The sequence below is a fragment of the Muscardinus avellanarius genome, assembly GCF_963383645.1.
Source record: "Muscardinus avellanarius genome assembly, chromosome: 12".
Lineage (NCBI taxonomy): Eukaryota > Metazoa > Chordata > Mammalia > Rodentia > Gliridae > Muscardinus > Muscardinus avellanarius.
Genome location: NC_137798.1, coordinates 15,197,476 through 15,269,564, shown reverse-complemented (window position 1 = coordinate 15,269,564; position 72,089 = coordinate 15,197,476). Strand labels below are relative to the sequence as shown.

General features: G+C 46.2%; 1 protein-coding gene across 1 annotated transcript; it reads right to left on the bottom strand.

Moving 5' to 3' along the window:
- Positions 1–35,725: 35,725 nt before the first annotated feature.
- Positions 35,726–54,696, bottom strand: RAB27A (RAB27A, member RAS oncogene family; the record flags this gene model as incomplete). Its single annotated transcript, XM_080707587.1, has 5 exons — positions 35,726–35,924; positions 43,029–43,152; positions 47,694–47,797; positions 50,746–50,831; positions 54,544–54,696. The coding sequence occupies 5 exons, from the start codon at positions 54,694–54,696 to the stop codon at positions 35,726–35,728; spliced, it is 666 nt and encodes a 221-aa protein (XP_080563713.1).
- Between the last annotated feature and the right edge of the window lie 17,393 nt (positions 54,697–72,089).

Below are 72,089 nucleotides of genomic sequence, written 5' to 3'. Positions count from 1 at the left end.
GTAGCTCAGAGGTAGAATATCCCTTGGTTCAAAGGAGGAGGAAAAGCGATTTAAATTATCATTTGTCTAGATTTATGGTGTCCTTCACCACTTCCTTTAATACATAGAAAAAATGGGTATTAGAGTAGGTAGCAGAGACCAGAAGTACAGAGTGAGGGCAAATAGCCCAAGTAAAGAAAGGTGTCCCTCTCCCTTGACCAAAGTCCCAGACTTTTAAGAGTTGTACCGAACTCCACCAAAAGCTTTAGGGAAACACCTGCTTCTTCCTCCTCTAGCATCAGATTGAGAAAATTCTCCAGTGTTCCTTCATGGGAGATGACCAGACAGACATTAAGGCATTTCCCCAGGACTAGTGTTTCAGGCTCAAAAAAGAGGTGGGAGACTTTCTTACACAGGGCTACAAAACCAGAGGGGAATGTAGAGATGGCGTGGGCATGGCGGTGTTTACCTGTAATCGCAGTACTTGGGAGGCCGAGGCAGGAAGATCGCAGAATCAAAGCCAGCCTCAACAATTTAGTGAGGCCCTCAGCAAATTAGTGAGACCCTGGTTCAAAATTTAAAAATATCATAGAGGGCTGGAGGTATAGCTTAGAGATAGAATTCCCCTGGATTCATTCCCCAATCTCTCTCTCTCTCTCTCTCTCTCTCTCTCTCTCTCTCTCTCTCACACACACACACACACACACACACACACACACACACACACACAATCAATTTACTTTCAGTATTTTAAGTGGAAGGAGAGAAAGTAAGATAGATAGAAAGGCAGAGGTCTTTTTTTTTTTTTTTTTTGGTGGTACTGGGGGTGGAACCCAGAGGCTTTCTACCTCCAGGCTGTACTCCCAGACCCATTTTATATTTTATTTGGAAACAGGGTCTCACTAAGTTGCTGAGAGCCTCGCTAAGTAGCTGAGGCTGGCTTCGAACCTGCGCGATCCTCCTGTCTCTGCCTCCCAAGCGCGGGGATTACAAGCGTGCGCCACCACGCCCGGCTAAGGCAGAGGTCTTTAATAAAGCAATAATCTGTAAATTCTAGAACCATAAGTTCACTAGTTTGATATTCTGTAAGGATTCTAAATGCTTGTCATAATTGCGTTCTGAAAGTCTAATTAACTGGTAGATCCTAGTTAACAGCTTATCAGCAGTTTTTTATCCATTCAAAATAATCCATGAGGAAATGGTAGCTCCAGGCGGGTGACAGTCCAGATAAATCACACCTCAAAGGCTAATCAGCTTGGCGGTGGGTTAGCTGCGTTCCCAACTGCACTACAGAAAAATGTCTACTCCCATGACCCCACTGATTACTTTGCAAATCAGAGTAGTTCTTTGTTCTTCTGCTGGGTAAAACCTCACCATTTATGTACATCTGAATCTGGAGTAGCTGCCATCACAACCTTGTCTACTCAGCAGAGTGCAAATCACAGGCCCGGGTGCTGGGAACAGTGGAAATGCAAAGCTATGGAAACGTACGGCCTTCCACACACAAGAGACCGCTCCTGCACACGCTGTTTTCTTTTCATTACATCTCCCAGCCACCTCTCCAATATGGCGACAACTGAGGAAGAGGCAGATTTGAAATATCTAGTTCCCTACAGCTCAAGTTCCTCTTTATAACAGCACTCAGAAAAGGTGGCCAAAGCCCCCTGCTCCCGGTAACAAATATTATTTATTGAGGCACGGTTTTATCATGCACACATTTTTAGAAAGTTAGCTCTTGATCTGGCTCATTAACCTAGACCTGAAAAAATAAGAAGTGGATGACTGGAGGGGATAGTAATGGGGAAAATTATTTTCATATTCGAAACTATTCAAAAATTCTGCAAGTAAGAATAAAAAGAACAGATTATGAATAGTGACTCAGCGAGCAAATCGCAGAATTGCACAAATAGTGTGATTACTCTAACAAGTTTATATGTGATCACTATTATATTCACATACATGGGGGATATAGGTGTGCGTGTGTGTGTGTGTGTGTGTGTGTGTGTGTGTGTCCTCTGAACCCCAAAGCCAGTCCTGCGAGGAGGCATGGCCACTTATGATAACGGGCTACCACTGATCTCAAAATATGCTGTGAGGTCCGTCACTCGCAAAAAGTCAAGGGTTCGATGTTTTCTCTCATAGGCAAAAACTAAAGAAAAAAAAAAAAGAAAAGGCAAAGGAAGGGATTCTAAATAATGGAGGAAAGAGACAAGTAGAATAGTGTAAAGGCTGTGAGTGGAAGATGGAGACGGGAAAGGGAAAAACCGATGAAAGAAAGAATTCACGCTGTGCTGCGCTCACGCATAAAGTGTCACCGCCAATCTCACTGTTAAGTACGGGGAGGGCGGCGGCAGGGTGGGACTGAGGAGGGACCCCACACCTGTGCGCGGGTTTGTTTCGATGACTTTGAGCCTCGCTATGAGGTATAATTACAAGGTGACGTCAAAAGTACTTTAAACAAAATGAGCTGAGATTTGTTCCGATTTCTTTCCTTTGATTCCAGAGACACAGAACAAGTTGAAAGGGTACTGAAGATAAGAAAGCACATGTGAAGGCTTCCTAGGACCTTGGGACCGCCACAGAGCTGCCAACCCTCTCCGTCACCAGAAAGGTCATAAGCCAGTTGGGCGAAGGCAAACGCTGGCCTCCAGCTCACCTGCGACCCACCGCTAAAGACACACATGTTGCCTGTCTAGTGGGTAGATGTGGAGGCAGGCCAACATTTGCCTGGGAAAAGTCCAAGGGTTATGGAAAGCCATGAGCAGACTTTTGAACTGCTGTAAGCAGCCTGTTCCTCCAAGGTAAACGATCCTGTTTTTCTTGCTGGCCAGATATCTCGCTTGTTAACCGCTGTCTCAAGGGCATTCTGCATGTCCTCAGCAGTTTATGGCTTACTAACCATTATCCAAGGACTTTCCGCACGCATTCAGCAGTGTCAGAGTGTAACATTCCTGCTTAGAACAATAGCGGCATGGACAAGAAGCCAATGGGGCCTCATCACCCCTTAGTGCGGTCCTCGGGTCTGCTCTCCGAGTCGGTGACATCCTTTTCCTCTCAGGAGGTCACTCCTGAGAGGTAGACATCAGAGATGACAATAAACATCCTACAAGGCCCAGCCCCCCATCGCCCCAAACGCCAACATACAGACGCTGGCGATTCCCGCTTTATCTACAGCCTCAAGGCTTGACCACATCTGTCTTCTGCAGTCCTGATTTATTGTCGTAAGATGTTGAGAGATTTTTGTTTGCCTGAGTGATCTCCTGGGGAGAAAACAACTTGTATTTGGAGAAAGTATTTCTAACTGGGGTGAAAACAAGACTTCAAAAAGTCTAAGTAACCAAAAAGCATGACTGGATTTCTTGTTAGGCAGCGTGGGCCCTGTGTCTACTGGAAAATCTTTTCTTTCATTGGACATCTGAATAAGCTATGGCAGAGAATAGGCCAAAACTGCTCAGAAAAAGGAGAAGGAAATCCCAGAGGGCAAATCATCTGAGAAAGTGCTTTGGAAGAGAGTAAAAAGAACTAAACGAAATTTTATAAAAGTTTTTTTGTTGTCAGTTATATGATACTTCTCCAGGTTTCCTAAAAAGTCTCCTACTTGATCCTTGTTTGTTTGTTTGTTTGTTCTGGTACCCAGGAGCGGTCCACCTCCAAGCTACTCTGTTTTTGGTTGATTGGTTGGTTGGATTGTAGGTTTTGGTGGTACTGGGGGTAGATAGAACCCAGAGGCTTTCTACCTCCGGGCTATACTCCCAGACCTATTTATACTTTATTTGGAAACAGGGTCTCACTAAGTTGCTGAGAGCCTCACTAAGTAGCTGAGGCTGGCTTCGAACCCGTGCGATCCTCCTGTCTCAGCCTCCCAAGCGCGGGGATTACAAGCGTGCGCCACCACGCCTGGCTCTGGTTGGATTGTAGGTTTTGAAACAGGGTCTTGCCAAGTTGCTGAGGCTGTCCTTGAACCCACAATACTCCTATCTCAGCCTCCCAAGTACTAAGATTACAGGTGTGCTCCACTATGCCCAGCTCAACTCTGGTCCAATCAGAAAGATTTTGTTGTTTTGTGTCTATTTCTCTAAAGAGATTCTGAGTTTGGCATCTAGGTTGGCCCAGAGAGAACCTAGAAATGCCAAATGGGACTAGAGAACTTCCGGCGATGGCGAGTATCTCCAGCATTCACAAAGGCCTCACTAACCCACGAACTCTCCCCTCACCTCAGAGGAGACTCCACTGGGCCAGGAATCATGGCTGAAAACACAAGGCAAACGCTTGTCCTGATACATTCCCACCAGCACCTCAAATACAAAACCAGCGGAAGGGGATCCCCCGAACCATAATGAATACCATATGCTTCCACTGATGAGTAAAACGAAAGGCATGGGGATTCCAGAGCGAGACCCTGGACGAAATGATGGCGCTACATCACAGCAGCTGTGCAACGGGAGGGTGCAAGGGGCTGCATCCTGCCAGGGATGCAAAGTCCAAAACGGCCCCAACACAGCTGGGCTTGGGAAGAGGCCGGGTCTCAATGCAAGGGTGCCTGCGCTCCGGCTGAGGCCCAGGAGGGGCCCGTCTGCGCCCTAGTCTCCACACTGCAGTTCACTCCCGCCCTGAAACAGCCAGGATGGCGTCTCAAAGAAAGCCGACGCATGAGAGTTTCCACGCTTCTGTCGAACAATCGGAGTTAACTTAGGTAAAATAAATGCATTGCAGTGCCTAGCGACTTATAAAGTACTTCCAGGCAGCGTTAGAGACAGACATTATTAGCATTATTAGGCCTCAGCAAAACCAGCAGGACAGGAGCGCAGGAGTTTGGAGTGGACCGCAGTGGTGGTAGCACCTGACATTGGATTTAGCAAGGCAGAGGAAACAGTTGCAGCCTGAGCTTTCTGAACACCAAACCCACCCAGCAGGTCCCACTGGGGAGGGAGAGACCCCTCCCCGGGACTCAGGGTGGACCTGCAGGGGACGGAGGAGGGCACCTGGAGACAGTAGAAAGAGGCTCTGCTGAATCTTCCTTGGACACCGCGGTTCACACTGACATCTCCTGGTAGACTTAGGCAGGGGCAGGAGCTCACTGTTACATAAGATTTCCAGCCTGCTGAAATCTCAGGGCTGGTTCTGAACTAAGAGAGGACGCTTGGGGTGAGGGGGGAGGAGGTACTAAGTAAATAAACCAGAACCCTAAGGAGCTCCTGGAAGTGTGAGCCTAATGCAGGTTTGCCGCCGCCCACTCACCTGGGCACCTCTTGGTCTGGTAGTTCCATCTTGTAGCAGATGAGAAGTTTTATCCTTGGCCCTCTGGGGTATTAGCAGTGCTCAGTTGTGCCAGTAGGACGCCTCTGTGCTTGGAGGAAGGGTCTCCCTCACCTCAGCCAAGAGGCTTCTATTCAGGAACAACCTGAAGCCTTAGGGAAATTCAGGAAATGCAGAACCAGCACCTGAAACGTGTAACGACCCTCTCTCAGGGCTAATCATTTCCTTTCAAGCATGAATGCGCCAGCCCTGCAGCTGTCTGCTCATATGGAATAGAATAAGCAAGGTCTGCTGGTCATTAAAACTCAAAAAGTTCCCAAGATAGAAATTTAGAGGGACCTATGAGCCGGACATGGTGGCATATGCCTGTAATCCCAGTACTTAAGAGGCCAAGATAGGAGAATCACAAGTTCAAGGCCAGCTTTAGCAATTTAACAAGACCGTCAGCAACTCAGAGAAACCCTGTTTGGAAAAAATAAAAACTAAAAAGGCTGGGATAAAATGTCTCTGGGTTCCATCTTGAGTGATGCCGACCGGATCTATATAAAGCAGGAAGCGCTATGGACCCATGATCAGGAGCCGCGGCACTCCTTCTGTGTGTGAGTCCCAGCACTCAGTGATTTCCATGAAATGAGACTTGAATGGTGAGTGTTCGCTTCTATATGGCATGCATGCTGTGGTTGTCTGGATGGGTGGCTGTTTATGAACATTCTGAGGCTGAGAGTGTTTCAAAGGGAAGAAGGACCACGATTGATTAGTGATGCCTGCAGTGCACCCAGGAGTGAAAGCGAGAGTGTTTCAAAGGGAAGAAGGACCACGATTGATTAGTGATGCCTGCAGTGCACCCAGGAGTGAAAGCGCCGACGCTCAGCTGACCATAAATGGAAGCTCCTCTCTGGGGCTGCAGGTCTTCAAGCCTCCGATTATGTGCAATTACATGCTCTGGCGCAAGAGTGGATCAGAACTTTCTTCTTGACCTCCATTGTTTTGGTAAGAGGTCAGGTGTTAATCTTACTGGTGTTCCCAGGAACATAGCAAATCACTTTCCTCTTAATGGCTGTAAGATTCATCTCCTGTTTTTTTCAGCCTTATGGGGGTTTAATTGGAAAAAATGCATGGTTTTCTATTTCTATTTGTGTGTGTGTGTGTGTGTGTGTGTGTATGTGTGTGTGTGTGTGTGTGTGTGTGTGTGTGTGTGTGTGTGTGTGTAGTACTGGGGATGGAACCCAGGGACATTCCTACCTCTGAGCAACACTCCCAGCCCTACTTTTTTTTTTTTTTTTGGTGCACTGTATTCATACATCATAATGATATAAAGAAAATACTTTTGTAGACTTACATGCACACATCGCCCAGTTAGCCCCTACCTGATCCCCACCCCGTTCCCTCCCCATCCCTCCTTCCCATGCTTGGCTTAGTGGTTGACATCTAGTATTATAGCAATTTATCCAATATTAACGATGATAATCTCACATAACAGTTTCATTTGTCTGATACCAAGCTTTTGATGACTTAAAGATAACATTTAAATATTTCTTTTTGCTTTCTTTCTTACCAGAGAATGTTTTTTTCTTTCTTTTTTTTTTTTAGGTGAAACTATCATACATTTACTTATTTATTTTTGAGAAAAAATCTATCCTGATATGGAATATGGACTCTAGATACCCAAAACAATCTCGAAAGAGAACAAAGCTAGAAGATGTATATTTTCTGATTTCAAACCATATAAAGCTACAATAATTGAAACAGTGTAGTACTGTTCTAAAGGCAGATATATAAACCATTGGAGTTAAATAAAAGCCTAGGGATAAATTCTTCCATATATTGTCAAGTTATTTTTGACAAGGTTTCCATGAACATTTGGTGGAGGAAATACAAATCTTTTAACTAAATATTGTTGACAAATAATAATTACATGAAAAAGAATAAAATTGGAGCCTTACCTAACACAAATACAAATATTAACTCAAAATAGATAAAAGACCTAAATATAAATCTTAAGACTATAAACTTTTAGAAGAAAATCTGGGACATAAAACCTCACAACATTGAAATTGGCAGTGATTTCTTGGATATGATTTCAATGGCACAGGCAACAAAAGGGTAAACAAACTCCCTAAAAAATAAAAAAATATATTGTATATCCAAAGACAATGTAAACAGAGTTAAAAGTTACTGATAGAATGGGATAAAATATTTCCAAATGCTATATCTGAAGGTATATTAATATTCCAACTAGAAATCCTAAAAATTAGCAACAATAAAAGCAAACAATACAATTTAGAGATAGGTAAAAGACTAACATAAATAATGAATCTCCACAGATAACCAATCTTAGTTGTCTGTTGGATGGAAACTCTTGTTTCTCTGGTTCTGGTGAGTGTTACCTATTTCTTCTTTGTAGTTAATCTCTTTGAGTATTTTCTCTAGCGCTGGTTTTGAAGACATAAATTCCTTCAGTTTCTGTTTGTCGTGGAAGCTTCTTATTTCTCCATCTAATTTGATAGAAAGTTTTGCTGGGTAGGAAATTTTTGGCTGGAAGTTGTTTTCTTTCAGAGTTTGGAATATGTTACTCCAAGCCCTTCTGGCTCTCATGACTTGGTCTGGGAAGTCTGGAGTGATTCTAATTGGTTTGCCTCTGAATGTCACTTGGCCCTTTGTTTTTGTTGCCTTTAAGATTCTCTGCTTGGCTTCCACATTGGTCATTTTGACAATTATGTGGCGTGGGGATCCTCTTCTCTGATCCTGTCTAAAGTGAGTTCTATAAGTTTCCTGGATCTGTGTATCAACCTCTTGCTCTATGTTTGGAAAATTTTCTGCTATTACTTCCTTGAAGAGATTGTTGATTCTTTTGGTTTCACCTTCTTTTCCCTCCTCTATTCCAATTATTCTTAGGTTAGCTCTCTTGAAATGGGCCCATATTTCTTCAATGTCAAATTTCTGCTGTCGGATTTTTTTTTCTAAATTAGAAACTATGCATTCATTTTTGGAGTGATCATCTTCTAAGAGCAATATTCTATTCTCCATGTGGTCTAATCGGTTGTTTGTACTTTGAATTGAGGCCTTTACCTCATTAATTGCATCCTTTATCTCTTTATGGCTCTCTCTGAATTCTTTTCGAAACACCTCTATTATTTCTACAGTTATTTTCCTGATTTGATCTTCTAGAAATCTCTGAATTTCTGTTTTATCAGGTTCTGATGTTGTGGTGTTGTGGGCATTCATTGCTCCATTGTTATTCCTCTTTCCCATGATTTAGGAAGTTTGTGCCTTCTCTGGGTTCTTCCCTTGGGTCACTACAACTTCACTTAAGGTGCTCTGGATCTTGAGTCTGTGGTATCTCGGTCCCCACTACTCCTTTACTGGGTTATATCACAGAGTCTCAGACCCTGGGAGTCAATCAAGGCTGATTTAGACCATGGGGGGTGCCAGGTTGGGCATTCTCCTATGGTGTGATATCTCTGCCACCACCACTCCCCCACTGGGTCAAGTCCCTGGGAGTACAGTAGTGGGATTTCTCCTCTGGGGCCCGCAATTTGACTCACTGTTGTTGAGTGCGCAGATGGAGCAGTAGTGGACTCCGTGAATTCACTGCTACTGCTGCCAGTGGCAATATGGCACCGCTGCCACGCCCTCAGCCGTGAGGCTGGCGTATTTCTTTTCTGTTTTTGAGCTCCGCTCTGAGTCCCTGCAGGGTGTGCTGAGCCCAGCCTCTGGGAGCTTTAGATGCTCCCTGCGCCGAGAAATCTGCCGAATTCCTCCTGGCTGATCCGCAGCGGCTCACCTCAGCTCACTATCCGCCGCTCCTCTCTGTAGCCTGGTGGGCTGTTGAGTGCGTTGGTCTGGTGCCATCTGGTGAACTCACCGCTGCCGCTGGCAGTAAGGTGCTGCTGCTGCGTCCTCGGCCGTGAGGCCGGCGTATCTCTTCTGTGGCTCTGAGCTCCGTTCTGAGTTCCCCTCCTCTCTGGAGCCTGGTGCTGCAAAGGAAAATGGCACCTGCTGCTTCACGCCTCAGCTCTGACTGCAGCACTGCGGTCTGATTTCTTTCTGGTGTCTCGTTTTTCCAGCCCTCTTTTTCACTGTCCCTTGTAATTACATTTTTTGTTTCTCTGCTGATGGTGTTTTCTGGCTATGAAAGGCGCTGATTTTGTGGTAATAGAGATTGGTTGTTAGCGTGGTTCGTAAGCCCCACTTTTCTCCGTCGCCATCTTCCCGGAAGTCCCTACTTTTTATTCTCTATTTTGAAACAGGGTCTCACTGAGTTGCAAAGGGCCTCACTAAGTAGTTAGGCTGTCCTCGAACCACAATCCTCCAGTCTCAGCCACCCAAATACTCTGAGGCAGAATGCACTTGGGTCCCATCCCCAGTACCACCAAAAAAATTGTAATAAGTGAGAGAAGCTACCAGCTCCTCTTATTTGCTTACCACTCCCCCCACAAAAACATTTATTGTCTTTAATAGCGCCCTTAAGCTTGGACTTCCCCACACTCCGTTTTAAATAATACCAGTCACATTTTATATAAACTACCTCCTTGAGCAGAATCTCTGAGCCCTGCCTGGGAAGTGCAGTAGGCTCTGGCCTTCTCGACTCCCCTCTCCTGGCTTGGAATCTCTGCGCTATGAGTCAGCTGGGATAAGAGTGCTTGTGGCCCAGTACCCTCACCCTGTCACACCTGGGGTGACTGGGGTCTCAGTAGAGGAGGGGTCTCCTCACCGCAATCCTGGGGGCTGGGGCTACTGGGGACTGAACCCAGGGAGGTTCTACCACCGACCTACCCCAGCCCTATTTTATTTCTTTTTTTTTTTTTTTTTTTTTTTGTGTGGTACTGGTGCCTTGAAGCCCTTCTACCTCCGGGCTACACTCCCAGACCTATTTTTTTTTTTTAATTTTTGAAACAGGATCTCTTACGCCAGCGCGGCTGGTTTCTAACCTGCGCGATCCTCCTGTCTCCACCTCCCAAGCGCGGGATTACAAGCGTGTGCCACCATGCACAGCTTTTTATTTCTTTTTTAATTTTGAAACAGTCTTGTAAAGTTGCTGAGGCTGGACTGGGTCCTCCTTTCTCAGCCTCCCAAGTACTGGGATTACAGGCACGCACCACCGCACCCGACTCCTCACTCACACACTGTGGCTGCGTTCTTCAGCACATTAGTTTCTTTGACTCAGTTTGAGGGAATGAAAAATGCTGCGAGCCTGTCCCACCTGGTGAAATACCATTTCCCTTAGTGAAGAGCTGAAGGGAGAAGGAAGCCAGTCTTCCTGGCCACACTCACCCGACACGCAGCGCCCGTCAAGCCAGTCCAAGGGAGCTGGCAAGGACTCAAACACCACAGGCTCTTGCTGTTACTTCTGCATTTTAACAGATTTTCTTTTTTTAATTTTTAAATAAACACTTCTTCATTTACTGAATGCCCTTAGATCAATATCCAGGCTTTAAACTATTAGGTTTTTTGAGCGGGATATGGTGGTGCACGCTTGTAATCCCGGCTTTCGGGAGGCTGAGACAGGAGGATTGTGGTTCACGGACAGCCTCAGCTACTTGGTGAGGCCCTTTGCAACTCAGTGAGACCTGGTTTCAAAATAAAATATAAAAAATAGGTCTGGGAGTATAGCCTGGAGGTAGAAAGCCTCTGGGTTCCACCCCCAGTACCACCAAAAAAAAAAAAAAAAAAAAAAATAGGGCTGGGAATGGAGCTCAGAGGTAGAATGTCCCTAGGTTCCATCCCCAGTACTGCAAAAATAAATAAATAAATAAATAAATAATAAATAAACAAATATTATTAGGCTTTTTTAAAAAAATTAGCAGTTATACTGTTTCACTGAGGAGCTAGTTCAGCACTCTTCGTAATGCTATCCCAGGTAGTTTCTTTTAAAGATTTTGCTGCTATAGGTAATTCCCAAATTTGGTTCCTTCTAAATGATTAATGGATTAGGCCTCGGGGCACATTCCAGGGAGTCACTCTCGGTTCTTCTACCTTGTTTGTTCATAAGTGTTAATTAAGAAAGTAAACTGCACTGTGTGTATAGACACCACAGTTTCACAACCCATTCACCTGTTGATGGACACCTAAGCACGGGCGCGCGCGCACGTGCACACACACACACACACAACACCACACATGCACACTGAATTTTTATTCAGCCATAGAGAACAACAAAATTATGTCCTTTGCAAGAAAATGGATGGAGTTGGAGGATACTGTGGCAAGCGAGGCTAGCCAGTCTCAGGGAGTGAAGGAACATCTGCTTCCTCTCCTGTGTGAAGCTACAGGGGAACTGGAAAACAGAAGACACTTTGGGTAAATGAGTGGAGAGCAGCAGGGTAGTGGAAGGAGATGCGGAGAGGGAGGTGGTGGGGAGGGAAACAGCTCAAACATGACGGCAGCCATCGGTATCGATCTCAATCTCATCAACAGTGAGGCCGGAGCAGTGAACGGGATCCGGAGGGAAACGAGCATGTATGTTTCTGTTACACGAGGCCTCAACAGTATGCATGGTTACAATTCACCAATTAAAGGAAATCTTTTTAAAGTAAATTGCAAAAGTAAAACTATTTCCTGTCCTTTTCCTACTGTTTTTGACTCAGAACTATCATGAGGCCAAAATGTTCTGTGACTAAATACAAATCAAACACCACAGGCCAAGGTTAAATATCAGGGGCCAATCTGATAAAAATGCATTCAGGACAATATCAATGTGACCAAGGATGGTGGTAATGCCACACAGTACTTGCCATTCATCAAAAATTTTTTTTTTTAAAAAGTCCCATATGGCCACACGAAACATACTGGCACTATTTCTAAAGAACTTCCAAAATAAGTTTAGACCACCTCCAAATTGAGATTAAAAGCAATAAGAGAACTGTTAAAGTCTAGAGACAACCCTGCACGTGTGGCAAGGTACCATACCCACAGTCCATCCGGATCGGTAAACGACAGACTAGGTTCATTTGCTCCATAGTAAAATAATCTGGCAGAAGCAGTTATCTTGAAATAACTGACAAAAGTCAAGTAGGCACTCTAAAAAACTGTTTAACTTCACTTGCACAGTGTCTTGTGCCATATATTGAGTGTTTGCATTCTCTCCGAAGAGATATGTTGAAACCTAACCCCTAATGTCATGGCATTTGGCTATGGGGACTCTAAGAAGTAATGAGATTGTAAAGGTTGGGCCGTAATAAATTAGTGTCCTTGAAAGAAGATCCAGAGAGCTCCCTTGACCCCATGGCCATGTGAGAAGACAGCAAGACAGGTATCTAGATGTCTCTGACCCAGACGAACCCTCAGCACACACCAGGACCTGGACCCTGATCTTGGGCTGTTCAGCCTCTGGAACGGTGAGAAATGAATGTCTGATGTTTATCAGCTATCAGTCTACGGTACGTTTGTGATAGCAGGCCAAAGGAACTAAGACACATGCTAAATATGCTCTTTCGTAAGCATATTTGGAGAGGACATTAGGTTTCTCACTGTCTTCGCAGATCATTGTAAATGAGCGGAAATGGAAATCCTGTGTCTGAAAGAATTATACAGCCGTGTCATTGCATGGAAAGCCCGCTGGTTCTGGGAAACGCAGTTAGTTCTCCTAGCTTCCACTACGCCGACTAACGTGAAGCTGCTTCCAGGCCAATCAAAGAGAAACGAGAACCAGCCAGCGCAGAACTCTACATCCCCTGCAGAAATGGCCCGAAATCCACCCTTTCCGCCATCAGTAACAACAGGCTGGTCCTGACGTAAACCACCATGGCCACGCACCATCTACAGCTCCCTATGAGACATGACGTGGTACCCTAGGCCTTCAGGAAGGTGTGTATGACCCGGGATGGCACACGTGGCAGAAACCCTGAGTGGCTGCTCCTGGGAGAAGCAGGCGCGGCAGAGGCAATCCTCAATCAGTCCTTCCCCTCATGCGGTCACTCTGTTAATAGATGCTGAACCAGGCCTTCAGATACAACAGTAAATCAGACCCAAGCCTTCCTCCAGGAACTCCCAGTCTGAGGATGAGACCAAGTAATTACAACTTCATGGTATAGGACCTACAAATGAGACATGTGTATATGGTGCAGTTATACAGCTAACTTCAATTTTGTGAGTGTGTGTGTGGTACTGGGGATGGAACCCAGGAGCATTCTACCTCCGAGCTACACCCCCAGCCCTATTTTTTAGTCCTTTTATTTTTGAAACAGGGTCTCACTGTGTTGCGAAGGGCCTCACTAAGTAGCTGAGGCTGTCTGGGAACCACAATCCTCTAGTCTCTGCCTCTCGAATGCTGGGATTACAAGTGTGCGCCACCACGCCTGGCTCTAACTTCAACTTTTTAACGATCTGTTTATCCCTGTCTTTCCCAGTCCTGCCTCAGTTACTGTTGATACCACCCAGCTGCCCCCTGGATGCTCCTCACCTTGAAGCTGGGTGTCCAGCCTAGGAGGCCTGAAGATGCTCGTACTCCATTGCCAAGTGGGCAAAGAGAGCGTTAGCTACTCTTTGACCCTAATGGCTAGAACATCAGAACTCAGATTCCAGGCAACACTGCCAAAATCAGCTCCCCAAAGCCAGGCGTGGTAGCGCACGCTTGTAATCCCAGCATTCAGGAGGCTGAGACAAGAGGATCGCAGTTCACAGACAGGCTCGGCTACTTAGTGAGGCCCTCTGCAACTCAGTGAGACCCTGTTTCAAAGTAAAGAATAAAAAATAGGGCTGGGGGTGTAGCTCGGAGGTAGAATGCCCCTGGGTTCCATCCCCAGTACTGCAAAAACTAAAAATTAATTAATTTAATTAAAAATAAAAAGAGCTAGAGGTGTAGCTCAGAGGTAGAATGCCCCTGGGTTCAGACAGGAGGGAAGGGAGGATGGATGGATGGATGGATGGATGGATGGATGGATGGATGGATGGGAGAAAGGAAAAGGAGAAGGTAGGAAGGAGAAGGGTCGAGCTATATACAAGTGCAAGGTTATAATCACTACCCAGTGAAATCTCCTAGAACTGGGGGAAGCAATTACTCAGTTCTATAACTTCCCTGAGCTGGGTGTGATGTCAAATGCCTGGAATCCCAGTACTTGGGAGGCTGAGACAGGAGGATGGCAGGTTCAAGGACAGCCTCAGCACATAGTAAGACTCTCATCAACATAGTGAGACCCTGTTTCAAAATAAAAATAAAGTAGGGCTGGGGGTGTAGCTCAGAAGTAGAATGCCCCTGAGTTCAATCACCAGTACCAAAATAAGTAAATTAAATTTTTTTTTAAATAAAATTTTCCCTGAGCCGGGCATGGTGGTGCATACTTGTGATCCCAGTACTTAGGAGGCTGAGACAGGAGGATCACAGGTTCAAAGCCAGCCTCAGCAACTTAACAAGGCTCTCAGAAACCTAGTGAGACCATTTCCAAATAAGAAATAAAACCAGGCTGGGGGTGAAGCTTGGAGGCAAAATATCTCTGGGTTCAATCCCCAGTACCAAATACTAAAATAAAGTGAAACTTTCCCTGACCTAAATCATACCTGCTCCATTCCATATATATAACCTGAAAAATGTCCTGGTGCCTCATTGATAGAAAACACCCAGATCATGCTATTCACACGTGTTTCACGATTATCATCTTTCAGAACGCTTTTCCAGCAAATCGACAGCAGAGGGGTTCAAGCAGGCGCCAGGCCCACTGCTGGTGTGGGAGCTCAGAGGGAAGGAGGAGGCTGAGGAGGGGGAAGGCCGGCCTCTCCTGCGCTGCCCTCAGAGACACTGCCCAGAATCTGTCCTAACCGCCCTCGCTTCTCGTTTTGGTGAGAATCTTTCTAGCGGCTGCCTTTGTTGCTGCCTCGGAGACACGCCGCCCCACTGGTGCGGACGACGCTGTCTCGGCAGCCCGGGAGGCTCGCCCGCCTGCCTGGGCTGTCTCACCTCCGTCCAGATTGCGTGGAAGGTGAGCCAGAGGGTGTGCGGGGCCTCCCCTCCGCTCTCCGTGGTGCCGACTCCCTGCCCCATCTGCTCAGCGCTTCTCGGCCTCAGTCCAGAGCCTCGGGCCCTTAATTACTGCCCAGCACACAGCCCTAGTATTTATTTCTCCCCGCTCCAGCAGGAGAGCCAAGTAGGACCTGGCTTTCCAACATGATCCGGCCGCTCTTCAGGCCTAAGGAATGGCTCACATTCCCCGGGTAGCAGCTTTCTGATCTGCAGGTGAACAGCCCAAAGTGACTTTGGTTGCAGCCGGTAATGAGGCCTGAAGTCGCTGGCTTCATTTGTCTGTTTACCTCTCAAAACCAAGGTGACAGCGCGTCCCTTGGCCGATGGCCAGCCCTTGCGCCTCGTGCTTTGTCTCCAGTAAGCCTGGGCCCAGGGGTAGAGAGAAGCGCGCAGGGGACCCCACGGCGCCTTCCCGGGGCTGCAAGCTCCCACAGCATCTGAGGAAGCCTGCCACTTTATTTTCCTCTGGGCAAAAACTCCAGTTGAGCAGATTCTTGGCCAAATTTAGATCTCAGAAATGAGTCCCTGGGCAGCATGTTGGAGACAGGTACGCCACTTGACTCTTGGTTACTATTTCCCAGAAGAACAGCCCGTCTTTTTAAGTCATTGCTTTCCATGGCAACCTCTTCCACACGAGAGGCGGCTGGAGAAAATCCATAACATCAGCCCTCAAATTGCTCTCTCAAGCACTCCGGACAATCTCGGGCCAGCACCTGGGCAGGGTCTTTGGAGAAATCAAGGCTCATTCAAGTCTTTCACAGTCAGTCTGGGGAACGGACCAAAATATTTTACAAGGTAGTATAAGAAGCCATGAATAAATTCTAGACTTCAGCACAAAGTCAGTGCTAAAATGTTGGTATACCAATAACTTTCCCTGAGGTCACGGTGGTCCACATTTCAGAAAGCTAGAGGGAAAAGGCTGGGAAATAATTTTCTTGTTCAAAGAATAATGTGTCCTTTGGTAGAACTGCAAGGCTGAGCGACATTTCATAATGGAGCCCCGTGGGGACGACTGGAAACAGAAGAAGTGATGTTTGTCCCTACTCATCACTCATTGGTGATTTAGTGAACACCTACTCTATGCCAGGCTACGAGGGGACTCGGTAGAGAAAGATAGACATGCCCTGCCTGGATCCCAGACTGCTGAATAAACAAGCTGAAAAGAAAACAGCAGCACTAGCAGCTTTGATAAAAGGGCCTCTTTATTCAGAGCTAGGAACTATGCTAAGTGCTCCCATTTAATCTTCTCCACATCCCTGCCGGTTAGGTGCAAATGAAGGAATGAGATGCCAGAGACTTTTGGGTCGGCACACATGGCTGGCGTGTGGCAAAGTCCAGCTGTGAACCAAGGACCCCATGGCCTCTACCTTGAGAAACCGTAAGGGCCACTCAGAGAGAAGACCAGGTCTTACGAGGGGGCTAACACATTCCAGCCTTTTGGAAATCTGGGGCTTCGGAAGTGGTTTTCACCTAGACCCAGTGGTATAGCATTAATGTACACAAACACACGGCCTTCCTCAGCCTTGGGATGAGCCAAGCAGCTTACTTTGATTTCTCACACTCATTTATAATTTTTGTAAAAACTACCATTGGAGCCAGCGTGGTGAGCACACTTGTAATCCCAGCACTTGGGAGGCGGAGACAGGAGGAATGCACAGGTTCGAAGCCAGCCTCGGCTACTTAGTGACTCTCAGCAATTTAGTGAGACCCTGTTTCCAAATAAAGTATAAAATAGGTCTGGGAGTGTATCCTGGAGGTAGAAAAGCCCCTGAGTTCCACCCCCAGTACCACAAAAAATAATAATAAGAGCAAATAGTCAATGAATGTGATAAGTTCTTTACGTGTATCAACAAAAAAAATATATACTATCATTCTCCAACTTAGATGTAAAAACTCAGGTTTACAGAAGTCACATAACTTGCCCAAAACAAAGTCAGAATTCAACACGAGTGCCGCGCGGCTGCTATCGAGCAGCCCTCTCCTCTAGACCCCAGCTCTCACACCTCCCTCCCGCCTGAGACGCCTTGGGTGTTTAGGATCCTCCTCCTGGAATCCTAATTCTGGCAGCCCTCTGCTGCCCCCACCGGGCAGCCTTTAGTAGTGGATAGCTCTTCATAATATATGTATTCAACTTGATATTTTGAGAATGTTACATTTATATCAAAAAGTTATCAAGGAGATATCTATATTATCAAATTTATTATGTATTTTATACTTATGGCACATTGTAATTTGGACTAGCCATATAAATCTATATAAACATATAGTTACTATAGTCCACAGCTGATCCTTAGACATTAAATCCATTCTTCACACCCAACAAAATTAGCCCGAGTGGAGATTAAATGGCATAACCAAGTTTTAATGCTGAGCTCATGTATCACATCTTATAAACTGGAATATAATGGCATATATCATTTTGGAGGTAATTTTAGAGTAAAGAAAGCACACGCTTTATACTCAGACTCTCAAGTCAAATCCCAGAGAAATGAGTAATAAAAAAAATCTTCACTTAATTGATTCTAATAGTGAGAAATTAGGCATCTAATTTCCCTTTGTAGGATAATTAATGACAAAATGTGATACATCATAAAGATGGAATAGAGTACATTATTTACATTAATAAAGTGGGTCTACATGTATGTACTGCAAGAACTCACAATAATGTTTAGTCAAAGAGTGATACAAGAAGATACTTTCAGCCTGGCATGGTGGCGCACACTTGTAACCCCAGCATTTGGGAGGCTGAATAAAAAATAAAAAGAATAAAGAAAAAATAAAGAAAAAAAATAGGGCAGGGGATGTAGCTCGGAGGTAGAATGCCCCTGGGTTCCATCCCCAGTACTGCAAAAAATAGAAGATACTTTCAGTATGAACCCCTCTTATGAGCTTAAATGCACACCAAATGATGTAATATATTGTTTCTGGGTCAGTACTAATGAAGAATAAACACCCACTTCAGGCAGCAGGGATGGAGATGGCCCAGTTGGACGGGGACATTCCAACTCATTTGCAATGTGCTGTTAAGGACGGGGGGGAGGGGCCGTTCTAAGACCGACACCCAGGCAGTTAATACACGACTGCGCGTCGGAAGCCCGAGCCTGTGCAGCACCATTTGTCTGGCCTCTCCCTCCTCAGTTTTGAGCTGACAAAACAAGTCCAAAAAACAAGTCCAATTTCTTAGTCTCTAGTTTCTAGACAAACTCCAACCTGAAAATTCTATATCCCAATGGCTTGGGGAAGGTTAGAGAAATGCCCAGGGCAGCTACCAAACACTGGACTACCACCCAGGCAAGCCTGGGAAGGGCGGCTCTCTGAACCAGAGACCGACTTAGGTTAAGCAGAGTGTGCCGGGGACCTGCCGTCTGCTCAATCTGTAGGATTTCTACCTCACCACGTCCAGAACAAGAACTTTTGTGGTACTGGGGTAGAACTCTGGGGCTTTCTACCTCCGCGCTATACTCCCAGACCTTTTTTATATTTTATTTGGAAACGGGGTCTCACTAAGTTGCTGAGAGCCTCCCTAAGTAGCTGAGGCTGGCTTCAAACTGCGTGATCCTCCTGTCTCAGCCTCCCCAGCGCGGGGATTACAAGCGTGAGCCACTACGCGTGGCTTCAGAACAAGAAATTTTGAAGTGATTCATGCGAGGCTATTTGTCCTACAGGCCTCTGGAATTTAATGCCAGACTTGTAGTGAATTACTTTACTCCTAGACTGACTTGCCCACACCCCCTGGCCTGTCTGCGTGCCTGCAGTAAGGCTTCTGCTGCTAAAGCCCTGGGACTCTTCCCACTGGCTCCATTGTAATTATGCAAAACCATGTGCTTTGTTCTGCCCCATCCCAGTTCAATTTGAAAGCCGATTGAATGGAAAATAATTAACGTGGTACAAGTGTGGATGGAATTATCATAAATTAGTGCTTGCCCCTGGAAACAAACCATCTGTTAATGAATTAATTGTACCCTTAATTTGGGGTGAGACCATTAGAGATAATCAGATGGAGAGCATGCATTCATGTGCCCCAATAAAGGGTACAAAAATGACAGTAAATTAATAACGGTCCCCTTGAAGGAGCTGTCTAGCGCAGGATACGCAGGTTTTAATTAGGAGTCCAGTAAAAGGAAACAGAATCTGCACCACACATCTAACAATTCTTTGTTCTTCCAAGGCAATGTGACTCTTAATCAAAGAGAAGGGGGATGCTTGATTCCCTGATGCATGCACACGAAGTAATGGAAATCCCAAACACTCACCAGAGAAAAGTGTCTGCTGAGAGCACAAAGGTCCTCCACCACCCGGCACCATGCCACTGGCCCTCGGCTCCCCACAGACAAGACACGAGACGTGCGGGCTCACTAAAGGAACTTTGTGGCTAATCCTTTCCGCAATGGGCTTTAACAGAGGAGGTAACTGAACTGGAGGCTTATTTAGAACCTTATAAACCACACTCCTCCAGCCCCAGTAGGGAGACAGTGAGCCACATTCCGGCTTTTCTGAACTGAGATGGGACCCGTCAAGGTGGAGTTCTCAGGAATTCAGAATGAGTTGTATGGCCTGGCTCTCGGGACCTGCGCTGCAGGATGTAAGAGGCCCTCCGGGCTCTTCATGAACCTCTAGGAACATGCTATTCTGAACAGGGAGCAGCTGGTCCCCCAGATGCCCATGGCGCAGTTAGGCAGGCAAGCACATCAGCCTGCATCACGAGCCAACAGGACCAGGCAGCGGAACCCAGGTTCCACATGAACAGAGGTATTGCACACGGGCCCTCAGCTGTGCACAGGGAAGGAGGGAGAAAAGGAAAACCAAAGTCTGCATCTTTTTAGATAAAAGTCTCAGACTGAGCCCAAAACCTAGCCTTTTTATTTATTTTTATTTATTTATTTATTTGCGGTACTGGGGATGGGGATGGAACCCAGGGGCATTCTACCTCTGAGATATCCCCCACCCCCACCCTATTTTTTAGTCTTTAATTTGAAACAGAGTCTCACTGAGTTGCAAGGGGCCTTGCTAGGTAGCTGAAGCTGGCCACAAACTGTGATCCTCCTGTCTCAGCCTCCCAATGCTGGGATTACAGCGTACACCACCATGCCCAGCCCTAGCCTCACATTTTTGATGGTTTTTGTTTCTAATTATAAAATCAATGTTCCCTAATTTAAAACATTTTAAGCCAAGCGAGGTGGTGCACTTGTAATCCCAGCATTTGGGAGGATCGCAGTTCACGGACAGCCTCAGCTTCTTAGTGAGGTCCTTTGCAACTCAGTGAGACTCTGTTTCAAACTAAAGAATTAAAGATCGGGCTGTGGGTGTAGCTTGGAGGTAGAATGCCCCTGGGTTCTACCCCCATTACTGCAAAAAATATTAATAACAAATAAATAAATAAAACACTTATAAACTCAGTGATAGAACATTGAAAACACTCACAATCCCGTTTACTGAGAAGGCCCTCGTCCATTTCATGCCACATTCAATGTTTGGGAGCAGGATTTCGTACCTGGATACTCTGGACGCTGTAGACCAATCCCTCTGCTGAGCGGCTGTCCTGCTCGGTGCTCGGCAGCGCCCCGGCCGCTTCTCCCAAGGCGTTGGTAGCACAGCTTCCCCGGCATGACGGCCGCTCACAAGCAAGACTGCTCCTGCGGGAATCCACATTAGAGGAAACAAACCTGAAAGCAGCAGTTCCCGCTGACTGTATCCACACCATAAGGAGCATTCCTGCAGCCTCCTCAATGGCTTCGCGGTCGTCCACGATAGGATGCGAGTTACCCAACCAGTCTTACACCAGTCCTTTTGTGAACTGTACCGCAACTCAGTGAACATCCTTGTATCTTCGTATTTCCTGTGTGACTGGTGTCTGCCTATATGTATGACATTCTCTCCCACCCTCCTCTGCGAGTTGGAATTATTTCTGTACTCACCTCAATATCCCCGCCACGTCTAATGTGCCAGGCACAATGCAGTAGCTCAGTATTTATTGAAGGGGTGAATGTAAGTGAGGAAAAATGGTAGTTAAAAGTTCAAATGTGAGCCGGGCGTGGGGGCGCACGCTTGTAATCCCAGCATTCAGGAGGCTGAGACAGGAGGATTGCGGTTCACAGCTAGCCTCAGATACTTAGTGAGGGCTTTGCAACTCAGTGAGACCCAGTTTCAAAATAAAGAATAAAAAATGGAGACACTGTTTCCAAAAATAAAAAAGTATAAAATAGGTCTGGGAGTGTAGCCGGGAGGTAGAAGGGCTTCCAGGAACCCCAGTACCACCAAAAAAAAAAAAAAAAAAAAAAATAGCCATTACTTTAAAATTACATTGCCTTAAGAATGTATAATTTCTAAATTCTGCCCTAAAAATTATACAAGCTGTTATTTAATATCCTTTAAACATGTAGACTGATAACTAAAAAACATAGAACCATTAAGTATTAAGCATATATTTCTCCTTAACTATGTCTCCTACTTAAGTAATGTATGTGGAGAAAATTATTTTCTTCCAAGTAATAAGTACTTCATACCTGTTTAAAAGTATCTTCAAAACAATTATGTAGACACTTAATTTAGAAATAACTTTATTTTATGTACAATAGGCAGAGGTTCTAGTCATAAACTAGGCGCTTTTCCTTTTTTTTAATTGCACAGCACATTTCCAAAGGCAGTGGGGTTCTCTGCTTGTAGGTCACTGCGGGGTAAGGGGGAGAAGCTCGCTTTGCCAGGTTCCCGAGTTAGAGCTGCGTACTCTCCGAAGCAGAGGTGATCGCCCCACTCCCGGCAACGACTAGTCAGCTCTCCCAGCCACCACAGCGACCCATCAGAGAATGCCTGGTCAAGACTGCCCAGGATAAGGAGGCTTCACTCTATGGGCCATTATGCTTTTTTTTAAGAAACTAATAAACCAAACAGAAAATAATGAAATAAAATAAAGGCATTAAGAGGGTCTAGTAAAACTGTCAGCTCCTTGTTATAATCACCTTCTACAGCATTAATAAAGGGAACGTCTTATTACAGAAAAATTTATTTTACGTATGACTATGAATTTCTGTAATTACTTATTACAAAAATGCTGCCTATGCCGTGACCCAGACAGCATGAGCATCTTCTCCACGCTCCTTCTGCAGAGTTTTCAAGATTTACATAAGCATGTCTGTGGTGAAGATGTAACCCTGGGAGGCCACCTGATGCCCACAGGCCGACGCTCTGCAGACAGCAACGTGGGGAGCGTTTAATCGCTTTTCAGTTGAGTGGCTCTACGTCGCAATCAGTAACTGAGAACGTGCAGGTGTTCACGGGAGGCGGGTGTGCACCAGGATGGCAGACAGGGAGCTCTTACGCCTCCTCCTCCATGTCCACGTCCTGCTGTAACTGCTGGACCATTTTCTCCTCCAGCTGCTTTCCTTTGCCTTTAAAAACGAACATTAAAAATAATCAATTTAATGTGACCTTGCTAAACTGACACCAATACTTTTTTTTTTCCCAGTGGTACCGGGGGGTGGAACCCAGAGGCTTTCTACCTCCGACCTATCCTCCCCCCAGACCTATTTTATATTTTATTTGGAAACAGGGTCTCACTAAGTTGCTGAGAGCCTCACTAAGTAGCTGAGGCTGCCTTCAAACCCGTGTGATCCTCCTGTCTCAGCCTCCCAAGTGCGGGGATGACAAGCGTGCGCCACCACGCCCGGCCCGACACCAGTACTTTATAAAAGCACTCATATGCTTGGCAATAGTAGCCAACGCCAGGCATGAGAGCAGTTAGACTTGCCCGAGCCTACGGCTGCATGAAGCAAGCATTGTATAGACTTCCTCACCATCACAGAGCCTCCACCAACAGTGAGAAGCTGAGCCAGGGCAGACCCACTCAGCCAGGAGCCAGCCAGCCAAAGGCTGAGGTGTGGTCCGCTCACTGGACCAGCGTCCCTGCATTCTACACTGAGCTGCCGTCTCAGAGAGTTACCTAGACACCAGGTAACAAGAGTGCCCCTGTGGCTTCGGAGGCGTCAGTTCCTACTACCTCCATTCACACCAACTGCTCCACAATTCTACTTTGTTTTAATAGGAAGTACTACAAATGTGTTAACTAGGACCTATACACAAATGTACTCCACCGACAGTTGCAGAATTAGGCTAAAGTGAAGCAAGATTTGGGCAAAATTTCTCTCCCTCCCTCCATTTAAGTGACTGGCATAAGTAACAGACTGCACTTAGTGCCGACAGAGTAAAAAAGCTGGTTTTCCAGCACCTCACCATCCATGCCCACAAACTACCCACGTCAGCAACTGCCGGCGACTACAGAAGTAGCAAGGAGGCGTTCCTGCAGCACAGCCCTCGCGTTTTAGTATCAGAATCACCTGCAGCCACCAACGCTGCCGTCCACGTTTAAGAACTGCTAATACAATTTATACTCACTCCCCTAGTAACCCCAACATGAACTGAAGCTTGAGAACTGTCTTCTACAAAATATGTGAAAGTAATCTGAAAGAACTGGTGAGACAGGCATCACCTACAAAGTCATTACTCGGATCATTTGGTCTAACTTGGAGAGATACTATATAGAAGACAGTATTTTATGAAGGGGAAAACAAAACTCCATATGCGACAGGTAGGCTAGAATTGGAGAAACTCTGAATAAGTTTTTTCTTTTTTGTGAGATGGGGCTGTCTTAGTATGCTGCCCAGGCTGGTCTCAAACCTGTGGGCCAAGTGATCCTCCTCAGCCTCCAGGTACTAAGATCACAGGCAAGTGCCAATGCACTCAACTTAATACATTTATTTAAGCCCAGTAAAACTATTTTTATGAACCACGTCATATCACAGCCGCATTATGAAGCCCTTGGCAGCACACGCCTACGATCCCAGCACTTGAGAGGCTGGGACAAGAGAGTCCCAGGTTTGAGGCCAGTCTCAGAGACTCTGTGGACGCTCAAGAACTCAGTGAGACCTTGTTTCAAAATAAAAAGGGCTAAAAGGCGTCACTCGAAGGTAGAATGCCCCTGGTCCAATCCCCAGCACAAGTGTAAGCGCGCGCACACACACACACACACACAATGTATTCTGAGAGAAAACATTTAAACCACATCAATCTGGACTCTTTCATCTCTGTGTGTAAAGCAGAGCGCTTCCGTGCACTGCAGTACTCACCCGCAAGAGGAGCTCGGATCAGATGAATATTCTGCTTGACTTCCTTGATGTCCTGGGCTTTCTGTAACTCTTTATTTTTCTTCAATCTAGTATAAAGCACATTAAAACCAAAACTGCAATTAAACATCTTGAGACATTATTCACAATAAAGCTACTGAAATGGTTACCTCAGCCAGAGATGGGACTGACAGGAGAGGAGCGCCCTTTGCTCTCCCTTGTCCTCCCCATCCCTCCGCCTGCCGCCCAGGCTCAGGCTCAGGCTCAGGCTCAGGCAGGAGCACGAGTGCCCCGCCCTCTCCAGTTCTTTGCCAATGGCAAGCTCTCCACTTTGCTCTCCACCTTACATCTACTCCTCAACTTCCAGTAAACTCTGCTGAGCCCTTACACACGTAAATTCTCTTCCCTATGGGCTCAAACCCCAAGGCATTTCCTGGTTCCTGAGGCTTCAGGGGCTCCCTGCACCACAGGCTGGTTCACTGCTCAGCGCGGCTGCTCCCGTACAGAATGTGCCCGGTGAACGAAGGAGCAAAGAATGAACGAATCTCGGAAGCCAGCCAACAGCGCACTCTACCATCTACAGTGACGTCTAAGTTAAAATGCCGCCATCTTTTCCTCAAATACACAGCACACGCTGTGCTAGTGAGCGCAGGAGCACAGCACACCAGGGACGCTCAACACAAGGCAAACAGGCGGGGCGGCAAACCCCAGCCCCTCCTGAGATGCTTCCACGTGTTTGACCACAGAGCACAAGCTGCTTGTCTGACAGACTCTCAATGGTAATGACATGGAAAACTAACTGCTTTACTCCAAAGAAACGGCTCGTTCCAGACTGGAGCAGGGAACGTCAAGATGAAGTTAAAACGTATTGTTACCCACAGAACAATAAGAACTGTCAAAACGAAATGGGAGCCTGCCTGAGGGAGCTCCACTAGCCAAACGTGGGCACTCAGAACATCAGAATACACCGAGGCCCGCGGACTACCACAGGATCCCCGCCGACACACAGACACAAAGGCATGACTCTGAAACTGGAGGAAAGGGAAAGCGCTTCCTAGCATGAGAAAACCCAGAAATGTAGAAAAGTAACAATTGGAAAAATCACCATTTTGGCAACAATCAGTGATAACTAAAGCTAAAAACGGTAGGTGCAAGTTGGAGAAATAGCCAGCTCCCTGTAGTCACTGGCCACACCGAGGACAGAAAGCAGCCAGGGGGAGCCCCGCGACCCAGCCTGGCTGGAGATCAAGGTAACAGAGAGGTGCTGCCGCCAAGCTTCCTGCCGCGAGGACCAGAACGCACCGCTGCTGAAGCACCTGGCCGAGCCTCGCACGCACAGGCTTCATCACACAGGCCACGTCAGGAAACACTCCAGAGCTCCGCAGCAGGGCAGGCCTGCGATCTCAGTACTGGGGAGGCTGAGACCGGAGGCTCACAAGCTCAAGGACAGCCTCAGCAAGCAGTGAGGCTGTCAGCAGCCTAGACAGACCCTATTTAAAAATAAAAATTTTTTGAAAATAGGGCTGGGAGTGTAGCTCAGAGGTAGGATGCCCTGGGTTCCATCCCTGGTACTTCCCCCCCAAAAAGAAACATTCCAGGTGGATGTGGTAGACACACCTGGAATCCCGATACTCCAAAGGCCGACACAAGAGGATCACAGGTTTGAGACCAGCCTCGACAACTTAGCGAGGCTCTCAGCAACCTAGGAGACCCCATTCAAAACAAGAAATAATAAAAGGGCCAGAGGTGCAGCTCAGAGCGAAAATGCCTCTCGGTTCAACCCCCAGTACTATTTGAAAAAACCATAAAATAACTCAACCTTGTGCTCTTCAAAAATGTTACGGTCACACAGGATAAAAAAGATGAGAAAGTATCCACGTGAGAGGGGCAAGAGAGCTCTCGCCGAACGCCGGCGTGACACAGGCTTTCCTGCTGGGGCAAGGACACGCGCCCACAGGCCTGCGGCCAGCAGCCTGACCACAGCGCTCACCCAGGAGAATGCTCTGACATACAAGAAACACACTGAGGTACTCGCAAAAGGAAAGGCCTTTCACGAAGTCTTCAACTTGCGGTACGCTTACCGCAGCCAAGAACCACAGCGTGCGCTAAGAATGCTAATACACCACAGTCCTCGGCCTGCCTTCCCAAGGACTGTGTAAATCTGAAGCTAGGTCAAAATAAAGTTTCAAAACCACACAGCCCACGCGCGACAGTCGCCGCTGCTGGCGCAGCCGGGCCCGTACCTGTTCATGATGAACTTGGCTTGGCGCTTCTGTTTGATCTCCTCCACTCTCTTCATGGCATCGACTACAGGAAGAAATCATCGAGGTGAGCAAAGCGCACCTAGCGGCACGGCGACAATCACAGTGACTGAACAAAGATGGCTTCACAACTCTGATTTAGAAATAAACTCAAATGCAAAAAATTACTGGGAAAACAATTCCTGCTGGAAAGGCTAAAGAAGGTATGCGTTTTGAGCTGACAGCGCTACCAACGTACTCTTGCACAAGTGTCACATCTCCACGTTAACTGTGCAAAAGCCTGTATGTATTACTACTCCCCTTTCCTTCTGCTTTAAGCCAATACACGGCTCTTCAAACTTCACAGAGTCTGGTGTTCTTAGTTTGTAACATCAGCAAACACTAGCAGCCCCTGCAGGTCTGAGTGCTTCCTCTCCCAGGGCCAGGGTGGTCTACACTTGCTGGATCCTGGCAGAATGAGCCGGCCCAGTACCGCCACACTCTCAACCACCATTTTAAAAATCACTTTAAAAATGTCTCCGGGAGCGAGTGTGGTGGCGCACGCTTGTAATCCCCGCGCTTGGGAGGTGGAGACAGGAGGATCGCGCTGGTTTGGAGCCAGCCAGGCTGGCTTAAGAGCCCCTGTTTCCAAATAAAAATGTATAAAATAGGTCTGGGAGTGTAGTCCGGAGGTAGAAGGGCTTCCAGGAACCCCAGTGCCACCAAAAAAAGAAAATAAAAGGAGAGAGAGGTGGGGCAGAAAAGTTAGTGCTGGGCAGTAAAGGCTTCTCTAAATCTGGACTGTGATTTCTAACCAAGCTCTAGGGAGATGGACAAAGCTCTCAAAGGCTGTCAAATCCACTACAAAGGCCTCGTGCGCTTTAACTTCTTCCCCTGGTCTTTGACTCGCTGGGGAAATGTGCTGGAAGAGGCGCCATGCCTAGGATCCATCAGAGGGTGATCAAGCTTGTGGAATTCTAAGCTTAAGGACTTCTAGGTAACAAACCACATCCCCCACACCCAGAATTAGAAATGGGAATGTCTGTGCAAACACACAGGAGGAGAGAAGGCAGGTCCAGGGCTCCAGTCGCCCTCGAGAGGGGACAACAGCTCACAGGTATGAATCTTACCACACGGTAAAATCTCTAAAATGTTCAGTAAAATCTCTACTCACTTCAGAAAGAGAGAGCTAGATGTCATTCTATTTAATTTCAGTAACCCATAATCGCGAAGCCGACTGTTTGCGTAGGTCTTAACTGCTGCCACACGCTCCTCAAGGCTACTTTCCTTTTTTTAGATATGTGCATGTTTTTAACACCTCTATGTAGGCAAGTCAAATTTAGTTATTTTAATGTACACCTAAACCAATTCTGAAAAGGATTTGAGATGGCTAATAACTAAGGAAACAACAATTAAAATGAAAATGAAATCAAGGCAAGCAATGGAATGACTACTTGATATTTAAACAATAAGCTGATATCAAGGTTGCAGTGACACCCCAACAGTCTCTCCTGAACATCCCTGGTGTCCCGGGGACTTACTCGTCTTGTTCCACAGCTCTCGCTGGTATTTGACAGGTTCATTTCTGCGTTTCTCAAATTCAAATGAGTTATCCTGTAAGAAGAAGGCAGGGTTGGGAAGAGGTGGAAAGGGAGCATCGCTTAAAACATTCTTTTCACAAAAATTCTGAAGGGACACCCCTCCCCGAACACCCGAGCCCAGAGAACACAGACTCTGTCCTTTTCTCTGTGCGTGACACACCCCACTGCAAGCACCTCCTAGAGGTGATCTCCAAGTGAGAGGAACGGCCAGAGCCGCCAGCCCTCAGAAGGACCGATGGCAAGGGGGTTACAAGCAAACTCAAGATTTGCCCAAGTTTCCATCCCAGGTGAGATTATAGCCAGAAAACTTTTATACTAGGTTAAACCATAGAAAATTACCATTTTCCACAGATCGGGAGTCAATAGCCAAAAATTTAATATGGTTCAAGCTAAGTGCCTATTGGTTATGGCAAAAAAGGTGCCAAGCAGACGCCCATAAATAACTGTGGTGCTGCTCTGCACCATATAACCTTGGCCCGCTTTCTCCAAGCCCCTCCAAGTGCCCAGACCACTTTAGTTGTTGGCACTTTGACCACGGATCATCTTATTACTTAAAACACGCAAAACAAGTTGGGAAAAGTCCCAGGCACTTCTTGGGCTTCAAATCCACCTCCCACGGGCACTCCAGGTCGCTGCTTCACCGACAGGCACGCGGCTCTGCTCTGCTGGGCCTGACGCTCGGCAGCGGCACAGCACCTGAGCAGCACAGGCTGGCTGCCGTCCCCCCCCCACCCCGGCGTTCCAGGCGCTCCGCATCTCGCCACGCTGCACAGCAGGTCTGTGACAGGGTCCTGCCGTGGCCCTGCTCTACCCAGTCACTGTCTTCATATCCATCCAAAAGCTCTGGCGTGTCCAGGCTGGTGGTGCACACCTGGAATCCCAACACTTGGGAGACTAAGACAGGAGGACCACAGCTTGGAGGCCAGCCTCAGCAACACAGCAAGGCTCTCAGCAACCTAGGAAGACCCCGTTTCAAAACAAAAATAAAACGGGCTGGGGGGACAGCTCAGAAGCAGAACGTCCCCGAGTCCGAGCCCGGTGCCACACACACAGAGCTCTGGCATTAGGCAAGTCCGGAAAGGGATTCCATGGCCAGTGTGTGGAGACACCGCCCTGAAGCAAACAGAGGAGAGAAAGAGGGCCTGGGTTTCGAGGAAGAGGACAGATTAAAGATCTCCCCCTCAAAGCAGCCCATCTACAACGTCCACTACCCCCTTCACAGGGCCCTAGCATGCACAGGCCTTTATAGGGATTCAATAAAAGCAACGGAGGCCGGGCGGGGGCGCGCGCGTCATCCCGTGCTTGGGAAGCGGAGACACGAGGATCGCGCAGGTTAGGAGACCCTGTTTCCAAATAAAAATATAAAAATATAGGTCTGGGAGTGTAGCCCAGAGGTAGAAGGGTTTCCAGGAACCCCAGTACACCAATAAGTAAATAAATTAATTAATTAATTTAATTAAAAAAATAAAAGCAACGTGACCAGGGGCTGACCCCGCGAGACCTCTCACCTCCGTCACTTCTGACTATTCCCCTAACGCTAACACTGCTTACTTGTTCTCAGACACAAAGTCCTGCCAAGGAAATCCAGAAAATGATGAACAAGTCCATTACAAACCTGATCTGGGCCTCACCGCCACTCGGGAATCCTTTACCTCTCAAAATCCTTGGGTAGCAATTTCCTGCCTCACTCCAATCTACTTAAATAATTCTCATTTGTTTGCGAGAGCTAAAAATAGCTTATTAAACATAAGGACAGTCATTTCCAGAAAAAATGACTGGGAACCTTTTTACCTTCTCAAAAGACTATAGACTGCGCTTCTCTAGGATCACGTGAGGAGAGTTCCCAGAGTCAGACAGCCACGCACTCACTATAGGTCACAGGCCTCCCCAACAACCGCGCCAGGCCCAGCCGCACTCACCACCGTAAGCTCTTTACCAGCCGCCTTCCGGAACGCCTTCGTCCACCTGACCTTGCGAGGGTTCCGCTTCTTTTTAAAGTTTTTATGGCATTTGGATTTACAGAATCTGAACACCTGCAAGAAAAGGTCAAGCATCGAAAAGTCAATTAAAAACTAGAAATGTTTCTATCATAGGCTGTTACCCCTGAAGGACAAAACAGTACTGCGCAGTCTAGAGAATGACAGCGATTTCACTCACAATCCCTTCCACCTGCCTACACCACCTTTGGAAATATGTCTAGATATATTTAGAAATATACTTAAATATAATTAAAAATTAAATATAATCAGAAGTAAATTTAAATATACTTAGAAAAACAGGGTTTTCTTGTATTTTGTTTTTGAAGCTTTTTCTGTTTTCTTTTCTTTTTCCTACTGGGAACTGATCCAGGGTATTCTTTATTCTGAAACAAGGTCTCACTGAGTTGCAAAGGGCCTAAGTAGCTGAGGCTGTCCTGGAACCCCGATCATCCAGTCTCAGCCTCCCAAATGCTGGGATAACAAGCGTGCGCCAAACCATGTCTAGAGACTTATTCTTTCAGCCCTACCCCAAGCTTCTGTCACCATTTACAACTCAGTCAGTCTCAGAGAAGCAACTGCTCTGTTCCCTCTAAGCTTCACAGTCCACTTACCTTTCACCTGAAATGACCTCTCCTCTCTCTTCTGCAGAATTCAAAACCCTGGACAACTGGACATGGTGGCGCAGCTTGTGACCCCAGCATTTGGGAGGCTGAGACAGGAAGATCGCGGTTGGAAAACAGCCTCAAGCTACTTAGTGAGGCCCTTTGCAATTCAGTGAGACCCTGTTTCAATATAAAGAGTGAAAAATAGGGCTGGGAGTGTAGCTAGGAGGTAGAATGTCCCTGGGTTCCATCCGAGCACCGCAAAAAGTAATAAATAAATAAATAAATAAATAAATAAATAAGGTAGGGCTGGGGGTGTAGGTCGGAGGGAATGCCCCTAAGTTCCATCCCCCTTACGCAAATAAAAAAATAAAACGAAGTACGGCTGGGGGTGTAGCTCGGAGGTAAAATGCCCCCTGGGTTCTATCCCAGTACCGCAAAAAAATAAAATAGGTAAAAATTAAATACGGTAGGGCTGGGGGTGTAGCTCGGAGGTAGAATTACCATGGGTTCCATTTCTAGCACCGCAAAAATTTAAAGTAGGGCTGGGGATGTAGCTCAGAGGTAGAATGCCCATGGGCTCCATCTCCAGTGCCGCAAAAAATAAAATAATAAAAGTAAAATAAGGTAGGGCTGGAGGTGTAGCTCGAATATCCCTGGGTTCCATCCCCAGTACCGCAAAAATTAAAAATCCAGTATAAAGCGCGCCCCCATTTCCAGGCCTCCCGCCCACGACCCTCCCACATCGCCCATAGACCTCGCCACCTCCCGCCCCGCACGCCGGGGCCGCCGCCTCTCCCACTCCCCGTGCGTGCCCGGAGCACCGTGCCCCGAGCACCGTGCCCGAGCACTCTGCTCCATCGGGCAGGAGCAACAGCTCCCCGCGCCCATACCCGGCCGCCATGGGGACCCCACCAGCCCCAGGCCGAGCCGCCGCCTCACCTTGCAGTCGTTGCGGACGAACATCATGCCGTGGCCGGGGTAGATGGGCCCCGAACAGAAATAACACTTCTCAATACGCATGTCGGCGGCCCAGGACCTTCCCCGCCGCACGCCGAGCTGGGAGGAAGTGACGGCACCGCCGCCGGAAGTGATGTTTCATTTCCCCTATGCCGACCCGGAAGAGGAAAGCGTCTGCGCCCCGCCCCCATTTCCCCCTCGACGCTTCCCGGATGCGGCGCGCCCCCTAGTGGCCACGCCGGGAAACGCGCTGTGGTCTGGCGCAGGCGCAGAGCTGCAAAGTTGCTCTACAGAAACCCACCTAGCTCTGGGAAAGCTGAACCTTTTGGGGCGGATCGGGAGGTATTGGAGATACAACCCAGGGTCATTCTACCTCCGAGCTGCACCCTAGCCTGTATTTTAGTTTGCAACAGGGTCTCACTGAGTTGTAAAGGGCCTCTTAATATTAAGTAGCTGAGGCTGTTGGAAAACCGAGATCCACCTGTCTCAGCCTCCCCAATGCTAGGATCACAAGCGTGCGCCACCACGCCCGGCTTCAATACTCTATTTTAAAAATATATTCGTGCCGGGCGTGGTGGCGCACGCTTGTGATCCCAGCACTTGTGATCCTCCTGTCTCAGCCTCCCAAGTGCTGGGATTACAAGCATGCACCACCACGCCCGGCTGAAATGATACACTTCTTAGCCAACTTTTTTTTTTTTTTTTTAAGATTTTTAGTCATCTTGACACAAACTCAAAGGATTAAAATGTTTTTCTCAGATTTCCTAACCTCTTATAATGAACCAAAATGAACCTATAAGCCTTTCTAAACATTTGTGCTGTTATAACTTTCAAATCTATTCCTCTACCTTTGAGCATTAACGTCGACCTCTATTTTGAAAGCTCACTTGACCCTTACGTCCCTTACTCAAACTGACAAACATTCGAAATGCAATCACGTACTGGGTGACGGTGGTACAATTTCAAAAAACACTACCCACAGGGAGCTTATATCTTAGTGGGTGAGGAGAAACAGAGTGGCTAAGAGTAGAATGAAGAAGCCAGATATTGTGCTCTATGCCTGTAATCCCAGCACTTGGGAGGCTGAGACAGGAGGATCGCAGGTTTGAAGCCAGCCTCAGCAATTTGCAAGGCCCTCGGCAGTTCAGAGAGACCCTGCTGCTGTCTTACAGAAGGTGGTCAGTAAAGTTCTTTTGGAAGAGGTGACATCTGAACAGTCTTAAAGAATGGGAAAGGGAGCCAGGCAGGTAAATGGATGACCAGCACTATCAGCAGAAGGAATATCAAGCACAAGGGCAGGAATACGCGGACCCCCGGAAACGCAGGCGCCTGGTGGAGATGAGGTGGGGCCTCTGCACAGCTCCTCCGCATCGGTGCGAAGCCTCTCCCAGCGCCTCCCACGGTGTCTCAGCTCAGATCTCAGCTTTGCTTATGCGAGATTGTCCAGCACGATGCTCTTCATATTGTAGGTGCTGGATAAATGTGCCGTTGCAATACTCTGAATTTTTTTTTTCTAGAATGCTGTTTTTGACCGGCTCCTCAGTAAGCTTCTAAGGGAACCCACATCTCTTTCTTTTAGCACCATGATCTCTCACTTGAAATATTACTGCGATGAGAAAGGAAATTACATTCACACAAAAACTTGACTAGCCCACTCTTTTTATTATCAGTTAATTGGCAAAAGGTTCACCGAAGATATGCTTTGCTTTTCCATAGGCTTATAAATAGAAAAATACAGTGGCACACAAAAATATGACATTCTGATATCAAATTTAAACAAGCAAGTTTCAAAGAGAATCCAGGTCACTAATATCAATAATTAAAGGCGGCTCTTGTGTGTGTCCGCATTGTATCACAGACACTGCTGATTGTATGCTATGATCAAGGCCAATGCAATCTCTAGCTAACTTGCAGATACTGTCTTATTTGCTTTTTATTAATTTATTTATTTTTGTGGTACTGGGGATGGAAGCCAGGGGCATCCTACCCCTGAGCTACACCCCAGCCCAATTTTTTATTCTTTATTTTGAAACAGGGTCTCACTGAGTTGCAGAGGGCCTCACTAAGTAGCTGAGGCTGGCTGCGAACCCCGATCCTCGAGTCTCAGCCTCCCAAATACTGGACTGTCTTATTTTTAGTTAACCACAAAAAAGTACCCATATGTATAACTGCAAAACAGGTTAATACACCACCAAAGCCTAAAGGCAGCTGTAGAAGGCACCACTGTGTGGTCGTGGCCCTGACTTTCAAACGCCAGGATTTCTCTCTCACTAGAGCACAGTTGAGTGCACAGGCCTCAGTGACTTCTTTGGTATTTAAGAGAAGCCCTCGTGTCAAGAACAGAAATAGGTAAAAGCTTAGCGTCCACGGCTAAGTTCGTCAGGGGAGTGGCGGAAGGTCAGTGGCCAACTTATAAGTGCTTGATATAAAAGCCACTCGAGAGTCACCGTGAGAAGCAGTTATTCAGCATTACCAAACATTTTCTGTTGCAAAATACATTTCTTTTTATTTTTATTTAAATTGAGTGATATTTCTTCCTGAATAGCCACTAAGCTCTCTAGAAATTTTCTTCTACTTCATTTAAATCACTTTAATAAATAAAAAATTTTCCCCTAAATGAAATGCCTTTGAACTTCATAAACAATGTCCATGAAGCATATTTTAAACCCACCTTTAATTTGGTATGAAGACACTTTGGCAAAACAGTATTATATATAAAACAGCACACTACATGATTTTGTCAAGTACAGCGAAAAATACAGGCTACAGAACACTTTGGTTTTTCTTAGACTGAACTAAAATATAAATGTAAAATACAAATAACTATCTACCTCCAAACAGCATCCTGCACAATGAAAATGAATTCCTTCAAATGCACCAGTGGAAAAATTAAAAAAAAAAAAAAAAAAAAAAACAAGTTGCAAATATCACTAATAGAAAGGTGGAGGCGGCGGTTGGCCGCTCACCAGCTAACTGAAACTTCAGACCGCGGACGGCAGGCCAGGTTACGAAGACGAAGAAAAGGAAGTCAGGTGAGTGCCTGGCACAGGTCCAGGGGAAAGGCCAGCTGTGTGCGGGTGGCCGGCACTTACCAAGGATCAATGATGGACCACAGTGGAGATACTGAATCCAGCTCCCTGGCCTGTGAGCAACACAGATCCGGCTGAGAGCTTCAGAAACCCCACTCTGACCTCGTGCTGTTCTAAGCCACCTGCCCACAACTGTGGCTCTCTGCACAGTGAGTCTGAGTCTGTGCGCCAAGGCAGTTTACCTACAGTCTGTAGGCATGGGCAGGATTTCTTCTTACTTCTGTTCAATGGAATGCTTAGGTAAAATTAATACTCAAAAACGCATCAACCCTGTGTGTATTTATATCCTCATTTAACACTCTAATGTCTCAGTGACATTTTAGAAGATCACCTATGGCACAGATGATTTTGATTTTGGACTCAAAACTGTGATTTTTTTTTTTTTTCGGTACTGAGGATGGAACCCAGAGGCATTCTACCTCTGAGCTACACCCCCAGTCCTATTTTTTATTCTTTATTTTGAAACAGGGTCTCATTGAGTTGCAAAGGTAGCTGAGGCTGTCTGCAAACCGGGATCCTCCTGTCTCAGCCTCCCGAATGCTGGGATTACAAGCGTGCGCCACCACGCCCGGCTCCACGATGTTTTTATAACTGCACCTAAGGTGTTAATGTGGTACCAGGTCTATCTACGGTAAGGCGGGTGATACCTCGAGCCTTCACACGACAGCTATAGACTCATCCGTGGCTGCAAAGTCCTGAATCCTTGAGTGATCTGCCGCCGCGCGCTAAGTAGTATAAGGCACTTTGGGCTCTGTGAAATAGTTCTCCTAACTATCAGGCTAAATCTTAAATGAACGTTTAAAAAGACACAAAAAAGTAACTGAAGACTGGACGCTGTCTCCGTGAGTGTGACCGAGCTGGTGAGAGGCGGTTCGTCCACGGCCTGCCCGTCTCCCGTGGAGAAGGCCGCAGGCAGCCAGCTGAGCGCCCGTGCTGCTCACCTGGCCGTTAGCAGCCACATCCCCCCTTCTCCTTTTCCTCCCCTAGCTGGTCTGCAGAGGCGTGGCCGTTGGACCGCACCACGCCGTCCGGAATCCAGGACTTGTCCACGCACCGCTCCATCCGCTTCATGATCAGGTCCAGGAGCGCCTCGATCGCCTGGCTTATGTTGGTCCCCGTGGCGGCACTGGTTTCAAAGTAGGGGATTCTGGAAGACAGACACAACTCGGGCAATCAATGTGGAGTGTAAGGATGGTGGTCTCTGCCCTCCAAAATTCAAATTAGAGGATGAGGCTGACATCCAAGATAACAGAAACATCTGGCCACCCTGGGTAAAAGTGAAAAAGACAGCGAAATAGAGCCGGACATCGTGTGCATGCTTGTGATCCCAGCATTCGGAAGGCTGAGACAGGAGGATCCGGGTTTGCGGGCAGCCTCAGCTGCTTAGTGAGGCCCTCTGCAACCCAGTGAGACCCTGTTTCCAAATAAAGGATAAAAAGGCCTAGCGTGGTGGTGCACACTTGTAATCCCCACGCTTGGGAGGCTGAGACAGGAGGATCACACAGGTTTGCAGCCAGCCTCAGCTACTTAGTGAGGCTCTCAGCAACTTAGTGAGACCCTGTTTCCAAATAAAGTATAAAATAGGTCTGGGAGTATAGTCCGGAGGTAGAAAAGCCCCTGGGTTACACCCCCAATACCACAAAAAAATAAATTAAAAATGAAGGATAAAAAATAGGGCTGGGGGCCGGGCGTGGTGGCGCACGCTTGTAATCCCCGCGCTTGGGAGGCATAGACAGGAGGATCGCGCAGGTTCAAAGCCAGCCACACTGGCTTAAGAGACCCTGTTTCCAAATAAAAATATAGAAAATAGGTCTGGGAGTGTAGCCCGGAGGTAGAAGGGCTTCCAGAAACCCCAGTACCACCAAAAAAAAAAAAAAAAAATAGGGCTGGGGGTGCAGCTTGGAGGTAGAATGCCCCTGGGTTCTATCCCTGGCACGAAAAAAAAACAAAACAAAACTAGGTCCTACGGACCAGTCCTACTGAGTGCTTCAAGGCCAAAGCTCTTGCCCTCCTCACGTCCTCCTCAAGCTCCTCGTTCCCTGAGGGATCTTCACTAAATATTGAGAGAAAATGGATCTTCCTTTTCTGATTAACGCCAAGGTGTAAATGGCTGATGTGTCCAGCAAAGCTATGAGCTACTGACCAATGGCTACCAACCGAAGCAAATACTTAACCGGTAGAATTTTATGGTACAGGAGTTAAGTGGTAAACTTTTAACTTTCTCATATTTAAAGAATGTCTAAATGCTAACAAGACAAAGGTTAGATCCATAACTACAAATTCAAATAACAAACGTCTATCTTTCAAATAAAAGTATATTCTTCTGCCCTTTGTGGAACTCACAAGCCCTGGGTCCAGAAGCCTGTTTAACAACTTCAAAATCTTGAGAGTTTTCTGAGTGCCTGGGCAATGATTTATGTTTCTGCAGGAACAAATGAATGTTAGAGTTTACCCGACTCACGGCTCCTTGAGCTAGCAGAGGAACAGTGAGCCAGACGAGAGCCACAGAGATGACCCCAGATTAAGCCTTCCCTTCCAGAGAAAAACTGTACCCAGAGACAGAAGTGTGACTTGTTCTTAGGCCTGGATTTTTTTTTTTTTCAGCACTGGGGATGGAACCCAGGGGCATTCTACCTCTACTAAATCCCCAGCCCTGTTTATTATTCTTTATTTTGAAACAGGGTCTGAGTTGCAGAGGGCCTCACTAAGCAGCCGAGACTCTCCTGAACTGTGATCCTACTGTCTCAGCCTCTCAAATGCTGGGATTACAAGTGTGCACCACCATGCCTGGCCAGGGCTGAAATTTATTAAACAAAAACTTAGTAATCTTAGCCTACATTCAAGAGGATCACTTGTCCCTTTTTTATTCTATTTATTTATTTATTTATTTATTTATTTATTTATTTTTGGTAGTACTAGGGATGGAACCCTTCTACCTCCAGGCTACACTCCCAGACCTATTTTATATTTTATTTGGAAACAGGGTTTCTTAAGCCAGAGAGGCTGGCTTCAAACCTGCGCGATCCTCCTGTCTTTGCCTCCCAAGTGTGGGGATTACAAGCGTGTACCACCACGCCTGGCCACTTGTTCCCTTTTGACCACAGAAAATTTGGTATTGCTCTTGTTTTTCGCAAGAAGATGGAAAGACCTGGAGGACATTATGTTAAGTGAGATCAGCCAAGCACAGAAAGAGAAGGGACATATGTTTTCTCTAATATGCTCAAGCTGGGGTGTATTAGGAATACCAGAGGGACTCCAGATAATGGAGGGGAACCCTCAGCAAAACCAGAAAGGAGGGGTAGGGGAGGAAGAAGGCTGAGGTTTAAAATGGAAAAGCTACCTGCGACTCTGTGTATACATGAGAATATAAGACTGTTAACCTGAACACTCATTGTTGGGAGGAGGGGAGGCGGGGGCACCAAGCACTGTGAATGTGTATGCCACTGTCACTATGACCCACATGATGTGAAACTAGGGTGTACCAATAAATTTTAAAAATTAAAATAACCAATAGAAAAAATTGGTATAGCTCCCTTCCTCCACATGGTGGCGCTAACGTAGCGTTTCCATTGAGCCTTAGGCCAAAGGGATGAAAAAATGCCTAATCTTGATCTCAATCTATGAATTATTTAAATTGTTTATTTTCTTTCTCATACTGGGGATGGAACCCAGGGGCATTTCACCTCCGAGCCACACCCACCCCAGCCCTATTTTTTATTCTTTATTTTGAAACAGGGTCTCACTGAGCTGCGGAGGGCCTCACTAAGTAGCTGAGGCTGTCCGTGAACTGCGATCCTCTTGTCTCATCCTCCCAAATGCTGGGATTACAACATGCGCCACCACACCCGGCTAAATTATTATGCTTTTATACTGGAGATCGGACCCAGGGGCATTCTACCTCCAAGATACAACCCCAGGCCTATTTTTATTATTTGTTATTCTTTGGAAATAGGGTCTCACTAGGTTGATAAGTCTCACTACTTGCTGAGGCTGTCCTTGAACCTGCAATCCTCCTGTCTTAGGCTTCCAAATTCTGGGATTACAGGCATGAACCACCACCCGGCTCAGATAAGTAATTTTAGTGTACCTTTTTCAATATAAATTAACTTTAAAAATTTTAATAAAAATGAATAAACAAGATAACTAATAGCTTCAATCAGTAAAAGGGACAGTATTGTTTGTACTATTTTGCCAACATATCCACACTGACCATAGGCCAGAATTCATATCCAGTTGGCTTCTTTTCTATTTATTTATTCATGTATTTATTTATTTATTTACTTTGGTGGTACTGGGGATGGAACCCAGGGGCATCCTACCCCTGAGCTACACCCCAGCCCAATTTTTTATTCTTTATTTTGAAACAGGGTCTCACTGAGTTACAAAGGGCCTCACTAACTAGCTGAGGCTGGCCACGAACCACGATCCTCCCGTCTCAGCCTCCCGAATGCTGGGTTACAAGCGTGCGCCACCACGCCCAACTCCTTTCTGTTGTTTATTTCTGGGTGGACTCTCGGGCTGAGAAAAAAAGAACTTCCCTCCCTCTCTCGTCTGCTACAAGTATTTTACTTATTCTTATCTGTGTCTCCCTTATCATTTTACTTACTTAGTATTTATTTATTTTGTGTGTTATACTAGGGATTGAACCCAGCCAGGGGTATCCTACTTCTGAGCTATACCCCCAGCCCTAGTTTAGTTTTTATTTTGAAACAGAGCCGCACTAAGTCCTGGAGGGTGGCCTCACTAAGTTGCTGAGGCCGGCCTTGAACTGTGATCCTCCCATCCCAGCCTCCCAAGTACTGGGATTACAAGTGTGTGTCATCCTGTCTGGCTCTCTTCTCATTTATTTTATTTTATTTCCTGTGGTACTGGGGGTGGAACCCAAGGTACCACTCTTCGTTTTGAAACAGGGTCTCACTGAGTTGCAGAGGGCCTAAGTAGCTGAGGCTGGCCTCGAAGTAGCTGAGGCTGGCCTCGAACCACAATTCTCCTGTCTCAGCCTCCCAAATGCTGGGATTATAAATGTGTGCCACCATGCCTGGCTCTTCTCGATAATTCAACTCAAAATGTATAGATTGGACCCCCTCCATGAAATATACCACAGCCATTGCAAAATGGACTCAGGTGAGAGACGGTCCTTGTACTCCTCTGAGTCCCAAGGTTGCTGGAGGCAATGTCAGGCTCTCTGGTAGCAGGCAGGCTGGGAACCCTCACACCTATAACCCTGACTCCCACTCACCCAACTTAGCAAGACCCTGTTTCCAAATAAAATAGTGCTGGAGATGTAGTGTAGAGGTAGAATGCTCCTGGCTTCAATCCTTAGTACCATTTAAGAAAATAAGGGGAAAAAAAAAGTGTTTGCTCTAGCTAAGTCCTCTAGTTGCGTCTGACTGAGCACTTCTCAGAGCCTGCCAGGTCCGCGCCCATTGCTTCACCTCAGACTTCCTCCTGGCCGCTTGCACCACAGCTCCGGACTTCAACACTGGAGCGTTCCCTGCGGTATTTGCTTTCTCCCAGTTTCCTCTGGACTCACTTGAGCGCCTCTCAGGGGACGGCGCAATCAGAACTGGGGAGGGGCCATGCCGACCTGCCCCTCCAAACCTCCCCGCCTCTCTCAACCCCTGCACGTGAAAGTCATGCGGAGGGCACCAGGGTCTAGACCCCCCTGGACGGGCTCTGCCAGGCTGGGCATGTCCGAGAGCCTCCTTTCTGGGTAGGTGGACCACAAAAGACTTGGGGAGGGGTACGGAGTGGAAGGGAGCAGCAGCCCCCTCACGACTCTACCTGCCTCCGCTCACCTTGATTGCAGACCTGCACCTGCTCCATCTGCCCCGTGGCTCCTTCAGCCTCTCAGTCCTGAACCAGGCCAGACGCTGGTCACCCCTGACCAAGGGCCCTGGCTTTCGCAGGACACCCATATCATCGAGGTCAGGGGCAATGAGAACAGACACATCTTCGGTGCACCATCCTGGGTGGCTAGCGCTGTTTCCATCAGCCCCCTGCCTGAACTGGGACCAACACGCTGCACCGTCAGACAGAAGGCCACAGCTTACAGACACTGGTTGCCTGGCTCCCAGGATGCCAAGCCTTCAAATCACTGCCAGAGCTCTCTGCATAAAATCCCCGACCAGTTATGTCAGAAATATAGAGGTGAGGCCCACACAAAGGTGCATGTTAAAAGCTCCCCAGGTGAGCCTGCCATGGTGGCGCACGCTTGTAATCCCAGCACTTGGGAGGCTGAGACAGGAGGATCGCACAGGTTCGAAGCCAGCCTCAGCTACTGAGTGAGACCCTGTTTCCAAATAAAGTATAAAAAAAATAGGTCTGGGAGTATAGCCTAGAGGTAAAAAAAAGCTCCTGGGTTTCACTCCCAATTCCAAAAAAAAAAAAAAAAAAAAAAAAAAAAAAAAAAAAAAGCTCCCTAGGTGTTTCTAACAGGTAAATCCCATCTACCTGGGGTAAAACCTTCCACGTCTAATTGCAAATCCTTGCCAGAGAACAGCAGGCTGGCTGGTGGAGGCCTCGAGGCGAGCTGGAATTGAGAAGGATTTAAGATCCTGTTCTGCTGCTCCTGTGCATTTTTCTGACTTACCCTTCTTTTTCCTTTTCTAGTAATGCTGCCCCTGTGCGCCTCACAGATCACTGTGATTGCCCGGCCTCCAGTCTTACCATCTCACCCCAGATCTGGAAAAAATATGCAATAACACCCCCCTAAGCTCAGAGACTTCCAGAACAATGCCCTGTCTCCAAGGATCAAATCTGATCTCCTTACCAGGTATTCAAAGCTTCCCCAAGTTTGGTCTCTTCCCACCTGGCCAACCTATCCTTCAATCCCCTTCCCAGTGTAAGATCATCTTCAATTGCTTCCTGAACCCCCATCAACCCGCGGGAGAACAAGAGTGGTCACGCCACCAAAGGCAAAAGTCTCCCCGGCCTCTGTGAACTCTGCCTAATTGCAAAGGACACTAGCTGGGTACCACCCTCACCTATCACACTCAGCATCCCTGCCTCCCGAAGGACACTAGCTGGGTACCACCCTCACCTATCACACTCAGCATCCCTGCCTCCCGAAGGACACTAGCTGGGTACCACCCTCACCTATCACACTCAGCATCCCTGCCTCCCTCCCGCTCCCCAACCCCACTTGCTGCCTACCACTTTTTTCTTATGTATATACACTAATGATTCAATCTTAGGCCACGGTCTTCAGTCCTTTTTATTTTTTATTTGTTTTGTTTTGAAACGGGGTCTAGCCAAGTTTCTGAGAGTCTCACTAAATTGCTGAGACTGGCCTTGAACTTACAATCCTCCTGCCTCAGTCTTAGGTACTGGGATTACGGGACATGTGCCAACAAGCTGAGCTGCCGCCTACTTTTTAATAGTAAACATGTGAATTTACACTTGGGATCTCAAAGAACAAGAAGTTTAAATAAAGAGAAAGCCGGGTCTGGTGGCACACGCTTGTAATCTCAGCATTCAGGAGGCTGAGACCGGAGGATCGTGGTTCACGGACAGCCTTAGCTACTTAGTGAGTGAGGCACTCCATAACTTAATGAGACCCTGTTTCAGAATAAAGAATAAAAAATAGGGTAGGAGTGTAGCTCAGAGATCAAATGTCTCTAGGTTCCATCCCCAGACCCTCAAAATAAATAAATAAACAAACAAACAAATGTACACATTCCCCTGCAGAGGTGCATTAGTACTTAAATAAGCAGCAGTTCACCTCTTCTTTCGTGTCTAGTTCGTACTGCTGCTGCTGTGAGCCTATTCCCAGAGCTCCAAGAGAAAGGCAGTATTTTGCCAACCCTCTCCCACAAATACACCCCAACCCAAAGGAATCTTTACCTCTTCTCCCAGCCAAAGCCAGCACCTGGTTGGCAATACCCAATAAAGCCTCTTACGCACTAGATCTGTCTATAATAGTCTATGAACTAGCTTTGAAATTTCCTTGCTGAACACATTTCCTTATCCTAGGCGTCTCCTTGTAAAGAAGGCCCAACACAGGTGCATTTGCCATCTTTCCACAAATGCCAGGAGGTTGAGAAGATGCAACCCAGGTGCCGGAGGAAACCCTCGCCTCATGCTTTTTCTATGGGTCCCACTACCATACAATATTAATATAGAAAGTGTGGAAAGGAGGTATTCAACAAGGACTACATTTGAGCTTTTTGCTCTAATTTTTCACCTTCATTTTTTTACTACCGATTCACGTGAAAATACGTTCTCTAGATCGTGCCACAAGAGTACTCACCCGTACTTCTCAGCGAGGCCTCGGGCTTCCTCCTCCTTCACTATCCTCTGCTCCTCCAGGTCACTCTTGTTCCCACACAACACTATATCTGGGTTTTCACAATACGCATGCATTTGTAGCTGACCTATTAGCAGAAGAAAGACAGGCAAGTAACAGTGTGAGCATATGATTAGCAGAGAATACGTGGGGAAATGTCCTGAAAACTATCTTATATAGAAATATAAAAACTTATATACAGACGTAAGGAACTGAAACAATGCATTCAAAGCACCAATAATCTAATCTGTACAACTGAACGTATGGGGTAGAAATGTAAGAATCTGAAATAAGGTTTTCAAAGCATCAATAATCTAATCTGTATAATTGAACATATGGGGTATAAATATAAAGCCATTCCTATTAATACACACCCCAATATATTTTCATCAGAAACTTATAAGAGACTATAACCCTCAAAAGTATGTGTGCCCCCACCCACCCACACACATGAAATACCCGTCTTTTTATGAAGGTCATTTGAAAAGAATTGTGAAGAATTTCTTAGTGGTTATTGCTACCCTTAAAGCTCTGTTTTAATATTTTTTTCTCCATGAGCAATGACTTTTTAAAATGTGTGTTATTTATGCATGCGTGCGTGCGTGCGTGCGTGCGTGTTACTGGAGATTGAACCCGGGGACATTCTACCTCCAAGCTACCAGACCCTGCTTTGATTTGAAACAGGGTGTTGCCAGGTGTGGTGGCGCATGCCTATAATCCCAGTACTTGGGAGGCTGAGACGGGAGGATCACAGATTCAGGGCCAGCCTCAGCTACTTATAGTGAACCCCTTAGCAGCTTACTGAGACCCTGTTTAAAAATAAAAAATAAGGGCCGGGCGTGGTGGCGCACGCTTGTAATCCCCGCGCTTGGGAGGCAGAGACAGGAGGATCGCGCAGGTTCGAAGCCAGCCGCGCGCACTGGCTTAGGAGACCGTTTCCAAATAAAAATGTAAAAATAGGTCTGGGAGTGTAGCCCGGAGGTAGAAGGGCTTCCAGGAACCCCAGTGCCACCAAAAAAATAAAAATTAAAAAATAAATAAATAAAAGAGGGCTGAAATGTAGGTCAGTGGTACAATGCCCCTCAGTTCAATTCACAGTACCACAAAAGGGAGGGAAAGAGGGAGAGAGGGAAAGAAGAAAGAATGAAGTAAAGAAAGAAAGGAAGGAAGGAAAGAAGAAAGAAACAGGGTCCTGCTGGGTTGCGAGAGTCTCACTAAGTTGCTGAGGCTGGTCTCAAACCTGCGGTCCTTCTTTCTCAGCCTCCCAATTACTAGGATTACAGGTGCACACCACCACACCCAGCACAATGACAAAATTGACAAATTTGACAAAAAATGACAAAATGACAATGTTGTTTGTCAAGCAACGCAAACTTTCACAATATGATCTATCTCAAAATTCATGGCCTAACTTATTTTGTGTCACGGTGAACCAGAAGTGTTGAAATTTTAGTTCCTCCTTACTAAGGCATGTTCGTTACATCTTATCAAGAGGAGGTCAAGACGGCAAGCATTTTCTGAGGTAACATGAAACATGAGCCTGATACTTTGTGTGAAATTTGGAGACATCGCCCTTTGCCCTCAAGGGGAAACTGGGTAACAAAACCTACACAGGCAAACACAAGCTGTGTACAGTTTCCAGTACAAACACATCTTTTCCTTCCACCACATACTCTGCTAAAAAAAAAAAAGGTCATTGGAGAGAGAAATGTCCCCTACACTTCAAGGAGACCCAAATGGTCAGCAAGACCATGATCCGTCCTGGCAAACAGCAAAACTGGGAGAGGAAAAATCTTACAGGTTCCCTAGGAGTAACCCTGAGGAGCCGTGACTGACCTTAACAGCAAAAAAAAAAAAAAAAAAAAAAAAAGTATAATCATTTATGTTTGCCCAACACTGGGCTAACTAACTGGTCTTGAACACCTAACAGCAAAGTATCACCAAAAACAAGTGGGGAAAAAGAAGAGTTATACTCATGCAGCCATGAAAAGACCAACCACGTAATTTAACCAGCCATCTCCTGACCTTGGCTCCACCTCATAGCCTACATTATAATTAATAATGGTACTTCTTTTAGGCTCATAGAAGTCTGTCTGTCTGTCTGTCTGTCTGTCTATCTAACTCTGGGTATGAGAGATTAAACCCAAAGGCAGAATTCTACCTCCAAGTTATATCCAGCCCAATTTTATGTTTTATTTGGAAACAGGGTTTAAGTTGCAGAGGGCCTCACTAAGTGCTAAGGCTGGCTGAGAACCTGCCATGCTCCTGTCTCAGCCTCCAAAGTACTGGGATTACAAGCATGTGCCACCACACCTGCCTACAGAAGAAACTTAATATGGCACTAATGCCTAAATCTTCTGAGTCTATAAAATGCTATAAAAATTTTTTTGTGGTACTGGGGATGTTCCAGGGCCTTCTACCTCCTGGCTACACTCCCAGACCTATTTTATATTTTATTTGGAAACAGGGTCTCTTAAACCAGCCGAGGCTGGCTTTGAACCTGCGCGATCCTCCTGTCTCAGCCTCCCAAGCGCAGGGATTACAAGCGTGCGCCACCACGCCCGGCTCACTAAAATGCTGTAAATTTAAAGCTGTCTCTTTCAAGATTTTGAAGGTTCAGGACCACCAGACAACAAAAAAAGAAAAATTCCTATTTACGTAAGGTACTAGCAAGTCTAAGAGTTCTACTGAAAGTTAAAAAAAAAAAAACCCTAAAACCTATGTACTATAAACAAGTAGTCTTGCTTCTTTCTACTCTTGCTTAACTTTTTTTCTTTTTGATTACGGGAATTTCTTTGAAAAATCAGAAATTTTAAGGATACTTAACAAGTTAACAGGGTCTCCCATTAAGTGGAGAAAAGGATACAATAAACTTACAATATATAAATATTCTTTATACAATAAATAAAAGATGCTTGGTTTATAGATGGGTCTGCCAAATATGTAAAGACAAAAGATAGATAGCAACGGCATATAATCTTTATAGTAATCAAATTATCAGTACTAACAAACAGGGTCATAGCAGGTGCTAAATTGCATCCTGTGTTTAGGCTTTCTGCCATGAGGATTTTTCAGTGTCATACAGAACCAAATAGGTTGGCTACCTGGCCTCCAGTTTGAAATGCTAACCAGTGGATGGTTCAGGGTGAAGATATATCCGGGTTACTGTACATTGCTCTCGCATGTCAACTTCTCATGTAGATGCCCAAAACAACTGCAAGGCCATCGAAAAACAGATGAATGCCTTTGACAAAATAACGGGGCTTAGGAACGTCAGCTCGGCAGCTCGGACAGCAAGGCTGGTACAGTGAGTACGACAAAGACTTCAGGCACATCAGAAAAAAAAACCTGCTAGCCAGGTGTGGGGTGCACACGTGTAACCCCAGCATTGGGAGGCTGAGACAGAAGAGTCGCGGTTCAAGTCCAGCCTCAGCTCTTTAGTGAGACCCTTTGCAACTCAGTGGGACCCTGTTTCAAAATAAAGAACAAAAAATAGGGCTGGGGGTGTAGCTCGGAGGTAGAATGCCCCTGGGTTCCATCTCCAGTACCGTGAGAAAGAAAGAAAGAAAGAAAGAAAGAAAGAAAGAAAGAAAGAAAGAAAGAAAGAAAGGGGGAGGGGGGAGGGAAGGAAGGAGGGAGGGAGGGAGGAAAGGAAGGAAGGACGGACAAACACCTATTGATCCTCTGCTTCTAGGGCCATGCCCTTCAGAGGTGTTGGCTTTTGCTCTCACTGTAAAGAACCCCACTCAAGAACTGAGGACAGTTTCTCTCTGTGGCCTTAAGGCCAGTTAGAATGAGACTTCCAACCCCTGGCTAGGCAGGACCTTCGTCCCTCATCAGCACTGAAGAAGCTACAGACGACGGGCTTTTGTCCTTCATCAACCCTTAAAATTAAGGGATTCAAGTCTCAGAGGGGGGAAATGAGGTAGGATAGGAAAAATGAAAAAATAATAAGTAAAAAGGGAGAAAAACTAGAAAGTGGGCCAGGCGTGGTGGCGCACGCTTACAATCCCAGCATCTGGGAGGCTGAGACAGGAGGATCGCGGTTCACGGATAGCCTCAGCTACTTAGTGAGGCCCTTTGCAACTCAGTGAGACCCTGTCTCAAAGAATAAAAAATCAATCTGAGGGTGTAGCTCAGAGGTAGAATGCCCCTGGTTCCATCCTCAGTAGCAAACAAAACAAAAAAACTAGAAACTTCATAATCATTCTTTAGAGCCTTCTTTCTTAGGCAAAAATCCTTAATCATAATGGCCCCTCTCTCACCTGAGATTCCTGAGATGCTTAGTGAACAAAGGATCCAGAAGGAAGATGAGGCTCAGGTGCCACCCAGACACCACACACTGACGTCAGGAACCTGAAAATCCTGAGGAAGTCTGGACTCCACCCCTGCTGCGTGCTCCTATCTACCCCTCACAGGGCTCTCCCAATAAAGAACTGTGAGACCCCAAAGGTGCTGTGCTCTCTTTTTTTTTTTTTTTCTGTACTCCAGGAAGAGGGGAAGAGGAGGAGGAGGAGGAGGAGGAGGAGGAGGAGGAGGAGGAGGAGGAGGAGGAGGAGGAGGAATTCACCTAGGAGGACATTCTGTGCCCGGGAGCAGGGACCAGAAGACAGAAACAGTAATACTTACTTATCCAGTTGCGAACATTGAGGAAACTTTGCTCATTTGTCAGATCAAAAAGTAGGAGAAACCCCATGGCGTCTCGGAAGAACGCTGTCGTCAAGCTACGGAACCTGTGGACAGAGGAACACATCGGCCCCCTCAGCACGGCGCTCTTGAAAGAAAAGCTTCCGGAATGCCCAGGATGAACCTACAGAAAGAAGTTCACCCGTGCCAGGCGTGGCGGTGCACACTTGGCAGCCTAGCACTCGCGGGGCTGAGATAGAAGGATCACAGGTTCGCGGCCAGCCTCAGCTACTTAGTGAGGCCCGCCGCGAGTTAGACACTGTTGCAAAAAATGAAGGCCAAAAAATGGGGCTGGGGGGTGTAGCTCAGAGGTACAATGCACCTGGGTCCAATCCCCAGTTCTGGGGGGAAAAAAGTTCACCCGTAACAAACCCCATGATTATATTCCAAACATACAAAAGTTTAACCATAACAAATGCCATGATGATATTCCATTGACCACTTCCATAAACAGGTTGACATGTTAACTGACCGTGTGATTGGAAAAGCCAGTCTACTGGACAGGGACGAGGACAGACTCATGAGGTTCATGATCCCTTGGTCCCAGCCAAGAGTGTATTTTATGATTATGAGTTAGCTGGGCCTCAAGCAGAAATGCTCACGTGTGTGTTTTCATTCTGTGAAAGCTTGGCTTGCCACCACACAGTGACCCAGGGTATTTTAATCTCTGTCTCTGTGGCAGTCCCTTATCTCGGCTGACCATTTCTTTGCCTTAAGATGGGAATGGTATGAACTCAGACCCCGCTCTTCCTTAGTCTCTGTTTTCCACGGGTTTTCCCACATGCTCTCTCTCTCTCCCTCAACAGTCAGCCTCTTCTCTCTTTGATATACGCAAAGCCTATAAGTAGCCAGCAGGTTACAGGAATGAAAATGTTAGCATAAATTCTCTATCTAATCGGCAATATTAGGTTTTTATCAAACATTTTAATAGGTATTTTTACAAAATGAATTTTTTTATTAGAGCTAAGTACCCAAATAGTTACAAAGAAATAATATAGTACCTGGACTTTGCTTCCAAATAATATGGAAAGAGACAGAAAGATTAAGGGGCACGCGTAAAATAAGCCCGGCCACAACCTGGTAACTGTTGGCACCGAGTGATGGGTACGGGGCTCACTGTACTGGCATCTCTGCTTTCGTATATGCTTGAAGTTTAAAAAAAATTTTTAATCCTATAGTCTCTGTTTCATCTCACAGAGGCCGTAGCTAACTAAAAGCAAGCAACCTTTGGCAAGAGCTCATGTGGTTTATTTTAGCCAAGTAACCTCTGATCACAGGAGCTCATGCCAACCAGATTTTCCACTAGGTATCAACAATCAGGAAAGAGCAGCGCATACGACAGGAGCTCGCCCAAAGCTGAGTAAACAGTGAAAGTAAATGGAGAAAAGTGTGCAAGCTTGAAGGAGGAGGAGGAGGAGGAGGAGAGGAGGGGGGGGGGAGGAGGAGGAGGAGGAGGAGGAGGAGGAGGAGAGGAGGAGGAGGAGAGGAGGAGGAGGAGGAGGAGGAGGAGGAGGAGGAGAGGAGGGGAGGAGGAGGAAGAGGAGGAGGAGGAGAGGAGGAGGAGGAGGGGAGGAGGAGAGGAGGAGGAGGAGGAGAGGAGGAGGAGAGGAGGGGAGGAGGAGGAAGAGGAGGAGAGGAGGAGGAGGGGAGGAGGAGGAGGAGGAGGAGGAGAGGAGGGGAGGAGGAGGAAGAGGAGGAGGAGGAGAGGAGGAGGAGGAGGGGAGGAGGAGAGGAGGAGGAGGAGGAGAGGAGGAGGAGGAGGGGAGGAGGAGAGGAGGAGGAGAGGAGGGGAGGAGGAGGAAGAGGAGGAGGAGGAGAGGAGGAGGAGGAGAGGAGGAGGAGGAGGAGGAGGAGGAGGAGAGGAGGGGAGGAGGAGGAAGAGGAGGAGGAGGAGAGGAGGAGGAGGAGGGGAGGAGGAGAGGAGGAGGAGGAGGAGAGGAGGAGGAGAGGAGGGGAGGAGGAGGAGGAGGAGGAGGAGGAGAGGAGGAGGAGGAGGAGAAGGAGGAGGAGGAGGAGGAGAGGAGGGGAGGAGGAGGAAGAGGAGGAGGAGGAGGAGGAGGAGAGGAGGAGGAGGAGGAGGAGGAGGAGGAGGAGAGGAGGAGGAGAGGAGGGGAGGAGGAGGAGGAGGAGGAGGAGGAGAGGAGGAGGAGGAGGAGGAGGAGGAGGAGAGGAGGGGAGGAGGAGGAAGAGGAGGAGGAGGAGAGGAGGAGGAGGAGGGGAGGAGGAGAGGAGGGGGGGAGGAGGAGGAGGAGGAGGAGAGGAGGAGGAGGAGGAGGAGGGGAGGAGGAGAGGAGGGGGGGGAGGAGGAGGAGGAGGAGGAAGAAGGGGAGGAGGAGAGGAGGGGGGGGAGGAGGAGGAGGAGGAGGAAGAAGGGGAGGAGGAGAAGGAAGAGAAGGAGGAGGAGGAGGAAGAGGAGGAGGAGGAGGAGGAGGAGGAGAGGAGGGGAGGAGGAGGAAGAGGAGGAGGAGGAGAGGAGGAGGAGGAGGGGAGGAGGAGAGGAGGGGGGGAGGAGGAGGAGGAGGAGGAGGAGGAGGAGGAGGAGAGGAGGAGGAGGAGGAGGAGGGGAGGAGGAGAGGAGGGGGGGGAGGAGGAGGAGGAGGAGGAAGAAGGGGAGGAGGAGAAGGAAGAGAAGGAGGAGGAGGAGGAGGGGAGGAGGAGGAGGAGAGGAGGAGAGGAGGAGGAGGAGGAAGAGGAGGAGGAGGAGGAGAAGGAGGAGGAGGAGAGGAGAAGGAGGAGGAGGAGAGGAGGAGGAGGAGGAGAGGAGGAGGAGGAGGAGGAGGAGGAGAGTACACAAGTAAGAAGGTCCAACTACAAAAGGATTCCCTTTTCCTTTGACCTTGCATGAAACAAAGCCACTGTTATCTCAGACTGCCAACTTGGCTGCTAATGTGGCAGCGTATCTTATCCAGGTGCACATCAACAAGTGAGCCGGCCTTCCTGCTCAGGCCACGGTGTGAGAGCCGTGGCTTCTTCTCTCCTGCGGCAGGGACCGTACCTCTCCTGGCCCGCTGTGTCCCACAGCTGCAGATGGATCCTCTGGCCCCGGCTGGCGGCTGCATCTGGCCCACTGGCTCTGTACACCTGAAACAGCGAAGGAAGCAGAAGTCAAAGGAAAACTTCTGACACCACCGACTTCTCTCCTTTCTATCCAGCGCAAATCCTGAAGTGTCAGAACTTCTTGACAAAATCCCAAGTAGAGTACACCATCTTGATATTTTACATCAAATATTAATATTTAGATAACACAATAATTTATACTAAACATGTACATTACATATTTTACAAATATCTCATAAAACATGTAAATAATACAATTTTTTTTTTGCAGTACTGGGGATGGAATCCAGGGGCATTTTACCTCTATGCTACACCCCCAGCCCTATTTTTTATACTTTATTTTGAAACAGGGTCTCACTGAATTGGGAAGGACCTCACTAAGTAGCTGAGGCTGTCCATGAACCGTGATCCTCGTGTGTCAGTCTCTCAAATGCAGAATGCCCCTTGGTTCCATCCCAGGCCTCAGCCACTTGTGTCCCTGGGACGTCTAAAGACATAATTTGTAAGAAGACAACAGCGTAAAGCAGGAGGAAGAAAAATGAAACAGTGTAAGATCCCAGTTTTGTATAGCACTGAAATTAAGAAGAGCTGGAGTGGTGGTTCAAGCCTGTAATCCCAGTACTCAGGAGGCTGAGACCGGAGGATCACAGGTTCTAGGACAGTCTCAGCAAGTAGTGAGAGTCTTAGCAACCTAGCAAGATCCTGTTTCCAAGTAAAAATAAGCCAGATGTGGTGGTGCACACTTGTAATCCCAGTACATGTGAGCCTGAGAAAGGAGGATCACGGTTCGCAGCCAGCCTCATCTACTTAGTGAGGCCCTCCACAACCTGGTGAGAGCCCATTTCAAAATAAAGAATAAAAAACAGGGCTGGGGGTATAGCTCAGAGGTAGAGTGCCCCTGAGTCTCATCCCCAGTACCACAAAAATAACACACACACACACACACACACACACACACACACACACACACACACACACATGTTGGCTGTTAGCCCAGCCAAACACTGACTGCTGAATTTACAAAATACCTGCATTTAGAAAAGAATTACAAGCTGGGTGTGGTGGCGCACGCTTGTAGTCCCAGCATTTGGGAGGCTAAGACTGGAGGATCATGAGTCGAGGACAGCCTCAGCTACTCAGTGATGCCCTTTGCAGCTCAAAGAGACCCTGTTCCAAAACAAAGAATAAAACATAGGGCTGGGGGTATAGCTTGGTAGAATGTCCCTGGGTTCCAAACCCAGTAATACACACACAAAAAAAAAATAGAAAAGAATTATGCATTCTCACAGAAGTTTAGACTAAAGTTAAAAGAGGGAAAAGCATGCTGTATTAACCCATTATTAATTATTAATAGTATAAAATATGCCGGGCATGGTGGCGCATGCTTGTAATCCCCGCACATGAGAGGCGGAGACAGGAGGATCACGCAGGTTCGAAGCCAGCCTCACCGGCTTAAGAGACTCTGTTTCCAAATAAAAAGTATAAAAATAGGTCTGGGAGTGTAGCCTGGAGGTAGAAGAGCTTCCAGGAAGCCCAGTACCACCAAAAAAAAAAAAAGCATAAAATAGTTATAGCCCTGAAACCTCCATACTTTAAAAAGTTACAGCACTGTGTCTTTCTTTTCCTTATTATAAAACAAGCTTTTAACATAGTAAGTAACTTCTAGCAGATAGAGATAAGGCATTCTGAGAACTTACCAAGGACACAGGTGGACAACAAGCTTAAACTTAAAAGAATAAAAATAAACAAAGACCAAAGAGGGCTTCTCTCATCCAGCCCCCGAGCTTGCCGACTGAGCAACACCTTCTGGTCAGCGCTGTCACGCGGTCTTCCTGCTGATGAACACAGAAGGACCGACAGAGAGAGCCAACGGGCAGCCCTGCTGCGGTGGGAAAGGAGGGCGCGGCTAGGAGGAAGGAGGGACAGACCTGGGTCCTACAAGGCACTGCCTTGTCCAGAGCAGCGCGCCTCGCCTCTGAGACACCTGTCTCTCTGGGGTACTTCCCTCGCTCTGCCCCACCCTTCCTGCCTGGAATAAGAAAACCTTACTTAAGCTTATAGCAGTTCTGGTTTTTTTATCCCCCCTCAACTAGCAAGAACAAGAACCCACGGTGACATCATCCCAAACCGTAACGTGGTTATATGTTATTTACAAGAAACATTTTAGATCCACTGACACAAAGAGTTGTAAATAAAAGGATGGAAAATGCTCTATGCAGACAGTAGTTAAGACAGCTGGAGCGGCGATGCAAGTGTCAGACAAAACACGTTAGGGCAGAAATCTGTCATTAGAAATAAAGAGGGTTACACAGGTAAATAAGAGGGCCAATCCACCAAAAGGAAAACTAGGAAAAGGAAAAAGCGACAACTGAACAGTAATATTCAGATGCTGCAGTTTACCGTGTGTGTGTGTGTGTGTGTGTGTGTGTGTGTGTGTGTGTGTGTGTGTGAGAGAGAGAGAGAGATACTGGGGATGGAACCCAGGGGCATTCTACCTCCAAGCTACAGCCCCAGCCCTATTTGTTATTCTTTATTTTGAACCAGGGTCTCACTGGGTTGCAAAGGGCCTCACTGAGTAGCTGAGGCTGTCCACAAACCATGATCCTCCTGTCTCAGCCTCTCAAATGCCGGGATCACAAGCGTGCACCACCAAGCCCGGCTCATTTTTTTATTTTAAGAATTTAAGTGATCTGTTCAAGAAAATGATGACGGTTCTATTCCACCCTAGCCTTTAGTATCCGGCCTTCTGCTTTTGGTGTAGTTCACTCCTATGTTTCTGATTTCTTAAGGTGGAAAGTTAGACTACTGATTTGCATCCAGTAAGGTACCACATACCTGTAATCCCAGAGCTTTGGAGTCTGAGACAAGAGGATCATAGGTTCGAGGACAGCCAGCCTCGGCAATTTAGTGAGACCCTGTTTCGAAATAAAGAAATGAAAAGGTTTGGGAGTGTAGCTCACAAATAGAATGCCCCACGCCAGGTGTAATGGCACACGCTTGTGATCCCGGCATTCGGAAGGCTGAGACAGGAGGATCGCGGTTCGCGGACAGCCTCAGCTAATTAGGCCTTCTGCAACTCAGTGAGACCCTGCTTCAAAATAAAGAATAAAAAGTAGGGCTGGGGGTGTGGCTCGGAAGTAGGGTGCCATTCCGGTAAGACACCACCAAAGGTGGAAGATAAAGTCTTCAAAACGGGGCGTGAGGGGTGGGGTGATCTGCAGACTTATGACAAGGGTCAGCACGTAATTCTATGGGTTTATACAAGAAGATACATGCCAAAAGGGAACCAAGGGAAAATATAAAAGATCTGCTCACTTCTATTTTCCTCTGCTGGTCTCATGTGAAATATCCTTCTTTCCCATGAATCACACGGCCTGGATTGAACATAATACACTTTTTTTTTTTGGTGGTACTGGGGGTGGAACCCAGAGGCTTTCTACCTCCGGGCTATATTCCCAGACCTATTTTATACTTTATTTGGAAACAGGGTCTCACTAAGTTGCTGAGAGCCTCACTAAGTAGCTGAGGCTGGCTTCGAACCTGTGCGATCCTCCTGTCTCAGCCTCCCAAGCGCGGGGATCACAAGCGTGCGCCACCACGCCCGGCCATAATATACTTTCGTATTTGCCATTTAATCTTCAATTCTAACCTTTGTCCTCTTAATTCCTACATGCAAACTAAACAGACAGCTGTTGACACAGTGCTATATTTTTAGATAGAAGGATGTAGGACTTACCACTCTCTTTTCCCTGAAGTCGATGCCTACTGTCGTGATAAATTTGGAGTTAAACTTCCCATCTGTGTACTGGTAAAGTACACTGGTCTTCCCCACTCCAGAGTCTCCCAAAGCTAAAAACTTGATAAGGTAATCGTAGTCTCCATCAGACATACTGAACAACTCAGAGATTCACCTGCAACATACAAACAAGTGCATATTTACTAAAGTATATTAAAAACATCGGGTTATCCATTAATAAAATGGTAACATAATACTCAGCTCAACAAGTACTTGTATGTAATACCTACATGTGCCTCCGGGTTCAGAGAAGAGTTACATTAGTATTCACTGTCCCTGAGGACCTAATAACTTGCTAGATCAACTACTACTGAAACCATTAATAAGAGTTCATTTTAACTGAACAGACAGCCTATAGCACTATTACCACAAAAATCCAAATGAGAATGATAATAAAAGATAGTAGTCAGCCGGGCGTGATGGCACACGCTTGTCATCCCAGCATTTGGGAGGCAGAGACAGGAGGATCGCAGTTCGCGGCCAGCCTCAGCTACTTAGTGAGGCCCTCTGCAACTCAGTGAGACCCTGTTTCAAAATAAAGAATAAAAAATTGGACAGGGGGTGTAGCTCAGAGGTCAAAAGCCTCTGGGTTCCATCCCCAGACCTGCCCCCCCCAAAAAAAATAGTAGTCACTACTACCTACAGACCAGATAAAAACTGATAAGAGAAAGAAAGTATGAAATGGAATGTTATAAGGTATAATAGTAATTCCTACGGTTCCAATTCTCTCTCTGAGTGTGTGTGTGTGTGTGTGTGTGTGTGTGTGTGTGTGTGTGTGTTGCTGAGGACTCAACCCAGGGGCACTCTACCTCTGAGCTACACCCCCAATCCTATTTTATTTTGTATTTAGAAACAGTCTCACTAAGTTGCTAAGGGCCTTGCAGAGTTGCTGAGACCAGCCCCCAAGTATTGGGATTACACACATGCGCCACCACACCCAGCCTCTCCTTTGCTTTATAAAGAATCCTCATGCTAAAACCCTGGATTTTCTCTTTTTTTGCTTGGACATCTGGGCAATTTCATTTATCCTATTCACTTTCACATGTTATTAAACTTCCTTCCAAGACACTGCTATAATTTGCAAGTGAAAATAGGCTGGTAGCTTATTTATGTGTTATTAATGTGCACTGTTTATTAAATCAGACTTCTCTGGAATATCACTGCTTATGTGGAAAATGAGCCCCTGACTTGGGTAGTTAGTATCCGAGAACACGGGTCCCCAGCTAAGAGCGCATTTACTTAAACCTTCACCTTAATATTCTAACAAGAATTGAAAGCCGGGCGTGGTGGCGCGTGCTTGTAATCCCAGCATTCGGGAGGCTGAGACCTGGAGGATCGCGGTTCTCGGACAGCCTCAGCTACTTAGTGAGGCCCTCTGCAATTCAGTGAGACCCTGTTTCAAAATAAAGAATAAAAAATAGGGCAGGGGGTGTAGCTCGGAGGTCAAATGCCCCTAAGTTCCATCCCCAAACCCGCAAAAAAAAAAAAAAAAAAAAAAAAAAGAATTGCTAAAAACTCAGCTCTGCAATATTGACTAAAACAAGTTTACTTGAAACAAGAAAAATTAATCTTCACTCTAACCGCTAACCATGGTTATTTTGGATCCTTTGCAGTCGTCACTTTTCATGATTTTTTAAGTCTTCAAAATAGAAGAAATCCAAAATATTAATCCAGCCGGGCGTGGTGGGCACGCTTGTCATCCCAGCGCTTGGGAGGCTGAGACAGGAGGATCACACAGGTTCGAAGCCAGCCTCAGCTACTGAGTGAGGCTCTCAGCAACTTACTGAGACCCTGTTTCCAAATAAATTATAAAATAGGTCTGGGAGTATAGCCTGGAGGTAGAAAGCCCCTGGGTTCCACCCCCAGTACCACAGAAAAAAATATTAATCTAACTCGAAATAAAGTCTCTCTCCCAGGAAGGCTTGTTTATTTTTATCTTCTTATTTCTAGCGCCAATCAACTCTCCTGGAAATCATAAAATAACCAGCACCCAGCCCATTCCCACTGACGACTCTATCTGACCCTTCAAACGTCCACACGCCATCCATTAGACCCCGCAGATTCTGCCTCGTCCTTTCCGCTCAGCCCCACATCCTGAAACTGCACTGCAACATTCCATGCTTCCACTGGGATTGTTGCAATAGATGCACAGAATTAATAAAACCTCAGGCAAGGACTTTTCTCGTTTTCACCGCTACCCCCTCAGCCCATCCTCAACCTGGTGACTCACCTTAGGTCTCCAAATCCCAAACACTGAGCCTAAGAGCCCGCAGTGAACTTCCTCAGAGCCTCCGCAGACCTGCGACCTCGCAGGAGACAGGGGTGGCCGGGTGATGAGGGCAGAGCCTCCACAAACATTCCAAGCTCTGTTTACCCGTGATAAAGGGTGACACTTTGCAAGGATGGCTTTCTAGGGAAGTCGCTTCTGCGAGCAGGTGTAGTCACCAGTGATAAGGACACGCCACAGAATTCTGCCCAGGAAGAATCAGCACGCTGCCCTCATCGCTTCTCAATTGGCTCCAAGTTACTTAAATAAGAGCTAAGAATCGAAAGCAGGCCCGCGTGACGATCATTTGGGAAAGGGGTGGTAGAGGGGTCTCTCCAAAGAGAAGCAGAAAATAATCCCTGCTCAAGAATAATGTAGGTAGCCGCCGGGCACGGCGGCGCGTGCCCATAATCCCAGTACTTGGGGCGCTGAGACGGGAGGATTGCAGGTTCAAGGACAGACTCAGCAAAGTAGTAAGCCTGTCAGCAAATGAGTGAGACCCTGTCTCAAGGCAAAAAATTAAAAAAAAAAAAAGCTGGGGGTGCATTTTGAAGGTAGAATGCCTTTGAGTTCAACCCCAGTACCAAATAAAACAAAACAAAAATACAAATGACTGTAATCCCAGTACCTGGGAGGCTGAGACAGGAGGCTTTTAGGTTCAAGACCAACTTCTGCAACTTAGTGAAATTCTGAGCAACCTAGCAAGATCCTGTTTGTTTGTTTATTTATTTATTTACTGTGATGCTGGGGATAAAATCCAGGGCCCTTCTACCTCTGGGCTACATTCCCAGACCTATTTTATACTTTATTTGGGGACAAGAGCCTCACTCAGTGGCTGAGGCTGGCTTCGAACCTGCACGATCCTCCTGTCTCAGCCTCCCAAGTGCCGAGATTACAAGTGTGAGCCACCACTCCCAGCAAGATTCTGTTTTTAAAAAAAAATAAAATAGGACTAGATGTGTAGCTCAGAGAGGCAGAATGCCACTGGGTTCAATCCCCAGTATCACACACAAAAAAAATAATAATCCACAAATAATAACAGTAGACACCGTGGCTACCTTATTTCCTCCTGTCTTTTAATTTGGAAAAAGTTGGTCATTTCTATGTTGTTAGGTCACTTAAGGCAGAGGAGAAATGCTGCCACCAATACTTTGGAAGTGTCTGAACCCCCTTAGGACAATTCAAGGACTGGAACTCAGCCATCTCTGCCGTATCTGCAAATTAATGTGTTTCGTTTCCATGGTGAAGAGTTCTACAGGATATTTGAGTTTTGCTTTCTATTCATGATAGCAATACTAACCAAGATATCATAAAGGAAATGCTAACACCAAATAGCACAAACTGAAGGTCTAGATACTACCAACAACCATTGAGGTTTGTACTTTTTGGACTACAAATGCCTATTGTTTTGTTTTGTTTTTTCAGTCTGAAAATAAATACTCAGAGTTTTCACTCTCTAAGTTCAGTTTTCTAGAGGATAAAATAAAACTGAGACAGAAAGCTCACAAGCTTCAGGCCAGCCTCAGCAACTTGGGAGACCCTGTTTCAAAATTTAAAAAAAAAAAAAATGGGGTTAAGGCTATAGCTCAGAAGTAGAATGCCCCTGGTTCAATCCCCACTACCTGGTAATCCCAGCGCTTGGGAGGCTGAGACAGGAGGATCTCACAGGTTCAAAGCCAGCCTCAGCTATGTAGTGAGACCCTGTTTCCAAATAAAGTATTAAATAGGTCTGGGAGTGTAGCCCAGAGGTAGAAAAGCCCCTGGGTTCCAACCTCAGTAACACACACACACATACACACACACACACACTCACTCACTCACAAATTACAGTAATAGCTGGGCACAGTGGTACACACCTATAATTGCAGCACTTCAAAGGCTGAGATGGAAGGATTACAAGTTCAAGGCCAGCCTCAGCAACTTAGTAAAACTACTTCAAAATAAAAAAAACAGGGGTGGTGGTCCAAGCCTATAATCCCAGTACTTGGGAGGCAGAGACAGGAGGATCGCAGGTTTGCAGCCAGCCTCACAAACTTAGTGAGGTCCTCTACAACTTAGTGAGACCCTGTTTCAAAAATAAAATAATAAAATCTGGCTGGGCAGGCTGGGCGTGGTGGCGCACGCTTGTAATCTCAGCATTCGGGAGGCTGAGACCCGGAGGATCGTGGTTCGCAGCCAGCCTCAGCTACTTAGTAAGGCCCTCTGCAACTCAGTGAGACCCGGTTTCAAAATAAAAGAATTTTTAAAAAAAAACTAGGGCGGGGGTGTAGCTCGCAGGTAGAATGCCTCTGGGTTCCATCCCAGACCTGCAAATAATAATAATAATAATAATAATAATAATAATAATAATAATAATAATCTGGCTTGGTATGTAGTTCAGTGGTAGAATGTCCCTGGGTTCCATCCCCGGTAACAATAAATAAACAATTATTTTGTCATAAAATATTTTCTACATCAAATTATATCCTATTTGTTGCTTTTAATAAAACAAAATTTATTGTGGTTTAAAAAATTAAAAGAGGGAGCCGGGCATGATGGCGCACGCTTGTAATCCCAGCAGTTGGGAGGCTGAGACAGGAGGATCATGGTTCGCCTGCAGCCTCAGCTACTTAGTGAGGCCCTTTACAACTCAGTGAGACCTTATTTCAAAATAAAGAATGAAAAATAGGACTGGAGGTGTCGCTCAAAAGTAGAATACCTCCTGGGTTTCATCCCTAGTACCACAAAAAATTAAATAAATAAAAATAAAAGAGGGCCAAAGTGTAGGTCAGTGGTGGAATGTCCCAGGATCAATCCTCATTATCACAAGAATAAAAGAAAAAAAGCAGCAGGGGCATGTCTTACAAGGTGGCCTAGTCGGAAACACAAAGCCAAGCAGAACTGAGTTCGAATCCCAAGTCTCCCATCTACCAATGACTGGATGTCTCTGAGCCTTAAAATCCCAGGTTTCCACAAAGGAAGATGATATACTCCACCTCACAGCGCTGTTCTAAAGACGAAGGAGGTGCTGTTGGCAAACTTCCCAGAACAATGTTTAGCATATACTAGGTTCTCAGTAAATGCTGGCTCACTCCCATCTCCCTATTCTGAACATTCAGACTGGCTCTGAAGACCTAGAACAATTTCTAAACTTGGGTCTAGCCAGCTCAAAGCACACTTTTCTAACACAAAAGATGGCTTTATTTCAAAATAGCTTGTTCTACTAAAAAAACAAGTTCAAATCCATGTAAAATGGCCCCATCCATTTAGCAAGCTCATATTTGTCCAAAAGAATCTGACTCGTTCATACTAATTTAGAATGATTTTAAAGGGCAAAATTAAAGCCAGGTGTGGTGGCACATGCTTGTAATCCCAGCATTTGAGAGGCTGAGACAGGAGGATGGCAGTTCAAGGACAGCCTCAGCTACTTTGTGAGGCCCTTGGCAACTCAGTGAGACCTTGTTTCAAAATAAAGAATAGAAAAATAGGGTTGGGGTGGAGCTTGGAGGTAGAATGCCCCTGGGTTTCATCCCCAGTACCGAAAAAAAAAAAAAAAAAAAAGGTCAAATTAGCCAGGCATGGTGGTACACCATGTACTTGGGAGGCTGAGACAAGGAGGATTATGGTTCACAACCTCAGCTACTTAGTGAGGCCCTCTGCAATTTAGTGAGACTCTTTTTTTTTGTTTTGTTTTGGTGGTTCTGGGGTTCTTGGAAACCCTTCTACCTCCGGGCTACACTCCCAGACCCATTTTTATATTTTTATTTGGAAACAGGGTCTCTTAAGCCAGCGTGGCCTGCTTCGAACCAGTGCGATGCTCCTGTCTCCGCCTCCCAAGGGCGGGGATTACAAGCGTGCGCCACCACGCCCGGCAGAGACTCTGTTTTAAAATAAAAATTGAGCCGGGCGTGGTGGCGCACGCTTGTAATCCCCGCGCTTGGGAGGCGGAGACAGGAGGATCGCGCAGGTTCGAAGCCAGCCGCGCCTGCTGGCTTAGGAGACCCTGTTTCCAAAAAAAAATGTAAAAATAGGTCTGGGAGTGTAGCCCGGAGGTAGAAGGGCTTCCAGGAACCCCAGTACCACTAAAAATAATAATAATAATAAAATAAAAATTGAGACTGGGGATATAGCTTGTAGGTAGAATGTCCCTAGGTTCAACCCTCAGTACTGCAAAATTAAATAAATAAATAAATAAATAAATAGATAAGCAAAATAAAGATAGGTTCTATCTACAAAACTATTTCCGACTTATCTAAAACGATTTTGGCCAAAACCAGATGTAACCAAAATTACTTGAGTCTTATTTTAATAGCTTTTTTTTCTGTATTGGTGACTTAACCCAGGGACATTCTACCTCCAAGCTCTACTGCCAGCCGTATTTTATTATTCTGAAACAAGTCTTGTTGGTTGGTGAATCTCACTACTTGCTAAGGATGTCCTCAAACCTGCGACCCATCTGTCTCAGTCTCCCAAATACTGGGATTGCAAACATGCTACTAATGATTAGTAACTTACTCATTCGACTAGTTTTAGATGGCTCAAATAGGTTCTGACCTGCACAAGCAGGTTCCCACGGACTCATATAGATTTTCAGACTATTCAGCGAATACTTTGCTGAATCCATCTAGTAGTAAGTAATTAAATCTACTTCCAAATAGGTTACACTTGCTCTTATCAAACTGCTTATAGCTCATTCAAAGAATCTTTAAAAGGAACAAGACAAGGATGCCCACTATCACCAGTCTTTTTTGATACATCCCTCGAGACTCTTGTCAGAGCAGTAAGACAAGAGAAGGGTCTCAAAGGGATTCAAGTAGGAAAAGAAGAATTAATATTATCTCCGTTTGCAGATGACATGGTCCTATATTTAGGAGACCCAAAAAAACTCAACAACAGACACTAGAGTTGATTCACCAATTCAGTAAAGTAGTGGGATACAAACCCAACCTAAAAATATCAGTAACTTTTGTATATACCAACCAGAAATCCAGAAAACAATTCCATTCACAATAACCTCAAAACCAATAAAATACTTAGGAATAAACCTAGCCAAGGAGGTAAAAGACCATTAGCTATCAAGGAGATGCAAATCAAAACTACACTGAGATTCCATCAAACCCCAATCAGAATGGCAATCATCAAGAAGTCAGAAAACAATCAGTGTAGGTGAGGGCGTGGGGAAGAGGAACTCGTCTACACCGTTGGTGGGGTGCGCACTCGTTCAGCCGCTATGGAGGCCAGTGTGGAGATTCTTCAGAAAGCTGGGAATGGATCCACCATAGGATCTGACTCTATCACTCCTGGGTATCTTTCCAAAGGGGCTGAAATCAGAGAACTACAGTGATACATGCAGACCCGTGTTCATGGCAGCACAGTTCACAACAGCCAAACTACGGAACCAACCTAGGTCTCCACCAACAGATGAGTGGATTGCAAAATTATGGGACATACACACAATGGAATTCTACTCAGCTATAAAGAACAAAATCATGTCATTCACAAGAAGATGGAAAGACCTGGAGGACAGAGTGTTAAGTGAGATTAGGCAGTCACAGGAAGTAAAGGTTCATATGTTTTTTCTAATATGAGAAAGTTAGGGAGAAACTGGGAAACCAGAGGACTCGAGATAACAGAGGGGAAACCTCAGTGGAGCCGGGGGCTGGTCTAGAAAAAGGGGAGGACGAAGACTGAAGGTCGCTGAAGGAACTACGAGGATCGGCTTTGTGTACATATGAGAAAATACCATATCAGTCTCAGTACTCTGAACAAGAAAGAGGAGACGGGGAGGAAGGTGGGGACCACCAAGTGCTGAGTGCATGTATGTCACTGTCCACGTGATTTAATTATGATGTAAGATTGAAATACACCAATAAAAGTATATAAAAAATAAGCCAGGCGTGATGGCGCACACTTGTGATCCCAGTATTTGGGAGGCTGAGACAGGAGGATCAAGGTTACTGGACAACCTCAGCTACTTAGTGAGGCCCTTTGCAACTCAGGGAGACCCTGTTTCAAAATAAAGAATAAAAAATAGGGCTGGGGTCGTAGCTTGGAGGTAGAATGCCCCTGGGTTCCATCCCCAGTACTGCAAATAAATATATAAACATAAACTCCCTCCCAAAAAATGTCTTTAACTCTCTAAAAGGGTAGCCCGTGTTGCACAGGGCCTGACCTGATTGTTTCAAACTACGTTTAGATGTTCCCTCCGTTCCACACTAGTCGTAAAAGGAGAGCCCTGAGGAACCTGGGCCAGACCACATGCTAGAATTTTACTTATAAATTACCTTAACTAGAGACATTCTGTATCCCCAAATTCATCTCTACTACAGTACAGCTCCTACACAGGAACGGCATCTTTGGGGGACAGTGACAGGGTTGGGGAGGAGAACTGGCAGAGGAAGGCAGAATGGTAACGGGAAAGGCATAATGGTACCACGCACTCCCTTGCCTGAGAGATCACCTTCCACGTCCCCTCAAGAACCCAGACGGCAAAGCATGAATCCACCATCCCACAACAAAACAGAGTTTTTGGATGGGGGAAACCTTTAGGGAATTTGTAGGCCATGAATTGAGTGGGCGTGGTGGTGCACACCTGTAATCCCAGTACTTGGGAGGCTGGGACAGGAGGATCTCAGGTTCAAGGCCAGCCTCAGCAATTTAGTGAGGCCCTCAGCGACTTGGTAAAACCCTGTTTCAAGGTAAAAATAAATAATAAAACATAAATAAGGGCTGGGGTATAGGATAGAGGTAGAATGTCCCTGAGTTCACATCCCAGTTGCCCCCCAAAAAAACTGAAGGTCACGTATAGTTTTTACAAAAGTTTTTTTTTTTTTTTTTTTACTAACCAGGCTGGTCTTGGTTAACAGAGACCAGAATTCTAAAGAATAAAAAAGTTACCAAAAAAATTAATGGATTCAAAGGGCAGGCAGGTTTGCAAACACCGAGTGAATGACTTGGTCCTGAACACCCAGGAGGAAAGTGTCACTCTTATGATTAATACTTATTGAGCTGCTTCGTAAACAAGGGATCCTTAAGGAAGGACAAGCTCGGGTGCCGCCCAGACACTGCCCCGTGTAGGAAACCAGAGGAAACGTGCGCCCTGGAGATGGCCTGTGGTCTCCCTTGAACCTGTCTCCCCCGCTTCCTAAATAAACCTCTGTCTCTGGCTAACACGTGCTAAAATTCATTTCTGCCACAGAAGCCAAGGGCGCCGCTGACCCTCAGGCTCCTGCGGTGAGGGATGGACCCTCACCCCAGCAGTCCCTAGATCCAGAGCCCCTAGATTTGAACCATGAAACTCTGAAAAGTTTATTTAACTTCTTCTGCCTTGAGTTCTGTAAAATGGGAGCAGGACCCTATTTTATTAATTCTTTCTTATTAAATTTATTTTTGTACATTTATTTTTTACTTATATATAAAAGTATACAGATATATATTTATGAATTATCACATGATGTATTGATACACTGTGTAATGTATAAGCCGGGATAAACATATCTATCCCCTCAAATATTTACCATTTCTTTATGGTGAAAACATTAAGAATCCTTTTCTAGTTCTTTGAATATATAATATAGTTATCTAGAATATCTATAAATATTAATATATCTATGGTTATCTATAATGCCCCTGCTGTACAATAAGATGCCAGAACTTATTACTCCTGTCTAACTGTAACAAAATACTCCTGATCAATTTCTCCTCAAACTATGATAACTGCCCTCTACTCTCAACTTCTGTGACATCAACTTTTTTATATTATTTCTGCATGAGTGAGATCATGCAGGACTTACCATTCCTCACCTGGCTTAACACAACGGTTACCGGTTCCATCCGTGTTACTGCAAATGAGGATTTTCTTCTTTTTTATGGCTGAATAGTCATTATATATATATATATATATATATATATATATATATATATATAATCACCTTTTCTATATCCCTATTAGTTCTAACACACGTTTTCTTAACTTTTAAAAAATTGGGGTACATCTTCTATTTCACAGTCCTACAGTGTAAGCCAGTTTGCAGTTGCTCTTAAAAACCAGGCATCAATGCTGGGCGTGGTGGCGCACACTTGTAATCCCCACTCTTGGGAGGCTGAGACAGAAGGATCCCAGGTTCAAAGTCAGCCTCAGCTACTTAGAGAGGCTCTCAGAAACTTAGTGAGACCCTGTTTCCAAATAAAGTATAAAATAGGTCTGGGAGAATAGCCTAGAGGTAGAAAAGCCCCTGAGGTCCTCCCCAGTACCACCAAAAATAATAAAAATAAAAATAAATGAAAAATAATGATCTGTTAAAAGCACTTGGTCGCCAAAGAAATGTCTTTTTTTTTTTTTTTTTTTTTTTTTTCTGTGCTACTGAGGATGGAATCCCTGGGCCCTTCTACCTCCGGACTAAACCCTCAGACCTATTTTATTTTTTATTTGAAAAGAGGGTCTCACTAAGTTGCTAAGAGCCCACTAAGTAGCTGAGCCTGGCTGAACCTGCTATCCTCCGTCTCAGCCTCCCAAGTGCTGGGATTACAAGCGTGCGCCACCACGCCCAGCTATTCTTTATTTTTTTAAACAGAGTCTCACTAAGTTGCAGAGGGCCTCACTAAGTAGCTGAGGCAGGCTTCAAACCTGCAGTCCTCCTGTCTCAGTCTCCCAAGTATTGGGATTATAAGCATATGTCACCATGCCCAGCTATTTAAAAAAAAATGTCTTTGAAGATGTCAGGGTGCCCACAATTTGGAACATACTAAAGACTTTCTCACCCGGCTCACTCTGGTTTCTCCTCCTTACACAAATATTTTTTCAAAGATTTCTCCACCCTCATTCCCCTCAGACTAACAATAGAAAGAAAGGAACACCCATTTCCTCAATATTACCGGGCAGGGATGTGTGCCTGATGAGAGAAGTCAGGGAGCTTTTCCCTTATTTTAAAAAAAAAATGCGATTTTTTTCTATTTGCCCTGCATGACTTTGATTCCCACCAAGGAAGGATGGAGAGCCAAACTTGACCCCTTGACCTGACCAGTGATGGCCTTTAACAGCAGTGGGAAAAGAGTAAAACACAGTGCTTGAAAATTGGTAAGAACTGGCCCTTAAAACCAGAAAAGTTCTTTGTACTTAATGTCTAAAGATGCTCTCTGCCCAAAGTTCTAAAAGATAAAGGTAATACTTATTACAATGCTACCGAGTTTTTGTAGAATCGTTATATTTGATAATCAAATTTGTCTGCTTCATCGCAAAAGAAAAAAAGAAAAAGAAACATTTCAGAATAAGATAGAAGACAGCAGCCATCCAAAAGGAATCCCCTCGGCACCACCCGGGGCAGCACTCCCCTCAGAGAAGGACTGGAGCACTGATCACTGTGACGGCGGACCGAGGGCACCCTCAGGAAACCGCTCTAGGAAAGCAGCCCCGAGCGGCCCCAGACACCCCGACCCTGTGCCTTCAATGGGCCTTCATGCTCTCTGGGATGTGTGCTTCCTGTTTTCCAAAATAAACTTCTGTGCACGTCTGACGCCTGTGCTGAAATTCTTTTCGTCTCATTGGCCAAGGACTCCACTCGTTCTGAGTTCCTGAGCTGAGGAATCAGCCCATTAGCCCCACAAGTTCAATTCCCAGGACCACAATAGGAAGGAAGGAAGGAAGGAAGGAAGGAAGGAAGGAAGGAAGGAGAAAGAAGCGAGGGAAGAAGGAAGAAGGGAAGGAGAAGAAGGGAAGGAAGGAAGGGAGACAGACATACTTCCTCTGACCCTCTCCCTCTTCCCTTCCTTCAGCAAATATCTGCCGGATCCCCATATGAGCATGGCAGCAGGCTACACAGAGCCCTTTGCACTCTCCATGTGCAAACACATGTTCTCACTCCTTCTCTACCTTAGACTCCCCAGCGATGGCCCGTCTAAGTTCTCTTAGATACTGCCCGCGGGTTTTCAAAGTAGCCTATCTTCATGAACATTTTTAACTTCCCTTGCCAACAACGCACCGTGACAACAAAATTTAGATCCCCTATTGCTTTTTCCCCACAATATGTGTGTACAAGTCACTTGTCAGGCACACGTTTAAAGGTGTGAAGGGAATAAATGCATGAAGCTGGATAGAGAGAATAAATAAAGAGAAATTGCTAAAAAGAAAGTGTGAAGCCGTGCACAGTGGCACAACCCCATAATCCCAGCAACTCAGAAGACTGCGGTAAGAACATTGCAAGTTCCTCAGCAAATTGGTGAGGAAGTGTCTCAAAATAAAAAGTGAAAAGGGCTGGGGGGTGTAGCTCAGGGGTAAAATCCTTCTAGGTTCAATCCCAGTACTAAAAATAAAACAATAAAAAAACAAACTACTGCAACTCCTAGACCCTGAAGTGAAATGAAACACACAGCTACTTTCACTACAGAAGTTCCATGTCCATGCCCAGAGCCCATGGAGGGACCCCACGCAGCTAGAGATGCCGAGCCCCTCTGCATGGCTGTAGTCTAGTTGTGAGTAGACATCTTTCCGCGACCCTCCTGTCTCGGCCTCCCAAATGCTGGGATTAGAAGCGTGCGCCGCCACACCAGCTTTCTAAGGCTCTTTTCTAACCATCCCTCCTGCACCAGGGCCCTCCGCTCTTTCCTTCCCTGGCTCCAGTTTGGGTATGCAAAGCCTGACCTCACGCCAACAAAGCCAGCCAACGAACGTGTGCTTTCCTCGTAGCACGGTGAGCTACTATACCAACTTCTGGATGCCTGGCCCTCTTGGGCGAGCCACTGTGTCTTCTGAAAAGGCTCCTTTTCCAGTAAGGAAAAACGTTTTCCCCAGCTACAGCTGGGAAGGGAACTTCTTCAGAAACCCAAGTGTAAGCCAGCATGGTGGCACAGGCTTGTAATATCAGCATTCGGAAGGCTGAGACAAGAGGATCACAGTTGGAGGCCAGCCTCAGCTACTGAGCGAGGCCCTTTGCAACTCAGTGAGACCCTATTTCAAAATTAAAAAAAAAAACAGGGCTGGGGGTGTAGCTCAGAGGTAGAATGTCCCTGGGTTCCATCCTGTGTACCACAAAAAGGAGGAGGAGGAGGAGGAGGAGGAGGAGGAGGAGGAGGAGGAGGAGGAGAAGGAGGAGGGTTTCTCAATGCCATTCCTGCTTTCCTTTCCCCATCATGTAAGACCAGGCAGTATACTATTAAGTCAATCACAAATGTGAAACATTAAGTAGCTGTAAATACAGTCACAAGTGACTGTATTTACCCCAACTCAGTTCTTTAAGAAGCAGAGAAATGGGCTCAGAAAAGCCAACCATTTCGTGGTATGTTAACACTACTGAAATGATGGTGGTAGGGTTCTCAGCACTGCCATTATCATCAATAAGCTGCCGACAGACAGCTCTCGCCACTAAGATATTTATAACACGTGTCTAACTGCACCCAAATATCTGATCCTTTTATAGCTGAATCAAAAGGAAAGGGGAAAAATCACCTCATGGGCAAGGTCTAATCAGAGAGCTTCTTAATGCTTCTCAAGAATCCCTCCTTGTTCCACCATCGAGTGCTGACTCTTCTGTTCTTATCTACAGCTGTGTGTAGAACAGGGCGTGCCTGCCACTTACGCCAAAGCCCTGGAACAACAGTGTCCAGCCCTGCGGCCATCTGGGCAATTTCTTTTTCTTTCGTTTCTTTCTTTCTTTTTTTTTTTTTTTTTTGTGGTACTGGGGATGGAACCCAGGGGCATTCTACCTCCAAGCTACACCTCCAGCCCTATTTTTTATTATTTATTTTGAAACAGGGTCTCACTGAGTTGCAAAGGGCCTCCCTAAGTAGCTGAGGCTGGCTTCAAACCTGCGCAATCCTCCTGCCTCAGCCTCCCAAGGGCTGGGATGACAAGCATGCACCACCACACCCAACTCTGGGCAATTTCTACACCAGCCCCATCACATCACAGTTGGCTTTTTTATTATTGTTGTTGACTTCTAATTTCATTGTCTTGTAATCAGCAGATATGGTCTGTATAATATCAAATCTGGGGGAACTCAGTAAGACTGGTAGTGATACCTTCACATATTACCATGGTATTATTTATTTATTGTGGTACTAGGAGTGGAACCCAGGGGCTTTTCTACCTCCAGGCTATACTCCCAGACCTATTTTATACTATTTTCGGAAACAGGGTCTCAGTAAGTTGCTCAGAGCCTCACTAAGTGGCTGAGGCGGGCTTCGAACCTGCGCGATCCTCCTGTCTCAGACTCCCAAGCGCTGGGATTACAAACACGCGCCGCCATGCCCAGCCCGCCACAGTATTATTTAAACTGTTTTCTTCCTCAATGGTTTTCATCCTGATACAGCCTTATTTATATTTTTGTTATTTTATCAGTTAGTTTCTAAGAAAAGTGTTAAACTGGGTCAAGTTTATTTTTAGCAAATAAACCCATGGTAATGTCTTAAAGGCAATGAATATAAGACACCATTAGCTAACTAGGCATGCAGTCCTTATTGGGAGCCAGTAAACCTGTGGGTTTCAATGTGTGGCCCATGGAGACCTAGGGCCCAAGAAGGCACTTTCAGAATTTGGGAAACTTTTATTCAAATTTCCTTTTCTACCACTGTTATTTGTTTAACTGGAATTTTAGAAAATATATAGTTGCTGGGCATAGTGGCGCACACTTGTAATCCAAGTACTTGGGAGGCTAAGATAGAAGGATCCAGGTTCACAGCCAGCCTCAGCTACTTAGTGAGACCTTGTTTCAAAATGAAGACTAAAAAATAGACCAGGCGTGGTGGTGCATGCTTGTAATCCCAGCATTTGGGAGGCTGAGACAGGAGGATCGCAGTTCACGGTCAGCCTCAGCTACTTAATGAGGTCCTCTGCAACTCAGTGAGATCCTGTTTCAAAATAAAGAATAAGAAATAGGGCTGGGGGTATAGGTCAGAGGTAGAATGCCCCTGGGTTCCATCCCCAGTACTAAAAAGAAAAATCAGTAGTATAAATGTTTTAAGTTAGTCCTGTCTTATATGTACTTACACCACATAAAAATAAAATTGCTCTATAGATATTAAGCACTAAAAATAAATCAAAACCTCTAATAATAGACAATAATATTACATGGCTTTCCTATGTATATCACCTTAGAGCTTTATATATGATCAAGAAATATTTTTTTTTTTTTACTTTTGGTAGGTACTGGAGGTTGAATTCAGAGGCATTTTACCTCCAAGCCACACCCCAGACATTTAACACCTGGACAATAAGTAAAATTTTAATATCTGTTCCTTCCTGTGTTAGAAAAGTTCAGTTTACAGCTATATTATAAGAACTAAAAGCATGTGTATCCCAACTACTCAGATACCAGAAAGTAAAGGAATTTATTTCAAACTGAATTGCAATTTCTATGCATAAAATTAATTTTCTCTATCACATTCTGTGCAATCGATTTTTTGTTGTGGTGGTGGTGGTTTTGAAACAGAGTCCCACTGAGTTGCAAAGGGACTCACTAAGTAGCTGGGGCTGGCCACGAACCTTGATCCTCCGGTCTCAGCTTCCCAAATGCTGGGATTACAAGCGTGCACCACCGCGCCCGTCTCTCTGTGCAGTAGATTCTAAAATGGAAGAACTGAGCTAGAGGTGGTGGTGCACACCTGTAATCTCAGCACCTGGCAGGCTGAGACAGGATTCCAAGTTCAAAGCCAGCCTCAGCAATTTCGTGAGGTCCCTCAGCAACTTAGTGAGATCCTGTTACAAAGTAAAAAATAAAATAGGGATAGCGGTGCATCTTGGAGGTCAAATGCCTCTAGGTTCAACCTCTAGTACAAAAAAGATTCTACCATTTCTAAAAGATCTTAATCTTATGTTCTCTGTAGAAGACAGAAGCTCTCAAAAGAAAATGTGTAAGCTTCTCCTGTTAGGAAATTGGACATATTTCACATGAATAATAGTGGAAACAAATTTATACTTCACTCAGATGCCAAGCATTCATAAACTCAGGGGCAGCCCAGACATAAAGATAAAGCACAGTATTATTTTTCCAAACCAGAATCTGGGGTGTGTGTGTGTGTGTGTGTGTGTGTGTGTGTGACTCTTTTTGGGGAAAGACAGCCATTGAGAAAATAGTTTAGTTGTCAAAGTACCAGAATTACTAAAGCATCTCACTGATTTAATTTATGGGGAAACGAAAAGTACGTGGCGAGAGGCAGTGCTGGAATTGGTCATCAACGTCTCCGTGCTTGGATGCCACATGGAATTATTTGTGTTGGGTCAGGCATGGCGGCGATGTCTATAATCCCGGTACTCGGAGGCTGAAACAGGAGGATCTCAGGTTCACAGACAGCCTCAGCAACATAGAGAGACCCCCTGGTTCAAAATCAAATGAAAAGGGCTGAGGGTGTAGTTCAGAGGTAGAATACCCCATGATTCAACATCCAATAACCACACAAAAATAAAGAAAAAAGAAATGTGCTCCCTTTCCTTCTGACCACCAGGGCCAGGGCTAACACCCTGCTGATTGCCCAGGGGGCTCTTTTCAAAGGGAACATCGTCACGTATTTATGTTCCAGTGATTAGGACGATCATGAACTCAATCAAATGCACCTCAACCCCTCGGCTCTCACCTTAGCAGCTGCTCTCGGGCCACATCCCAAGGTTTCCTCGATGCACACGGATGCAGGACTTCAGGTTAACTTGGAGAGGTACGTGCCGCGTCCACGGACCCTCTCCCACCTCATGAAGCTGTCCCGTCTTTCCAGCAAGACTGTGTACTTCCTGAGGTCTTCTCGAGCCCTGCTTTTCTGCTCTCCCTCGAGTTAGAGATGATAACTAGACAGCTGTCGCTCCAATGCTAAATGCGCCTGCCACTTGGCTTCCTCTAATGGCCTCTTCCTTCCTCTGGTTCCCTCTGTACCCTGCCGATGCCAGGGAGGAAGCTGGCTGCAGCCCCAACCCCCCGGAGGTCCCCAGCGCGCAAGATGGAGAAGAGAGGCCAAGTAGCAGCTTCTGTGGAGATGAGCTTTGAATGGGCTTCACGTGGCTCCCCAGCCATCACACGCACACTCTAAGTCAACCAAGATCAGAGGGAGGGAGGAAGAAGCCTACAATAAAGAAAGGCAGATCTCCCAGTCCCGGGAAGGCCACGCGCGGTGGGACTGGGAGGGGCCAGGCGTCCTGGGCTCTGAGCCCCAAGTGTGCAAGGAGGAGGGCCAGAGCTGACCCAGCGCCCAGGTGGGCCAGCTGGCACCTGACCAGGCCCAGAGCCACAGAGCCACTGCGGGCCAGCCAGCCTGCATCTACCCC